This window comes from Papaver somniferum, chromosome 4, assembly GCF_003573695.1.
Source record: "Papaver somniferum cultivar HN1 chromosome 4, ASM357369v1, whole genome shotgun sequence".
Lineage (NCBI taxonomy): Eukaryota > Viridiplantae > Streptophyta > Magnoliopsida > Ranunculales > Papaveraceae > Papaver > Papaver somniferum.
Genome location: NC_039361.1, coordinates 162575594 through 162647682, shown reverse-complemented (window position 1 = coordinate 162647682; position 72089 = coordinate 162575594). Strand labels below are relative to the sequence as shown.

Genomic DNA, 72089 nt, shown 5'->3' with positions numbered 1-72089 from the left:
GATCGCTACAAACACATACTTATAAGGTCTTGAACGTGTTTGCCTGCTCTGATACCAATTGAAAAAGCGTGGGTCTAACAACCACACCCAACAATTCGATTAACAATCTGTAAGGAAAAAATCCAATATACTTTCTAGAGAATCAACTAGACAGTCAAAATCAATCTAGATAAAAAGTATATCAAAGAGTTTATATCTTAATCTCTCGATTTGATCTTTACTCAAGCAAATAGAAATATGCGAGTCTTTATCAAAGAGAGATAACTTGGATGGTACCAAAAGACCAATATCCAAGTCAAAATAAATTTAAATCAACAACCCAAAAGGTCGGATATTCTAATTGATTAGACAACGCATAACCTGTATTATTTCAATTATACAAACAAATATAATGCGGAATATAAATAATACAGACACCAGAATTTTGTTAACGAGGAAAGCGCAAATGCAGAAAAACCTCAGGACCTAGTCCAGATTTAACACACACTGTATTAAGCCGCTACAGACATTAGCCTACTCCAAGTTAACTTCGTTCTAGACTGTAGTTGAACCCCAATCAATCTCACACTGATCCAAGGTACAGTTATGCTCCCTACATCTCTAATCCCAGCAGGATACTACACACTTGATTCCCTTAGCTGATCTCACCCACAACTAAGAGTTTCTAATACCCAAAGTCGAAGACTCTAAGATACAAATCTGTATAACACGGAAAAGTATACGGTAATAGATAAATCCGTCTCCCACGAATATACCTACGAGTTTTTGTTCCGTCTTTTGATTAATCAAGGAGAATAGGAACCAATAGATAACCCGGACTTATATTCCCGAAGAAAAGCCTAGTATTATTGATCACCTCACAATAATCTTAATCGACGCAGCGAAAAAAAATATTTTGGAATCACAAATGATGAGATGAAATGTTTGTGATTTATTTTCTATCTTGCCTATCGGAGATATCAATCTCAATCCAATTATTAAAATTGTACTCGTACGATAGAAACAGCAAGATCAGATCACACAACTACAAGAAAAGTAATATCTGTCTGGCTTCACAATTCCAATGAAGTCTTTAAGTCGTTAACCTGGTTTAGATGAAGAAATTAAAAGTTAAAGGAGAATCGACTCTAGCTACAACTAGTATCACACGTAAGGTGTGGGGATTTAGGTTTCCCAGTTGCTAGAGTTCTCCCTTATATACACTTTCAAATCATGGTTTGCAATCAATGTTAGCTTAGTAACAAAGCATTCAATATTCAGCGTTAGATAAAAACCTGATTAGATTCAAGCTAATATTTCTCAAATCGAAAACTTAGCTTGTTACACAAAAATGAAATGTCCAATTTTGGGTTTATGAACCGTACCCAAATATTAACATTTGTTGGTTCAACAAGTCAACCAAATGGTTATCCATATGATTACTCTCATATCAACCTTATTCTTCTTCTTCACCATAACTAGTTCAAATGACTCAAATGAACAAGTTAAAGAGTTAAGATCACGGAAGGAGTACGCAAACTCCAGCAGAAAATCTCGGGCCGAGAAGTTCCGCAAGTTCGCGGACGTGGCTCACGCCACTTCCAACTTCACTTGATCAACAAAGTTTGCAGACTTCCGCATACTTTGGTTCAAGGAATATGACTTATGCATATATATGTGTTTCCACAAAAATGCTTATATCCACCAATGGTTATGTAATCTAAACTCTAATTTCAATCATTGAAACATTCTCAGAGGACGTTATATAGTCGTTATTCACATACCATTTTTCTTCAGAGCAATTTTCAAAGTGATTGAAAGATAACATGACTTTCATCACTTGGTATAGATGAATTCGGCTAAAGCGAAAGATTACTAACACACATTTCGAGAAATAGGTAGGCGAGGTAAACTCGGCTCGAAATAGCAAATGTGTATAGTGAAAGTCTATATACCAAAACGACTTTTGTCTCAATAGTAGGAGATAAATAGACTTTTGAGTGACAGATAAGTTCAAGTCTCCACATACCTTTTATTCGATGAAGATACACCAGTTCCTTGAGTAGTCCTTCGTCTTGTATGATGATTGCCATGGAGTCTTGAGCTCAACTACACTTTTTATCCTAGTCCGAGACCTTTAGCTCTAATAGGCTAGTAATCAAGACTTATAGTTTTGATCACTAATATTGACAAACATGCTTGAGATATCAACGCACGCGAGTTTGACCGAGCAATGTTCTAACACTTCTAATGATCCGAAAATGAGTTATTTATTATATGATAAAAGCTTTTTGCCCTAAACTCAAGCTAGCAAACCAAATGATGGATTTTATCAGCCACAACCTGAAGATGAAGCAATGGGTACTTATGTATGCCTCATATTTAGTTAATATAGCTTGAATTGTGCAAAAATTTGGCCAAACTCAAATTTTCTGGAAAGAATTCGGTTAGGTCAACCTAGTTCGGTTATCAAATTTAACAACATAGGTAACCGAACCTTTCTGAGTGTATAGTTCGGTTATTAAATTTAGCAGACGCAGGTAACCGAACCACATGTTAATGGTTGTTTTTTGGAGTTCGGTTATGTTTTTCCAGAAAATGTAGCCAAACTATTTTTATAGAGTTTACAGTTCATAGTTCGGTTTAGTCGACTTAAATACTTTTGTTACCGAACTTTGTGTTCGGAAAGGTCGCAGAATATACATATACAGCGTGGATAACCGAACCCTTAAGTTCGGTTTAGTCGATTTTTTCATTTTCATGGAAGAACTTTTCCATAGAAAATCTAAATATTGAGTTCGGTAAGGCCCCAATTTATTTCTGGAAACTACATAACCAAGATTTGAGTTTGGTAGGATCGATAAAAAATTTACATTACCGAACTTGTAAGTGTTAATTGTTTATAGTGTTGACGTTGTGCTATTACTTGTAGGTTCCATGTGATCCAATAGAACCAATGGAATACCAACCTTCCCCAATTGGTATTTTGTACCATGACACATCCCATCACTACATGAATTACTTAGTATTCAAAAATCCGTAAGATGCAAAGATTTGGGCTAGACAACATGGACAAAAAATACATGTGTGCATTAGTATTGTATTAGAGACAAGCAATACTCTCTTTGAAATGGTTTGTGAGAGAAGCGGTGATCCCGATAAAATCCACAAGAGGAAGAGTTATGTTTACAAAGGAAAGACAAATAGGAAGAACAAAACTTTCTCAAAGAAGATTAATTTCCCATTCAAGCTTGCATTTAATTACAATGAAGATTTGGGTGAATGAGTTTAGAGCGGTCTTGTCTCGACCAACGTGAGGGCATCCTACCTGTAGCGAGGTAGTTAACAATATCAGCAAACCAAGGAAGGTCTGAGATAGACATCAGCGGTTCATCTGGGAATGATTCTCTAATCAGCTCAGATTCATCAATAGACTCTAAAGTTAATCTAGACAAATGATCAGCAACCACATTCTCACAACCTTTCTTATCACGGATTTCGAGATCGAATTCCTGTAATAAGAGTATCCATCGGATAAGGAGAGCTTTAGCATCCTTCTTGGAAAGAAGATACTTCAAAGCCGCATGGTCTGTGTATATGATGATCTTAGACCCTATCAGATAAGATCTAAACTTGTCTAATGCGAAAACGACGGCAAGCAATTCCTTCTCGGTAGTTGAATAATTGAGTTGGGCATCATTAAGGGTTTTGCTAGCATAGTATATCACATATGGTAGTCTATCAACTCGCTGTCCTAAAACAGCACCAACAGCATAATCAGATGCATCACACATAAGTTCGAACGGAAGCTTCCAATCGGGTGGTCGAACTATAAGAGCGGTGGTGAGAAGGGTTTTTAATTCCTTTCTGCCTTCACACAAGCAGCATCGAAATTGAAGGCAACATCTTTGGAGAGAAGACTGCACAGAGGTCTGGAGATTTTGCTGAAATCTTTGATGAATCGTCGGTAAAAACCAGCATGACCTAGAAATGATCTGATCTCCTTCACATAGCAAGGTTGTGGTAGATGTCGAATGAGGTCAACTTTAGCTTTATCCACTTCAATTCCTTTTTCTGAGATGATGTGTCCTAGAACTATTCCTGAATTCACCATAAAATGGAACTTTTCCCAATTTAGAACAAGGTTCTTTTCTTTACATCTGGATATCACGAGGGCAAGATGCTTCAAACATTCGTCAAACGAGGAACCAAAAACAGAGAAATCATCCATAAAGATCTCGAGAAAACTATCTATCATGTCAGAAAAAATGCTCATCATGCAACGCTGAAAAGTAGCAGGTGCATTACACAACCCGAAGGGCATACGTCTATAAGCAAACGTCCCAAATGGACACATGAATGTAGTTTTTTCCTGATCTTCTGGAGCAATGTGAATTTGGTTATAACCGGAAAATCCATCTAGAAAACAGTAGTGACTGTGTCCAGACACACGTTCTAGCATTTGGTCAATGAAAGGGAGCGGGAAGTGATCCTTCCTTGTTACTGTGTTCAACTTCCTGTAGTCGATGCATACTCGCCATCCTGTAGTTGTACGAGTAGGGACTAATTCATTCTTGTCGTTCTGAACTACAGTAATGCCTGACTTCTTAGGCACAACTTGAATGGGACTAACCCATTTGCTATCGGGAATTGGGTATATGATACCTGCATCAAGTAGTTTCAGGATCTCTCCTTTGACTACATCTCTCATGTTAGGATTAAGTCTCCTTTGCATTTCTCTCGATGGTTTGGCATTCTCTTCAAGGTTAATGTGGTGCATGCAAATGGTGGGACTAATTCCTTTGAGATCTGAGATGGTCCATCCTAAGGCCTCTTTGTGTTCCTTAAGTACTTCTAAAAGCTTACTTTCCTGTTCCGTGTCTAAACATGATGAAATAATGACAGGTAAAGTATCAGAAGAACCTAGGAATGCGTACTTCAACGTACTAGGCAATGTTTTCAATTCAAGCTTGGGTGGCTCAACAATGGATGGAATAAGCTTGGAATCAGAGAGTAGGGGTGGTTCCACTTCATATTTCCTTTCAGTGACGTCCATTTGAGGTACAGATTCGAGCAGAGATAGGACGTCACTACAGTATGCATCATCATAGGAATCAGGGTTAAAGTTCTCCATACATGCTTGAAAGGGGTCGACGGATAGAATGTTAGTCAACGAATCTTGCATTAATCCTTCAATCATATTAACTTCATGCACATCATCATCATCAAGATTCACAGGTTGTTGACTAATATCGAACACATTCAATTCTACCGTCATGTTACCAAAAGACAGTTTTAACACTCCATTCCGACAGTTGATGATCGCGTTGGACGTAGCCAAGAAAGGACGTCCTAAGATGACAGGAATGTGACAGTCTGGGTTTTGTACAGGTTGAGTGTCTAAGACAATGAAGTCTACGGGAAAATAGAATTTGTCAACCTTGATCAAAACGTCTTCGACCACTCCACGAGGAATCTTGACAGATCGGTCTGCCAGTTGTAGAGTGATAGATGTTGGTTTCAACTCCCCAAGACCTAACTGCTCATAAACAGAATATGGCAGTAGGTTAACACTTGCACCTAGGTCTAATAACGCTTTATTGACCGTGTGTTCTCCTATAGTGCAAGAAATTGTTGGACATCCTGGATCCCTAAACTTGGGTGGAGTTTTGTTCAGAATGATGGAACTCACCTGCTCAGCTAAGAAAGCACGTTTTTGCACATTGAGCTTGCGCTTTTGAGTACACAAGTCTTTGAGGAATTTGGCATAAGCAGGGATTTGCTTGATTGCTTCAAGAAAAGGAATGTTGATGTTGACTCTCTTGAACAGATCTAACATCTCATTGTAATGGGTACTTTTCTGTTGATAGATCAATCTTTGAGGAAATGGGGCAACAGGAGAATGAGTTGGCAAAGGGACATTCACAGCAGTAGAATTGTCAGATTTTCCAACTTGCTCAGATTCTTTGGTTTTCTGGGGTTGTGGAGACAGCGTGGAATTTGTATCAGATTCATTAGGTTCGCCCACGTTGTTCTCGATGACTTTACCACTTCGGAGGGTGGTAATGGCATGGATTTGATCAGGTGAGGTTTCAGTGCAGGATGTTGTGCCTGTTTGAAATATCCTCTTTGGATTTTGTTGGGGTTGGCTCGGAAGTTTACCCTTTTCTCTCTCACATTTGATCCATCTTTTGATCTAGATTTTTCTGACTTTGCATCAAACTCTGGAACATTTCCTCTAGGGTGGATAATCTCTTGTGTATTGTGTTGAGGATATGATTGTTGTTGAGAGTTTGATTGTTGTTGAGGGTTTCTCGGGTGTTGATAACCTTGATTGTTCTGATATCCCTGATTGTTTTGATAGCTCTGATTGGGTTGAGATGGTCCTCCTTGAGTGGGTCCTTTTGACCATGAAAAGTTAGGGTGGTTTCTCCATCCTGGATTGTAGGTCTGTGAATAAGGGTTATGCTCTGGTTTTTGAAACATGGCATGTGCCTGTTCAAGCCTAGACTCCTGGACTGCAAGCAAATCGGGACAATTTTGGAATTGATGGTTGGGGTCGTTACAAGCAGCACAAACAGACGAAGCGACATGTTCTCGGAGAGTAGTGGTGGAAGGTTTTGAATTTTTATGTAGTTCTAACTCTTCTAATCTCCTAACTATTGATGCCATGTTTGCTCTTCCCTCAAAATCCGCTTCAATCCTAAAAGCCTTTGCTTCGGATGTAGTCTTTCTGGTTTCACGGATGGATTCCCACTGTTGCGTCTTTTCAGCTACTTCAATCAAGAAGTCCCAAGACGCGTCAGCAGTTTTATCTACGAATAGACCATTACACATCGACTCAACCGTTGTTCGGGTGGACACATCTAGACCTTCATACAAAATTTGCACAAGTCTCCATTTTTCAAAACCATGATGGGGACATTGGAGCAATAATTCATTGAATCTCTCCAGGTATCTAGCTAAGGTCTCACCTTCTAATTGCACAAAGCTATTCAGACTTTGACGAATTGTCGCAGTCTTGTGGTTCGGGAAAAACTTTTTGAAAAACTCCTTTATGAGGTCATCCCATGTCATGATGGATTGAGGCTGTAAAGCATAGAGCCAGGCCTTTGCCTTATCTTTCAGGGAAAGGAAAAAGCCTTAACTTCAGGGTTTCGTCGGTCATTTGAGTGAAACGCAGAGTTCCACAAATTTCCTCGAATTCTCTCACGTGGTGGTACGGGTTTTCATTCTCAACACCTCTAAAAATAGGAAGCATCTGTATTGTGCTTGATTTCAGCTCATAATGGCCATTAGCCTCGGGAGCACAATACAAGAAGGTTGACTGGCTCTAGTTGGGTACATATAATCCTTGAGGGTACGGGGTTCTCCCATTGTTTCTGGTTGATCTGGACTGTCTCCCTCAGAACTTAGAATTTCGATAGGTTCGTCTGGGTTAATTCTAACAAGTCTGTTTGTCTGGTCTCTGTAGGTCACAATCATGTCCTAGTAGGTACCTTAACTAACATGTTGGTCAGACAGAGCAATCGGAAACAATTTGGCCCACAAGGGTTATGAAGATTTGGTTTTGAATGGGTTTTGGACTAACAAGGGAGGGTTTTGTTTTTGGTTTAAAATTGGGCTTTGGAAAATTTTTGAACTAAACCTAGCATAAATTAGCACAACTCATAAAAGAAAATAAAAACAATAATAATAATTAAGACAAGCCCAAAGAAAAAAGAAAAAAAGAAAAAAAAAAAAAAAAAAAAAAAAAAAAACAAAAAAAAATAATTACAGTCCCAAATATAAAAAAAGAAAAAGAAAATAAAAATTATTACAATCCCAAATAAATAATTAAATTAATTATTACAAGCCCGAATTTGAATTTAAATGAGGCCCAAGTGGGTTAACTCATGGGTTAGGCTTACTTGTTTTTTGGAGGGAAGCCCAAAAATAGGCTTTTAGTCCCCTTTTAGTTGCACAGCCCAGTTGGGCTTTAGGATCGTCCTAAGCATCTCACGTTCAAGCCCAGCAGCAATTGAAGTGACTCAGCAACACAGGCCCAGCAGAATCTGCAGCGAAGCCCAGGAGCAGAAGTTGCAAGCCCAGCGAGATTGAGGTTACTAAGCCCAGCTCAGTTGGTTCAAGCCCAGCAGCAAAGGTTGGATCAGAGCCCAGCAGCAGAGGGTGCACAAGCCCAGTTGACAGCTTCAGTTGGCAGCCCAGTTGGCTTGGCAGCAAGCTTGGCAGCAACAACAACAGCAGTAGCAACAACAGCAGCAGCAGGCTTTGGCTTGGCAACAGCAACAGCAGCAGCAGCAGCTTGGCAGAGAAAGCACCAACAGCAGCAGCAACAGAGAAAGCACCAGCAGCAGCAACAGCAGGCTTTGGCTTTGGCTTTGGCTTTGGCTTGGCAGCACCAGCAGCAGCAGCAGCTCAGGCAACAGCAGATGGCAGCACCACTCCCCGGCAGCGGCGCCAAAAACTTGGTGTGACAAGCAAAGACACACAGAAGAAGCTTGCAAGTATACAAGGCCAAGTTATGATATAGAAGGTAAGCAGGGGAAAGTCCACAGGGAGTGGGAGCAAACTAGAGAGTTTCCTAAGCTAGCAATGGAGACAGAACACAAGACACTAAGGCGGAAAGCAAGGAACCAAGGCTGGGAGCCAAGGGCAGGGGGATTTTGTGCACTATTTTCAGTGCACAGCAACTTCAAAAAGCAAGAAAAACAGACAAGTAAAACAGCAAGGGAAGTAAACTGAAATTATAAGTGATTGCAAAGGATTTGTGGCTAAGCCAAAGCTTAGAATCCACCTTGTGTCCTAATCAAATAACATGTTTCTAGGTTGAGTTTGATCCTATGCATACATCTAGAAATGGAAGAATACTAAATTGCTCAATAGTTTGCCCCTAGAATTGGCTGTCTTTTGACAGAACAGCCAATCACAGGCACTATGAGCATTGGTATCTCCCATTTGCTCAAGCAAAACAGGGCATGGAAGTAACTATCCTAGCTTCTAGTCACTTGACAGTGCACAAGGCTTCAGCTGAGCCTTGGCCTGATGCTGTTTAGCTCATGCTAAACATGGATAAAGCAATAACATTCATCATATGTGATAATTTAGACACAATTAGCAACATTTAAGATAACTAAAAACATATGCAACTTTCAACTGTTAACTGATAAGCAAACTGAAATTGAAATTCACTAACTAAAAAAATGTCTCAATTCTCTACTGGCTAGTCCAGAGAGATACACAGTGCTCACGAGATAATCACAAACATTCAAGATAAAATTCTAAAAACAACATGCAAAATTAACTGTCAACAGTGATGCAAAAATCAGAAATTGGAATTGCAAAATTAAAATTGTTTTAATTCTCTACTGGCTAGTCCAGAGATGCCCAATTTTACAACCCCTAACACCCTTTTATAGTTACAACAAAATAAATTCCAAATCCCCCAAATCAGTAAAATTAGGGTTTACCAAATCTTACCTAATTAGATGAAATAACTGCTCCATCACGTCGACCCATCCTTCTATTTCTCTTCCTGCTCCATATCCTGCTCCAATTACTTCTAGGTCATCAACCTATTTCACCAACTTCACACCTAGGGTTCAGTGGCGTGGAAATAGATGAAATTAGTTGTTGAGGAAGATGTAGGACGTGGTAGTGATGATGGTTTGTGGTTGTTAGAAGCCATGATGGCTTTTGGTGGGAGTTATGGTGGTGAGAAGGGGCAGTGGAGGTGATGGTGGTGGCAGAGTATGGTGGTTGCAGAGGGTGAGGGAGAAAGAAGTCGATGGAAAGAAGGAGGGGAGTGTTTGGCGATGGGTATAGGGTTAGGTTGCTCGGGTATGAGGCGGGCTCATCAGATTTCGATGTTAGGCGAGTGATAGGCGTTTGATCGATACATCTGAAATGCATCCAACGATAAGATGGAACATAGCCTTCAGCGACCGTCGGATGAAGAGATACAACGAAACTAACGGCGTGAGATGGAGTTAGGTGTTGTAGTGTTGGTCAGGAAATTCATACTTTGATGCACGAAGAGGAGGCGACCGTTGGATGATGATATGGATTCAATCTGACGGCTACATGAGAAGTGGGTTATGGATTTGGGTTTTGGTTTGGGAGATAAGTTGGGCTTGGGATAATTCTGAGCCCATTTCTTCTTTAAGAAAAATTTCTTCCTCTTCAAGCCCACTTCTAGCCTTTTGGTCTTGTGCACAACATTCTTCGCGGCTTCCTTGTATAATTCCTCCCGGCTTTTCACCACTCTTCAGCTCTTTTCCGCTCCGCAAGTTATCCAGACTTTATTTTTTACCTAAAAATGCAAAATTAAGTAAGAAAAATATTTATTCTTGAAAACAATGAAAATACAGAATATGGGATAAAATGTAGAATTAATGCACAAAAGATGAGTTAAATGCCAACAAAAAGGGATAGATATATACAATATTTGGCACTCATCAAATACCCCCAAACCTGAATTTTACTTGTCCTCAAATAAAACAAAACTAAGGAAATCCTAACTATACCACTGTCGCTGGTCTCTCGAATGCATTTAGCGTATGCACTAAGCCTTTTAAACCACTAAGTGTCCCTAGTGGACGAGTTGAAGTCTCGTGAAGGTTTGCTTAGAACGTACCTACAAAGTTCTAGGTCAAAATATAAGCTCAGATTCCATCAAATGTGACATGTGCAAAACAGTTTAAGCTCACAGCAAAATGGAGATGTCAATCTAGCTATCGAAGGCACAATCCTAGCACTGATAACAAAAAAAGACATGTGATAAGAGTGTAAAGTGTATCTACACATGTGTAAAGAAAGATCTGAAGTTATGACTACTAATCACCAAGAGATAGTTTCTCAGGCTAAGAACTGAGGTCGAAATCTAGCTAGTTGTCCGGACTTTACGAGAATTGTGAATGAGTTGGAGGTATTTCACAATTACTCGCGTTGTACATCAATGGCATACACCCTCCTTGCTTATTACAAAAAACAACAAAATGACTATTTACATGACTCTTATTTACATTGACTATTCTCTTTTTATTTTTGGAACAAGAGATGATGGAATTGATAAATACTTGATTTTTTTGATTTTTTTGATTTTTTTTTTTTTGAACTTTTTTTTTTTTGATAAGGAAACACTTTTGATACATATACAAAAGGAAACAAAAATTACATGACACTTTGCAAGAGGTAGCCCTTTTTGATGCACCCAGTTAAATTCGATGGTTGTCTTTCTTAATGTAACCTCCACCTTCTATCCCAACCAACCAAAGAACAAGCTAGTCAAGTTTCGTTCAGTATTCTAAAGTGATTGGCAATCGTAACTTCCTATCAAACACCTTGAAGATCGAGGCCATACATGTATTGGTAGATCGTGCGCGTGCAAATTTCTTATCACTATGTGAATTGTGCTAGAATCAGGGTGCCTAAATATCTAGACTAAGACTCCTAATAAAAATACATATTTGCACAAGAGTCAACATTTCAAGGTAATTGAACTCCATTTTTTTATGATTTTTCATTTTTTAAATTTTTTTTCAATTTTTATTTTTCAATTTTTTTGGAATTTTTCAATTTTTTCAAAAAGAAGAAGGAGTTCGTTTTCAATTATGGAAAATTATCATGGTATCTACTCTATACCCCCAAACCTAAACTAAACATTATCCTCAATGTTTCAAAATATGGAAAGAATTAAAATGCAACATATGGAAAGGGACATGCTGAGTAGAGTAAAAGGAGAGAGAATACCCGATTGTACGGTGGCAGCTCGATTAAAACTCCGTTATTCAAGGCAAAAATCCATCATATTAGGAGTCACAATGGATGAGCACAAAATATACACAAAAGGAAATTTAACTAACACATTATCTACAAGAAAATTTGGTTTTTAATGGGATTGGACTTTTTGGAAAAAATTTGGTTTTGTTGGGAACATTTGGTTTTGATGGGAAAACGAAAAATTTTGGTTTTTAGGGAAAGATTTGGAAAACTTTTTGGTTATTTAGGGAAAGAGTGGACCAGTTTAGTCCACATAGACTGGGTCCTCCAGGTTGGTTGTTTCAATGTCGGGTGGAAATGGCTCAAGGAATGGCTTTAATCTCTGCCCGTTGACTTTGAAAACGTTCTTGTTGGAGACATCCTCCAGCTCTACAGCTCCATGAGGAAAAACTGTGCGTACTAGGTACGGACCCTTCCATCTGGAACGCAGTTTTCCTGGAAAAAGATGTAATCGGGAGTCATACAGCAAGACTTTCTGACCAGGAGTGAAGGATTTGCGCAGAATACGCTTGTCATGAAACATCTTCATCTTTGCTTGTACAGCTTGGCACTGTCATAAGCCTCATTTCTCAATTCTTCCAACTCGTTGAGTTGAAGTTTCCGTTGAATTCCAGCTTCGTCCAGAGAAAAGTTCAGCTCTTTGATTGCCCAGTAGGCACGATGTTCTAATTCCACAGGTAGATGGCACGGCTTTCCATACACTAGACGATAGGGGGACATGCCAATTGGTGTCTTATAAGCTGTTCTATAGGCCCACAAAGCATCATTCAATCTCAATGACCAATCTTTCCTGGACGGGTTGACCGTCTTCTCCAGAATGTGCTTAATTTCCCTATTAGACACTTCACTTGTCCACTAGTCTGAGGGTGGTACGGAGTAGCAACCTTGTGAGTTATGCCATACTTGCGTACTAAAGACTCAAAGTACTTGTTACGAAAATGTGAACCGCCGTCACTGATGATAGCTCTAGGGGTACCAAAACGTGCAAATATTTTCCTTTAGAAATGAAAGTACCACCTTGTGGTCATTTGTTCTGGTTGCTATGGCTTCTACCCACTTAGAAACGTAATCAACTGCGACTAGGATGTACAACTTGCTGTCAGACATGGGAAATGGACCCATGAAGTCTATCCCCCAAACATCAAAAATCTCCACAATCAAAATGGGGTTCAATGGCATCATGTTTCTCCTCGAAATGCTTCCTAGCTTTTGACAGCGTTCACAAGCAACACAATAATCATGGCAATCCTTGAACAATGATGGCCAATAGAATCCACACTGCAAGATCTTTGCAGCGGTTTTCTTGGCACTGAAATGGCCTCCACATGCTTGGTCATGACAGAAAGATATCACATCTTTCTGTTCAGTGTTGGGGACACATCTCCTAATGATTTGGTCTGGCAGTACTTAAACAAATATGGGTCATCCCAAAGGAAATGTTTGACTTCAGCCAGGAATTTAGAGCGGTCTTGTCTCGACCAACGTGAGGGCATCCTACCTGTAGCGAGGTAGTTAACAATATCAGCAAACCAAGGAAGGTCTGAGATAGACATCAGCTGTTCATCTGGGAATGATTCTCTAATCAGCTCAATTCATCAATAGACTCTAAAGTTAATCTAGACAAATGATCAGCAACCACATTCTCACACCTTTCTTATCACGGATTTCGAGATCGAATTCCTGTAATAAGAGTATCCATCGAATAAGGCGAGCTTTAGCATCCTTCTTGGAAAGAAGATACTTCAAAGCCGCATGGTCTGTGTATATGATGATCTTAGACCCTATCAGATAAGATCTAAACTTGTCTAATGCGAAAACGACGGCAAGCAATTCCTTCTCGGTAGTTGAATAATTGAGTTGGGCATCATTAAGGGTTTTGCTAGCATAGTATATCACATATGGTAGTCTATCAACTCGCTGTCCTAAAACAGCACCAACAGCATAATCAGAGGCATCACACATAAGTTCGAACGGAAGCTTCCAATCGGGTGGTCGGACTATAGGAGCGGTGGTGAGAAGGGTTTTTAATTCCTCCCATGCCTTCACACAAGCAGCATCGAAATTGAAGGCAACATCTTTGGAGAGAAGACTGCACAGAGGTCTGGAGATTTTGCTGAAATCTTTGATGAATCGCCGGTAAAAACCAGCATGACCTAGAAATGATCTGATCTCCTTCACAGAGCAAGGTTGTGGTAGATGTTGAATGAGGTCAACTTTAGCTTTATCCACTTCAATTCCTTTTTCTGAGATGATGTGTCCTAGAACTATTCCTGAATTCACCATAAAATGGCATTTTTCCCAATTTAGAACAAGGTTCTTTTCTTTACATCTGGATATCACGAGGGCAAGATGCTTCAAACATTCGTCAAACGAGGAACCAAAAACAGAGAAATCATCCATAAAGATCTCGAGAAAACTATCTATCATGTCAGAAAAAATGCTCATCATGCAACGCTGAAAAGTAGCAGGTGCATTACACAACCCGAAGGGCATACGTCTATAAGCAAACGTCCCAAATGGACACGTGAATGTAGTTTTTTCCTGATCTTCTGGAGCAATGTGAATTTGGTTATAACCGGAAAAGCCATCTAGAAAACAGTAGTGACTGTGTCCAGACACACGTTCTAGCATTTGGTCAATGAAAGGGAGCGGGAAGTGATCCTTCCTTGTTACTGTGTTCAACTTCCTGTAGTCGATGCATACTCGCCATCCTGTGGTTGTACGAGTAGGGACTAATTCATTCTTGTCGTTCTGAACTACAGTAATGCCTGACTTCTTAGGCACAACTTGAATGGGACTAACCCATTTGCTATCGGGAATTGGGTATATGATACCCGCATCAAGTAGTTTCAGGATCTCTCCTTTGACTACATCTCTCATGTTAGGATTAAGTCTCCTTTGCATTTCCCTCGATGGTTTGGCATTCTCTTCAAGGTTAATGTGGTGCATGCAAATGGTGGGACTAATTCCTTTGAGATCTGAGATGGTCCATCCTAAGGCCTCTTTGTGTTCCTTAAGTACTTCTAAAAGCTTACTTTCCTGTTCCGTGTCTAAACATGATGAAATAATGACAGGTAAAGTATTAGAAGAACCTAGGAATGCGTACTTCAACGTACTAGGCAATGTTTTCAATTCAAGCTTGGGTGGCTCAACAATGGATGGAATAAGCTTGGAATCAGAGAGTAGGGGTGGTTCCACTTCATATTTCCTTTCCGTGACGTCCATTTGAGGTACAGATTCGAGCAGAGATAGGACGTCACTACAGTATGCATCATCATAGGAATCAGGGTTAAAGTTCTCCATACATGCTTGAAAGGGGTCGACGGATAGAATGTTAGTCAACGAATCTTGCATTAATCCTTCAATCATATTAACTTCATGCACATCATCATCATCAAGATTCACAGGTTGTTGACTAATATCGAACACATTCAATTCTACCGTCATGTTACCAAAAGATAGTTTTAACACTCCATTCCGGCAGTTGATGATCGCGTTGGACGTAGCCAAGAAAGGACGTCCTAAGATGACAGGAATGTGACAGTCTGGGTTTTGTACAGGTTGAGTGTCTAAGACAATGAAGTCTACGGGAAAATAGAATTTGTCAACCTTGATCAAAACGTCTTCGACCACTCCACGAGGAATCTTGACAGATCGGTCTGCCAGTTGTAGAGTGATAGATGTTGGTTTCAACTCCCCAAGACCTAACTGCTCATAAACAGAATATGGTAGTAGGTTAACACTTGCACCTAGGTCTAATAACGCTTTATTGACTGTGTGTTCTCCTATAGTGCAAGAAATTGTTGGACATCCTGGATCCCTAGACTTGGGTGGAGTTTTGTTCAGAATGATGGAACTCACCTGCTCAGCTAAGAAAGCACGTTTTTGCACATTGAGCTTGCGCTTTTGAGTACACAAGTCTTTGAGGAATTTGGCATAAGCAGGGATTTGCTTGATTGCTTCAAGAAAAGGAATGTTGATGTTGACTCTCTTGAACAGATCTAACATCTCATTGTAATGGGTACTTTTCTGTTGATAGATCAATCTTTGAAGAAATGGGGCAACAGGAGAATGAGTTGGCAAAGGGACATTCACAGCAGTAGAATTGTCAGATTTTCCAACTTGCTCAGATTCTTTGGTTTTCTGGGGTTGTGGAGACAGCGTGGAATTTGTATCAGATTCATTAGGTTCGCCCACGTTGTTCTCGATGACTTTACCACTTCGGAGGGTGGTAATGGCATGGACTTGATCAGGTGAGGTTTCAGTGCAGGATGTTGTGCCTGTTTGAAATATCCTCTTTGGATTTTGTTGAGGTTGGCTCGGAAGTTTACCCTTTTCTCTCTCACATATTTGATCCATCTTTTGATCTAGATTTTTCTGACTTTGCATCAAACTCTGGAACATTTCCTCTAAGGTGGATAATCTCTTGTCAGTATTGTGTTGAGGATATGATTGTTGTTGAGAGTTTGATTGTTGTTGAGGGTTTCTCGGGTGTTGATAACCTTGATTGTTCTGATATCCCTGATTGTTTTGATAGCTCTGATTGGGTTGAGATGGTCCTCCTTGAGTGGGTCCTTTTGACCATGAAAAGTTAGGGTGGTTTCTCCATCCTGGATTGTAGGTCTGTGAATAAGGGTTATGCTCTGGTTTTTGAAACATGGCATGTGCCTGTTCAAGCCTAGACTCCTGGACTGCAAGCAAATCGGGACAATTTTGGAATTGATGGTTGGGGTCTTTACAAGCAGCACAAACAGACGAAGCGACATGTTCTCGGAGAGTAGTGGTGGAAGGTTTTGAATTTTTATGTAGTTCTAACTCTTCTAATCTCCTAACTATTGATGCCATGTTTGCTCTTCCCTCAAAATCCGCTTCAATCCTAAAAGCCTTTGCTTCGGATGTAGTCTTTCTGGTTTCACGGATGGATTCCCACTGTTGCGTCTTTTCAGCTACTTCAATCAAGAAGTCCCAAGACGCGTCAGCAGTTTTATCTACGAATAGACCATTACACATCGACTCAACCGTTGTTCGGGTGGACACATCTAGACCTTCATACAAAATTTTCACAAGTCTCCATTTTTCAAAACCATGATGGGGACATTGGAGCAATAATTCATTGAATCTCTCCAGGTATCTAGCTAAGGTCTCACCTTCTAATTGCACAAAGCTATTCAGACTTTGACGAATTGTCGCAGTCTTGTGGTTCGGGAAAAACTTTTTGAAAAAATCCTTTATGAGGTCATCCCATGTCATGATGGATTGAGGCTGTAAAGCATAGAGCCAGGCCTTTGCCTTATCTTTCAGGGAGAAAGGAAAAAGCCTTAACTTCAGGGTTTCGTCGGTCATTTGAGTGAAACGCAGAGTTCCACAAATTTCCTCGAATTCTCTCACGTGGTGGTACGGGTTTTCATTCTCAACACCTCTAAAAATAGGAAGCATCTGTATTGTGCTTGATTTCATCTCATAATGGCCATTAGCCTCGGGTAGCACAATACAAGAAGGTTGACTGGCTCTAGTTGGGTACATATAATCCTTGAGGGTACGGGGTTCTCCCATTGTTTCTGGTTGATCTGGACTGTCTCCCTCAGAACTTAGAATTTCGATAGGTTCGTCTGGGTTAATTCTAACAAGTCTGTTTGTCTGGTCTCTGTAGGTCACAATCATGTCCTAGTAGGTACCTTAACTAACATGTTGGTCAGACAGAGCAATCGGAAACAATTTGGCCCACAAGGGTTATGAAGATTTTGGTTTTGAATGGGTGTTGGACTAACAAGGGATTTTGGTTTTTGGTTTTTTGGTTTATAATTGGGCTTTGAAATTTTTTTTGAACTTAACCTATCATAAATTAGCACAACTCATAAAAGAAAATAAAAACAATAATAATAATTAAGACAAGCCCATAAAAGAAAAAAGAAAAATAAAGAAAAACAAAAAAACAAAAAAAAAAACAAAAATATAAAAAAAGAAAAAGAAAATAAAAATTATTACAATCCCAAATAAATAATTAAATTAATTATTACAAGCCCGAATTTGAATTTAAATGAGGCCCAAGTGGGTTAACTCATGGGTTAGGCTTACTTGTTTTTTGGAGGGAAGCCCAAAAATAGGCTTTTAGTCCCCTTTTAGTTGCACAGCCCAGTTGGGCTTTAGGATCGTCCTAAGCAGCTCACGTTCAAGCCCAGCAGCAATTGAAGTGACTCAGCAACACAGGCCCAGCAGAATCTGCAGCGAAGCCCAGGAGCAGAAGTTGCAAGCCCAGCGAGATTGAGGTTACTAAGCCCAGCTCAGTTGGTACAAGCCCAGCAGCAAAGGTTGGATCAGAGCCCAGCAGCAGAGGGTGCACAAGCCCAGTTGACAGCTTCAGTTGGCAGCCCAGTTGGCTTGGCAGCAAGCTTGGCAGCAACAACAGCAGCAGCAGCAACAACAGCAGCAGCAGGCTTTGGCTTGGCAGCAGCAACAGCAGCAGCAGAAGCTTGGCAGAGAAAGCACCAACAGCAGCAGCAACAGAGAAAGCACCAGCAGCAGCAACAGCAATAGCAGGCTTTGGCTTTGGCTTTGTCTTGGCAGCACCAGCAGCAGCAGCAGCTCAGGCAACAGCAGATGGCAGCACCACTCCCCGGCAGCGGCGCCAAAAACTTGGTGTGACAAGCAAAGACACACAGAAGAAGCTTGCAAGTATACAAGGCCAAGTTATGATATAGAAGGTAAGCAGGGGAAAGTCCACAGGGAGTGGGAGCAAACTAGAGAGTTTCCTAAGCTAGCAATGGAGACAGAACACAAGACACTAAGGCGGAAAGCAAGGAACCAAGGCTGAGAGCCAAGGGCAGGGGGATTTTGTGCACTATTTTCAGTGCACAGCAACTTCAAAAAGCAAGAAAAACAGACAAGTAAAACAGCAAGGGAAGTAAACTGAAATTATAAGTGATTGCAAAGGATTTGTGGCTAAGCCAAAGCTTAGAATCCACCTTGTGTCCTAATCAAATAACATGTTTCTAGGTTGAGTTTGATCCTATGCATACATCTAGAAATGGAAGAATACTAAATTGCTCAATAGTTTGCCCCTAGCATTGGCTGTCTTTTGACAGAACAGCCAATCACAGGCACTATGAGCATTGGTATCTCCCATTTGCTCAAGCAAAACAGGGCATGGAAGTAACTATCCTAGCTTCTAGTCACTTGACAGTGCACAAGGCTTCAGCTGAGCCTTGGCCTGATGCTGTTTAGCTCATGCTAAACATGGATAAAGCAATAACATTCATCATATGTGATAATTTAGACACAATTAGCAACATTTAAGATAACTAAAAACATATGCAACTTTCAACTGTTAACTGATAAGCAAACTGAAATTGAAATTCACTAACTAAAAAAATGTCTCAATTCTCTACTGGCTAGTCCAGAGAGATACACAGTGCTCACGAGATAATCACAAACATTCAAGATAAAATTCTAAAAACAACATGCAAAATTAACTGTCAACAGTGATGCAAAAATCAGAAATTGGAATTGCAAAATTAAAATTGTTTTAATTCTCTACTGGCTAGTCCAGAGATGCCCAATTTTACAACCCCTAACACCCTTTTATAGTTACAACAAAATAAATTCCAAATCCCCCAAATCAGTAAAATTAGGGTTTACCAAATCTTACCTAATTAGATGAAATAACTGCTCCATCACGTCGACCCATCCTTCTATTTCTCTTCCTGCTCCATATCCTGCTCCAATTACTTCTAGGTCATCAACCTATTTCACCAACTTCACACCTAGGGTTCAGTGGCATGGAAATAGATGAAATTAGTTGTTGAGGAAGATGTAGGACGTGGTAGTGATGATGGTTTGTGGTTGTTAGAAGCCATGATGGCTTTTGGTGGGAGTTATGGTGGTGAGAAGGGGCAGTGGAGGTGATGGTGGTGGCAGAGTATGGTGGTTGCAGAGGGTGAGGGAGAAAGAAGTCGATGGAAAGAAGGAGAGGAGTGTTTGGCGATGGGTATAGGGTTAGGTTGCTCGGGTATGAGGCGGGCTCATCAGATTTCGATGTTAGGCGAGTGATAGGCGTTTGATCGATACATCTGAAATGCATCCAACGATAAGATGGAACATAACCTTCAGCGACCGTCGGATGAAGAGATACAACGAAACTAACGGCGTGAGATGGAGTTAGGTGTTGTAGTGTTGGTCAGGAAATTCAGACTTTGATGCACGAAGAGGAGGCGACCGTTGGATGATGATATGGATCCAATCTGACGGCTACATGAGAAGTGGGTTATGGATTTGGGTTTTGGTTTGGGAGATAAGTTGGGCTTGGGATAATTCTGAGCCTATTTCTTCTTTAAGAACAATTTCTTCCTCTTCAAGCCCACTTCTAGCCTTTTGGTCTTGTGCACAACATTCTTCGCGGCTTCCTTGTGTAATTCCTCCCGGCTTTTCACCACTCTTCAGCTCTTTTCCGCTCCGCAAGTTATCCAGACTTTATTTTTTACCTAAAAATGCAAAATTAAGTAAGAAAAATATTTATTCTTGAAAACAATGAAAATACAGAATATGGGATAAAATGTAGAATTAATGCACAAAAGATGAGTTAAATGCCAACAAAAAGGGATAGATATATACAATATTTGGCACTCATCAAGTTCCCTGTGGGTCGTAGTATTTCAAATACTACTGCACTTCATATTTATCGTTCTTTGTAACAATGTTTTGCAACAATTATAAACGTTGCAAACACACGATTTTGATCATTTTCTCCCTCTCTTCATTTGTAAACACCATTTGAGCATCAATAAAATATTTTGAGAGGTATTTTAACATGATGAGCTAAACCCATTCTCTGCGGCGGCGGAGGAAGCTATTCTGCCAGTGAAAAAGTGGTGATTTTTATTTTAATTATTTATGCAATTTAATTTATGATTATTTGCCTTGAATAAAAAAAGTTTTTCCAAGGATTTTTATTAAGTAATTGTTATTTTAATTGACGGTATATGCTTAACTTCGAGTTCTTGATATTCCATGCTTTCGACTTACAATTGATCTTTTATAGAATCTATTTTTGCAATAATTAGAATCACTCAAAAAGGAAAAATTGTATAATAATAATAAAAATATCATTTTGGAATTGGTAGAAAAGTGGAATCCTTAGCCCCAGTTTCTCCAAATTATTTCACATTACTTTGCTATTTTTGCTTCATTTCTAAAGTTTATTTAAAAAAAATCTATTTTCACAAGTTCGAAAAGAACTCAGGTTTTACCACTCTTCACAACATCATTTGAAAATTATATCAAATTTTTGGCGCCGCCGACGCGGACCTGTGCTTAGGTAGAATTTTTTTAGGTTTATTTTTTTTTATTATTATTACTTGTTCCTTTTTACGTTTCTTTTTGTCTTTGATTTACAGGTTCGAAGTGGAACATAAGGACTTTGAGAGAAAAAAAAAGCTTAAAGCTTAAAGCGAAAAGAGAAGAAAAGAAGACAATTATTTTTAATTTTTAATTTTTAGATATTTTTATTTTTATTTTTTTAGAACTTTATTAGGAAATACTGTAATTTTTTTGTTTTGAACTTTAATTTGGACATTCGGACATTTTTTTAAACCCTACGGAAGGGTACCCTTAAATACAAATTGTGTGCAGGGAATGACGACGATTACAATATCGTCTCGGCCCCTCGGGTTCGCACATGACATAGGAGTCGTGGCCCGAGTCGATTTCAACGGTTCGTCCCCCGTCTGGTACGGGAGGTAAGTCCAATCGAAACACCCGCGAATCTCCTGCAAGCGGGTTACTGTCTTCCTTAAGGTGATAATTGATTGAGGACTGAACCAGACTGTTTTTAAATTCCTAGTAAAGGGCAAGGCCTGGCCAATACAAGATAAGGGTTCGGATTTCATCACCGCTCCTTTCTTGCCCGCCGTAGAAAAACGAAACCTAACGCGAACCCAAGCTTAAAACTTGATTAGAACGAGACCAATAGTTTAACGAGCTTTTTAGAAAAAAATTTCGAAGAATATTGGTTACTCTTTTAAGCACACATCAAAGTTCATAAAGGTTTCTGTAAGTTGAATGCGTGACTGCCCCGCCTTGCAATATCAGTGAGGCCTTGGGTATGAAAGCTCCACTGAGCTTCCCTCGCCTCTATTCAACTTATTTTAACTCGGATTGGTTCCAGAGGGGTTTGCTCAAATTGTAACGAATTCCCTTTCGAGAAATAGAAGCTAGTCTAGAAACAATCTAAGTGGAGCCATCATGCTTTTTATTTGCTAGAGTCTTTAGGTTTGCTTTGGTGAAGTCGAGTCAGCCTGCTGTGTGTTTGTTAGAACACCCTTCCTTGTTAGGTTTTTATTCTTTTAGAATTTTTTTTAGTGTATGCCCGATTTTGTTAATAGGGATTGGAAAAGAGATACTCTAGGTCGATTGATTAGCGAAAAACCTAGTAGTTCTTCTGATTTAAGCAAGGAGCTCGAAGATTCTTCTTTTGAGAGCCCTGTTTTTGGAAACTTCAGTTTTGAGAACTTATCTCTTAGTGACAAAAATACCCCTAGTACTTCAGTTTTGCCAACAATGACAACTTTGAAAGCTTTGTTAAACCCAACTAGGACCTCTCGTCCATCATGTATCAAGTTAGCTGAGAATGGTGCAACTTATGAATTAAAACCTAGGACCATACAGATGCTCCCAGTCTTTTTAGGAAAAGAAAATGAAAACCCCTATTTTCATGTTAGGGAATTTGAGGAAATTTGTAGTACTCTACAAATTAGAAACCTAGATGATGATGCTCTGAAACTTAGGTTATTCCCCTTTTCCTTTAGAGATAAAGCCAAATCTTGGATATACAGTTTTCCTCCTGAGTCAATTGAAACCTATGACCAACTTACATCTGCCTTTTTACAGAAGTTTTTCCCTAGGCACAAAATATAGTCTATTAGGACGCAGATATGTACTTTTTCTCAACAAGAGGGAGAATCTTTATATAGGTATTTGGAAAGGTTTAATGACTTGATATCTCAAAGTCCCTAGCATGGTTTAGGAATGGATAGGATAGTTCAGATCCTTTATGAGGGTTTATGTTATTCTACAACTACCATGGTTGAGTCTTTATGTAGTGGTGGATTAGAAAATAAAACTTTTGAGCAAGCGTGGACATTTTTGAATGAAATCGCTGAAAAGACCCAACAATGGGAAAATAATAGGGAGCCCAAGAAAACAATTCTTCTAAACAGAGGAAATGATAATAGGGTGGAAGGATCTTATGAGTCTGATGCTAAAATTGATGCTATAACAAGGAGGTTAGAATCCCTGGAATTAAATCAGCCCAAACATAGGTCTCCTGTGGAACCTGATGATAAGAATAGAGCCTCTCAAGTTCCTAGCTGTGGAATAGAGCCCAATAATTCTTTTTGGGAAGATCAGGTTAGTGAGGAGCAAACCCATGCTATTTATAACAACTCTAGGTTTGAAAACCATCAGAAGTTTGACTCGTACTTAGAAACCTACAATCCTGGTTGGAGAAACCATCCGAATTTCTTTTGGTCTAAGGGACAAAGTCAAGGCCAATCTAGTAATTCTCAGCCTCCCCCAGGTTTTGGTTATAATAAGAACTCTTCAGGTCAAACCCAGTTCCAAAACCCTTCTGAGAATAGACTAACTAGCATGGAGAAATCTCTTAGTATATTACAAAAGATCAAGGAGATGTTCGCACAGACCCAAGATATGTTAATAAAGAACCAGGCTAGTTTTCGAGAGGAAACTAATCAGAATTTCCTAAATAGTAACAAGGCTATTTCTAGGTTAAATCTTCAAATTGGCCAAATGGCTAAAATTCTAAGTGAGAGAGATAATGGAAGTTTTCCTAGTCAGACACAACCTAATCCTAGAGGAGTTCATGAAATATGAGGAAGATCATTTGATCATGTGAATTCTGTTACAACCCTTAGGAGTGCAAAGAAAGTTGACAACAAGGTTTCCATGCCTGATAGTGAACATGATGTAGTTCACCCGTTTGAGCTAGAGAATGAAGAGACTGATAGAGTCTTTAAAGAGACCAATGAGGGTCCTGTTGAGCCCGTATTTGTCCCCAGACCCCCATTTCCCCAGCTATTAGTACCAGCAAAAAGTGAATCCAACTTTAATGACATAATGAAGGTTTTTAAGAAAGTTACCATAAACTTTATGTTACTAGAAGCAATTAGGCAACTACCGGCTTATGCCAAGTTCCTCGAAGATATGTGTACACGAAAGCGAAAGCTTAGTGTCCCTAAAAATGCATTTTTAGCTTGTCATATAAGTTCGATTATTCAGAACACCACAACTCCTAAGTATAAAGACCCGGGTGCACCTACCATTGCTTGCACGATAGGAAAATACCGGGTAGAAAGAGCTTTACTTGACTTATGAGCCAGTTTGAATCTACTACCATACCATGTGTACTTAAAGCTAGGACTTGGTGAATTGAAACCTACCAAGATAACACTCCAGTTAGCTGATAGGTCTGTTAAAATTCCTCGTGGTGTGATAGAGGATGTTCTTATTGAGTTCGGAAAGTTTATTTATCCTGTGGATTTCGTTGTCCTAGATACCCAACCTGTCCCGGACCCAGAGAACCAGAGACCTGTGATTTTAGGTCGCCCATTCTTAGCTACGTCTAATGCAATCATAAACTGTCGAAATGGTATCATGAATCTATCTATTGGTAATATGACTATTAAGCTGAATATTTTTAATGTTAGTAAGCTACATTCTGAGCTAGATAACACGTGCATTGAAGAGGTGAACATGATAGGAACCTTAGTTCAGGAGCCATTACCAAACATTGTATCGGAAGATCCTTTAGAGAGTTGTCTATCCCATTGTAGCCTGGATTTCGACGATGATAGCAACATTAAACAAGTAAAAATTCTCTATTGGACTCTATTACTGTGTTAGATATTGGTATATGGAAAGATAGGTTCGAAACATTACTAGCTTCCGAGTCTACCTTAATACCTTGTTTAAAAGAGCCTCCTGATTTGGAACCTAATTATACATTTTTAAGCCCACCCGAGTCTTTTCCTGTGATTATAGCTTCCGATTTGGATAGTGAACAGGAGAATAGGCCAGAGACCGTGCTTCAAGATAATAAGGAAGCTTTAGAATGGACCATAGCAGATATAAAGCAAGTAGAGGATGAACCACCTGATCATAACTTAGAGAAAGCAATCGACCTTTTTCTAGAACCCGATGGTCTAGAAATTAGGAATATTGTGACTAGTCTATGTAGAGACAACCAAAATTCTAAGTTTGGGGGTGGAGAACTAGAAGAATCTCTTGAATATTTTAAGGACTGTGAAGATCCGGAAATTCAAGCAATAATTAGAGGATTATCTGAAGGTACCAAAATCCTAAGTTTGGGGGTAGAGAACTAGAAGAATCTCTTGAGTATTTTAAGGATTGGGAAGATACGGAAATTCAAGTAATAATTAGAGGTTTGTCTGAGGGTAGTGATGATTCTTGTGATCGTCAAGTATCCCTAATTCGAGTCCCTAACTTGGGACTCGAACCTTGTACGTCTGAGATACTACTAGAGTCTGTTCAGACTCCGCAACCCGATCCTCCTGATACTATCCAGGAGGTAACTCAGGTATTAGATACCCATATGAAGCTCAATTATGCACCCCAGATAAACCCAGTTGTCTTGACAGAAACCTTAGATGAGGACGTGCTCATTCTTTTCATTTTTCTAAACCAGTACAGTTGTCTCATACTTGTGTTAGCTCTATTTGGTCTTGTGGACCCACAATTGTTTCAACTATTGGTATACAACTTTGGAAGGTGACAATTCTTTTAGAGGTATTTGATGTCTAGCTAATGACTATAAATTTAGCATTTATTGGGAGGCTCCCGCTCTCATGTGATACAGTAATATCCTTCCTTATTTATTTTCCCTCTAGTGGTATCAGTTTCTCCTTGTTCATGCTTTTAATTTCATCTTTAGAACATTGAGGACAATGTTAGATTTAAGTTTGGGGGTGGGGAAGAAACTTTTTGTTAGATTTTAGTTACATTGAGGAACCAATCTGATTAGATGGAAACATCTAAAGAGTCTATTCATAAAAGCACATAGCTCAGGTGTTAGAATTAAAAAAAACATGGTAGTTTCGCCATATCTCGTTGAATCCTAATCCTTCTGTTTTTATTTTTTTAAATGATTTGGTGGGGCACATGATTCAAGTTGTTACCATTGCTAGGGTGGAATAAAGTGATTGAGATACCTAATTTTTTTTTGAGACCTGGCCATTAGACCAAACAGAATAAAATTCAATAAAGTCGACCACTGGTACCCTTGTATATGCCAGTTGTGTTGACCTAGAGTTAAGATTATTGATCACTGGTTCCCTTGTATATGCCAATGTGTTGATATTAGTCAGACCGATATCTCAGTCATTTAGGTTAGGTTCACCTTGGCAGAGGCCTTCAGATAGATATGAGAAACACCATTCACTTTAAACCATCTATTTTTCTCTTTATCCATCTTCTAAATCTTTCCATGTGATTGGTTGACTCCGGTTATGATGTCCAGAAACTATCTGAGTAGAGCTTTGTCACTTTATATGAATTTTAGTATGCTTGAGTGCGAACTCGTGTACAACATTCACATCAGGGTACTTCCTCCTATAGTCAATGATTGTATGCCAACCAAGGAGATTCTTTAGTGCCTTCCAAATGTTCTGCGTAGATAGCTAGGGTCTGGAGTAAAGTTTCTGTGGGTACACCTCTGCTAAACCCTCCGGAGACAACACTCCTCCACTACGGCCACCTAGTGGTTTAACAGCTTGCTGCACGTGCTAAGTGTAGTCATTTTATTTTTCTAGATTAGATTTGCTCGAGGACTAGCAAATAATAAGTTTGGGGGTATTTGATAGATACATTTTTGTGTCTAATTTGATCTCAATACTGTATTGTTAGTGTTCGATTTTTATACTAATTTTGATGTTCTATGTGTTTGTAGGTGTTTTTGGAGAAATACACTTGTGTGGAAAAAGTTGCACGAAAAGTGCTCTTTGGACCCCGGGAGAAAAGTACTAAAGGCACCCTCATTTTGGATAAGGGGCACCTCAGTTGGCCTCTTGCTATTTGCACCCCCGGTTTGGTTAGGTGGACACCATCTTCATCATTCAAATTTTCTGTTTTTGCGGGAAACCAAGAACATGTCTCTGGCAGATTTTCCAATTGATGTTTGAAGGTGTTAGACGGAGATTAAACGGCTGAAACTTTGTGGGATTGTTCCTGGGACATATAGAAATCTATTGAAAATGTTTTAGTCGATCAAATTTGGCTAGAATTTTCTAGGGAATCCATGAGATGGAACCAAGGGAGTACGTGCAGGGAAGAATTATTCATGGGAATTCGTGTGTTTATGCATGGCTGAGATGAGATGAGAGAGTTGGAACTAGTGTTTGATTCGTATAAGAGTTAAACAAGGAAAGAATCAAAGCTGGAAACGCGTGGAGAAAGAAAATATCTTAAAAATATTCTCTCTTTACTGCCTGCGTAGTGAAGATTATATGGAATGATTAAGGGAGATTTCTTGCGTCTGGAGTGTATAAATAGGAGCTACGTGACTCAGAGAAGAAAAAGAGAGATTCGGGGATAGTTGCAGAGCTTCTGATAGTGAGAAAAATCGAGTTGCAGAGCTTCTGTTTCTGCTGCTGCACAACTAAAGAACACGAAGAACAAACCACCCAAGGAAGTCGTTTAACAACAGTGACAACGACAGTTCCCTGTGGGTCGTAGTATTTCAAATACTATTGCACTTCATATTTATCGTTCTTTGTAACAGTGTTTTGCAACAATTATAAACGTTGCAAACACATGATTTTTATCATTTTCCCCACTTCGTCATTTGTAAACACCATTTGAGCATCAATAAAATATTTTGAGAGGTATTTCAACATGATGAGCTAAACCCATTCTCTGGGGCGACGAAGGAAGCTATTTTGCCAATGAAAAAGTGGTAATTTTTATTTTAATTATTTATGCAATTTAATTTATGATTATTTTCCTTGAATAAAAAAAGTTTTTCCAAGGATTTTTATTAAGTAATTATTATTTTAATTGATGGTATATGCTTAACTTCGAGTTCTTGACTTTCAACTTACAATTGCTCTTTTATAGAATCTATTTTTGCAATAATTAGAATCACTCAGAAAGGAAAAATTGCATAATAATAATAAAAATATCATTTTGGAATTGGTAGAAAAGTGGAATCTTAGCCCCAGTTTCTCCAAATTATTTCACATTACTTTGCTATTTTTGCTTCATTTCTAAAATTTATTTGGAAAAAAATCTATCTTCACAAGTTCGAAAAGAACCCAGCTTTTACCGCTATTCACAACATCATTTGAAAATTACATCATTAAGGCAATCTTCCGAGGTGATGATATTCCCGGGGTTATAATGACCGACAATGAAGTTGCATTGATGAATGCAATAGAGGTACTGTTTCTATTAGCACACAATATGCTTTGTACGTTCCATAGATGATGTAATTTGATAAATAGGTGCAAGCCAATAATTTTTCCACCAAAGAAAAAAGGATATGAAGAGATTAAGATGCTACCGTAACATGAACGAGCGGATGCAAAAGAGGAAGTTTATAAACAATACGATATAAAATTACCCTAAATGGGTTGCTTTTAATGGTAAAGGGGAATCATTGTGTTGGTCTCTTACCGAGGAAGATTATCATCTAAATTTTGTGGAGTTTATGGCCCATTGGGATACTCCCGATTACCCCGGTGTTGTGTCATATGTTCTTCGCCAATAGTTGGAACCATATAAAGATAGGTTTTTTAATGCCTATACTAACCAATATAAACACTTGGGAAATCGAGCGACAAGTTTGGTAGAGTCAGCTCACCATCGGTTGAAGAAGAATCTCTTGGGATGTGTTGATAATTTCGTAACCGTGTGGAATGCTATGGAAAATTACTTCAAGCGCGACATTGATAGAATTAAAGAGAAGTTCCCAAAAATCCGTATATTCAAAATCAAAGTAAAATATGACGATAACCCATTGTTCAAGGGAATCCATTACAACGTATCTAGGAAATGTATGAAGTTGTTGATTATAGAAGTCGAGATGATTGATAAGTGGGAAACCAAGGCGGATAAGGTGTGTGTATGTAACATGAAAAAGTCTATGGGACTGCCTTTTCGCTATATGATAATCAACTACGAGAATGGTGTAATCTATTTAAGCGACATTGATCCTTTTTGGAAGCATCTAAGTTTCATCCCTCCTCCAAAAGGAAGAAGAAGAAGGGGAAGAGTTTGGTGATAACGAAATGGGTAGAACCGTACTAGATATGTATCGTGGCATGAACAAGCTCCAAAAACAATTCTTTTGGGATGACATGAGGAAAATCATATATCCACAAACTTTGGAGAATGTTTATGAACCGTCAAAAGGCAAACACAAAGGTAGACCAAGCAAAAAAGAAACTAAAAAGCAACTAAGAGAATATGCAAAGGTGTTACGTAAGAATAAAAGTGAGCAAACCGCAAATACTAGAGATCCTTGTGCCCATGAGTATACCGCGACGATGTACTTGGAGAAAACCAAGAAACGGGGAAGGAGTATTGAGGAGAAAGGTGAAACAAGTGAGCGAGATTTGAAGAAAAAAGGTCTGATGTGTCCATCACAACCAAGCCAACCATCTTCTGTCGACGTTAAGCTTAAGTCTGTAATGTGCCCCATCCAACCCTATTCCCTAGACGTCAATCTTGAGGCTCCAAATAAAGACTATTTGAATGAGTTACCTCTATACATTATAGAATACGTTATTTTCACCGATGACGTTCCTCCGGATGGTAATTGTGGTTTTCATGTTTTCAATCAACAACTTGGGCCTTTCATCGAAGGTGCGAAGCGAAATAATGGGTGTGCAATCACTCATATAAGGCAAATGTTGTTTTCCAAACTAAAGGAGAATCTGGCCTTTTACAAGACAATGTTGTGCGATGGGGAGGGTAGTCTCAACGACCAATTTGTTAGTATCAACGTCGTCTTCATGAGGGCCATCCGATGACATCGGATTATTGGATGAGCGTGCCTATATGGGGACACTTAATCTCCGAGGCATTCAATTGTGTGGTTCATTATTTGTCAAAATATGTTAGTTTCACCTTCACCCCGAAAGCAACCGTATGTGTCAAGCAACTCAAATGAAGGATATCTGTGATGGCATTGATTAACTACAACCACTTTAAAACCCGATTGTCCATTGCTTCCAATATATGGAACCTCTTATTGGCCTGCATTTAATCCGGATAGAATGTTGGCTTGGTGTATCATGTATGAGCCTATAATGGAGATGTGGAATGCTTTGAAGAAGTCGGAAGAAATTGTACATGAAGGTCAAATTTCACTTGAGGATGATTAAATGACACATGTAATAGAAATAAGTATGCTTATAAATGAAATACTATGTTTTTTGAAGAGTAGTATTAACTTTGAGTAAATGTTAGTATTTTATGGAGTTGCCAGATAATAGTTCGGTGGGCAAATATTATTATAGAGATTTCCGAAGCTATGTTCGGTTAGCTGGCCAAATATTGCAGGTAACCGAACAACATGTTCGATAAGGTTGATGAATATACCAGGTTACCGAACTGTAGTTCAAAACCTAACATACTAACTGCTGAATTTGACATTGAAGTTCAGTTAGGAAATGAAATTACAGGACAATGCCGAACTGTACGAGACAGAGGTTCGGTTAGGAAATGAAATTACAGGACAATACCGAACTTTTACATGACTTTACAAAATAAAATTACATAACATCTAATATTCGAAACGTGTTATGAAGAAGTCTTTAAGGATGCAGAAATATATTCATATTTGAAATCCTTTCTCTTCCATCTTCGACATTCGTTTTTTGATGTTAAAATGATTTCATTGAATACTTCACCCCAAAGTCGATACCGCTGTGCAATACGAAATAAAACCATAAATTCCACAACTGTATCTCTAATCTTTCCAAATCAAATGAACAAAGTTATATGATCACGGTTATAAGGGTTTGTTGTACCGAAGCAGAATTTTTCATGAGTTTTCCCCCAATAACTTTGACTCATAATACCATTCATTCTTCGTTCTTCACCCCTCTTTGGATAGTATAATATGTAATTTTCACAAAGAGAAAGACCTTCATATAGAGTAAACTTAGGAGTAGTAGTTGCCATTTTTAGAAAATTTTGTAACAAAATGTTAACTATGAGACACATATATATACCACTTAGGTGTATAACAGCTAGAAAATTATCCGTTACTTGATATGACATTTTAATTTCAAAATTTATGTACTATATTTGTGTCCGATAAAGTACATTTAAATTTCAAAATTATAAGTTCGGTTAGGAAACAAAAACTTGCGAACAAACCGAACCATGGGTTCGGTTACATGAGAAATACATGTGGTAACCGAACTTTTTTGTGAAGGCTCACAGACAAACTGAACATATATATGATTCCAAAAACACTCCAAAACAAAACTAAGAGTTGGTTTATATGATTTATGCATGAAGAGAATGAGTTTTCCAGCATGTACAATAGCAAAATTTTGAGTCTCCAGAGAAGATTTCGGTGACCTAACTGTAGATGAGGAAAAACGAGTTGCTGATTTTTAAGGAATTGAGGAGACGACCGTGCGGAGGAAACTCCTTGAACCGAGCGAACTGTCAAACCTCACACAGATGCACTGCAAAAAGGGAGTGATTTTAATTCGAGAGATCAATCTGTAGGACTTCGGCCTAAACCAAGACAATGGCCGTTCCAGAGTCAATTCGGTCACAAGAGAGGATGGGTCGATCTGTAGGAGGGAAACTGAGAAATGTGTGAGATCAATGGTGATCGAAGATTGTAGGTGTGTTGTGTATTCTGTATAAATAAATAAGATAAGCTCTTATTTATTGAATTCGCTCTGTGGAGAGTAATTTCTCAGACATTGAGATGTTAATCTCTTGTTGTCTGTTTGACGAAAGATTATCTTGTCCTTCAATCATGATTCAGAGACTTATTTATATTGCTAGAACTGTAAACACCACGATCCCATGAAATGTGACAGTTGATGGAATCAAAGAGTAGAGAAGTGGAAATCGTGTTAAAACCAGTTGCTCAACGTGCGGAGACTTGGTCGATTTTCCATCCACTACTTTGTTAATTCCTTCAACTAATTGAACGAATTGCTCACATTCTAATTGTGTGTATGAACACACGTGTCGTAGACCACCAGAGAAAAACCCTGGTTAATACTCCCCATGTGACACAATTGATGTCTCGTGATTGTGGAGTCTGAAAGGCAGACATGTATTTAGTTAGTCAGTTGCTGACTTCATGGGACGATCAGTCCTTGTATTGTTGAGTCGAACATGATTTGAAAAATGTTTTGAGACTCATGAATTGAACATGTCTGTTGAGACAGAGGTATAATGCATGAATAAACGTTGGTAGTTAACTTGAGCAAATATTTCTCATTCGATGAATTATTAAATATTGATAGTTGAACCAATATTCCTTGGTTCGAGCAAATGTTGCTCGTTTGATGAATTATTGGTAGCATGACCAAATAAAATATTAATTTAGATACTAGTGACTAAACCAAATATAATTAATAAAATGTTGACCATGAGATCATCATAAAATTATTAGCGTTTGAATCTGGAATTATGAACCTTGGACTCAAAACCCTAATTCGATCAATTGATAGTTTATTGAAAATTAACCACATAGTAAAGGAGGGACTGGCTACATGGGATCATGAGTCGACCATGTAGCGCTCAGATGCTCAAGTGAGCAAAATACCAAATTCTCTTGAAGACCAGTTGCTGAAAGGATGATTAAATGTCGATTTAATCATTTATTACAATAAAGCTCGTCTGAGCCTTAGGTGATAAAACCTAATTAATTATAAAGAGATGGGGGACCAACCAAGGGGTCATGAAACCGGACCTGGGTGGTCACGGGATCGAATGACGACTGTTTCATGAAGTTCCAAAATTGTTTGGAATAGTTCTGAACCTAATACGTGCAATTGCGCAAATTAGGTCAAATTATGAAAATGCGTGGGGCCGGCTTCTTGCAAGCCAAAGAGCCAACCTTGGTCAGTCAAGGTAATATGATCATGTCACCAAAGTGTTCACGTCTCGGTCTTGAGAATTTTGGTATTTTCTGGCGTGCATTTGAGCAATCATTTGAGAAAATATGAATAAATCAGGGATTTTTGCTGAAACTGAGGAAACTTCATGAGATGAAGGAAAAATATTAACAAACTAAAGGAATCATGAAGTGTGGGACCGGGTATGGCCAAGGAATGGCCGACCGGCCAATGAGCCCGGTCCCATAGCTTTTTTTCCTAATTTTATTATATTTTTTCATGATCTTATGGAAATATCATGAAATCAAGGAGTTTGTTGAAACTAAGGAATTTTGTTGAAACCAAGGAGTTTCCTTGAAGTGAAGGAGTTTCCATGAGATGAAGAAAAAAAATAATATTAATAATAATAAAATAAGGGCATGTGGGACCGGCTTGGGCATGGTCGACAGGCTAAGGCCCGGTCCCGCGAGCTTTCCCTTATTTTATGTATTATTTCATGATTTGAAGGAATTTTCATAATTTGAAGGAAATATCATGAAATCAAGGAATTTCATGGGATGAGGGAAACATAAAAAATAATAATAATAACACAAGGGGCATGTGGGACCGGTTAGGACCGGCCGTCTAGGGGCCGGTCCCACGAGTTTCCCTAATTTTTCATTATTTTTCATGGCTTGGAGGAAATATCATGAAATTAAGGAGTTTTCATGAGATGAGGGAAATAATAATAAAATAATGAGTAGTCATGAGGTGTGGGACCGGCCACGACTAGGGTATAGCTGGCAGGCTAATAGACACGGTCCCAGGACACCTTTTCGAATTTTATATTATTTCCTTGATGCGAAGGAAACACCATGAAACTGAGGAATTTCTTTAAAACGAAAGAAATTTGTTCAAATGAAGGGATATTCATGAGATCAATGAAAAAAATGAAAATATGATAAAATATTGAATTGGGCGTGGGACTGGCCACGACACGACCGGCCGGCCGGTGGGCGCAGTCCCCCATCGCCTTGCTTAATATTTTTTTTATTTATTATTTCGTTCATATTTTGCATAGGTTCACCGTTCCTTCGTATTTTGGAATGCTCGTCCGTGCATTCAGGTGCTCGTTATTGCACTATTGTTGAGTACATTTGCACCATTTTGGTCGGGGCTTATTCGATAGTGCTCAGATGCCCGTGTATTGAATATTTATTACTAACCCATGGAATTCGGTTGGGAATAACCATAAATTGAAGTAACGAAATATTATGGATAACATAGAATATTTTCCTGGGATTCAATAAATGAATCTAATGATTTGAGAATAATTAATGGTTCTATACTAGTACAATCGTCTAGGAGCATTAATTATTCATGAATTGAGTGATATGAGCATGTTGAGGCGTTAAATTTCTTTTATATATTCAGGGAAAACGTTGTTACTTCCTGAAGACGTTGTTGCACTATACTAGCAGGCAAGCTATCTAGGAGCCGTCCAATCTTTCGATTTTACATATAAATAATTACTGAAATTGCTCAGTATTCATAATATATGTCGTTGCCTCAACTGAGAGACTACACATCTACATATACTCCGAGAGACAGTATTCTCAGTCAGAGATTATTAAGGCATGCCTTTTCATGCTTTCGATAAGAGACATGAGCCTCGATACTCATCTGATTGTTAGATCAGGAGTATGTACAATTTTACCCCTTGTCGAAAATCCACCATCTACATTAAGTCCCCTGATTAGTGAGTAACATTCATGTTCCTCAGTCAGCACTGAATAGTGATTTTCCGGTTACCAACAATGTAATCAATTGAACTTAGTCGTAAAATAAGACCTTACCGGATTTTTGATAGTACGAGCAAGTCACAGCTAGAATGAAGATTACAGTGGCATGATAGAGCATCGCCTAATGATCATGAATTGGTGTTGAACTGCTGATTTTGATGATGGGACCTTGGTCGTTTTAGGATTCACGGGTCGTGCCCAATAAGGAAATCCTTCTGAGATTAGGTTTTGGAAATAAAATTTGATATAAAAGGAATTAATATTTTTTTACTTCACCTTCACACGACGAACACCATCTTCATCCCTTTCACCTCCTTCACGTCAACAACAGGAGAATAAAATTTTTCGCCGGAGTGCCACCGCCGTCCGACCGGAGCTAGCATCGTCCGGCCGACACCGACCAGGTACGTGACTATTTTTTTTTTTTGCTGATTTCATGAGTTGTTCATGCTTTGATCATGTTGAAATTATATACATGTTCATATATGAGTGTGAGTTTGTTGAAAACCCCTTTTTTTAGAAAACGTATGTTTGTTCGATCGTTAGTTTAAGAAACTAGAAATAATCCCTGACTTAGGAGAGATTTTTTTCTTATGCATAGACTTGTGTCCAGTGACAAAATTTTGTTTATGATCTTTCATGGAAATAAACCGAAATAAACCTTCGTTTCAAAGAAAGACGATAGTACGAAGGAAAAGAATTTTTTTTTATAAAACCATGGCATGTTCATGGATTATTATTTTTATTTTTTTTTATGAAACCGTGGAATTTTTTTATTTATTTACGTGAGCCTTGCTCATGTTAAAACTTTTTTATTTACGTGAGTAAATCACGTTTTGTTTATATATATGAATATATATATTATTTTCTTAAAAATCAAAACTTGAGTTTTGTGTAATCATTAGAAGTAAACATTCATTTATGATGAAATAATTTTTTAGTTTTCATAATCTCATGGTGAATGTTCACAGTAGTAATGTTCATTTTTTATGAAAATTATGAGTTTTTCCCGTCTTTTGTAGGTTCGAAGAAGCGAGTAAGTTTTGAAGTGTTAAATCTTACATTGAAATCACTACTGTTAGTGGAATCGTAAAAAAAGGTAAGAGTTGAGAATTATCATTATGTAAATTCTTGCATGAGAATTTTTCCAAATACTTCATTCCATTTCACTAACGACCACTTTTACGACCCCTCTTACCACCTCCTTGTTTACCAAGAGTTTTAGGTCGAACTTCCTCATCACTTGTGGTATCATATTTTCGACCGGTTTCCTCCACAACGCGACTTGAACCTTCTCCTTGTTGTCGACCCCTTTTACCACCTCCTTGTTTACCACGAGTTTTTGGTCGAACTTCCTCATCACTTGGGGTTTCATATCCTCCACCGGTTTCTTCCACATCGCTACTTGATCCTTCACCTTGTTGTCGACCCCTCTTCAGTTGCTTAGACCTACTTGGCTCCGCCATTATTTTAGTTATAAGACCCTCTCACTGCTTGTAGTATTTGGTTTGTTCCTTAGTCAACATCGGCTCTCTATTTTTGATTTTAACCATCCATTTCTTCAACGATTTCGAACCCTTCAATACCTAATTCCAATTTTAAGCACAAGTAAATATATTTTCAATACTTTGAAACAACCCAAAGGTATAAGAGAAAGAAATTTTCTTACCACATTACCCATAACCTTTTAGCTTCTTCTCCACAAATATGCATCTTCTTCTGAGCTCTCTTAGCCTCCCTCTCATTTTCCTCCGCCTTCGCCGAATCAGTCTTAGATTGTTGTTCTTTATTTATCACAAAAGGGTGACTAATTTCTTCATAAAGCTCCATATAATCATCATCACATGCATCCACATCTCCTTCAACGGCTACACAATCACCCAAAGATAAATAGTATTGACTAAGTGCATTCCAATGTTCTACCGTAGGAGTTGGTTCATGCTTTGGATCAAAATATTTCTCGGTGTTCTTTGTTCCTTGAACCAGAAAATTGAAATTTCCATTCTCCACGTCGGGATCCATTTGGAAGCAACAAAGTTATCTTAGTATTCTCCTTGGATTATATATTGCTTAGCCGTTAGGATACCAAATTGGTCCATGGTAAGCCAAGACGGTAGAGACACCATTCAGATCATCTTCATATACATGTACATCATCGAGTACAAAGTATGGATGAAATACCACATCATTTACCGTAAGTTTATCCAATTTCCCCCTCAACGAAGTGAACTGCTCTTCTTTAGACTTCTTTTGTGCGTCCAAAAACAACCATTTTCATGTTGTATGTGCCCGATAGGGATAATGTGTATTTTTCTTAGCCAATTTCAATGAAGGGAAGTAGTTGTAAATCCAAACCTATGTCAAAATATAAAAATATTAACCACATTCATGAAAATTGAATTGGAAGCAGAAAAATTAAGCGAATAATTGGCTAATTAATAATGTAGAAGGTCAGCTGAACAAGAGTTAAGTAACCTCCAATTTGATTACACTTAATCCTCGACCATTTTCTCATCTCTTGTAGAACAAAAGCAATCACCCCAGTGGCCCAAGAGTAATTGTTTATCTCATCGAGATTCTCCAAAAGTTGTAGATAATGTGCATCCACCCTATTTCTAGAGGTGTCGAGGAAAATGACAGTTTCTAGATAATATAACAAATTAGCGGTGACATGATGCATAAGGGTCTCCCCGTCCATCACCAACTTTCCTTTCTCCACCTTCTTTTTTGTCCCTCCAAATGCTTCCTTCAACTTTACCAACTTGAATTTCTTCAACTTCTTCTTCAATGTTCCATTTGCCTCTCTTGGATTATACTCATCGCCACGTTTAGTGGACCTTACAAAACGTCTAAACTCACATTGAGACTTTCTTGCATCCCATCCTAGACATTTTAGAGCCAATTATTCAAGAGATTCATAACTCATCGAGGGGTTGTATCCTTCTCGAAGACATTTACCTTCCAGTGGTAAGACGGTGATTCTATGGCAATCATCAAGAGTAATTCCCATCTCGCCAAATGGAAGATGCATTGTATATGTCACGGGATAATGCCTCTTGAGAAATGAAGATATGGCAACAACGTCAAATTCCTCATGTGTGTATTCAATAGCTCTCCATAACACACATTCTTTAACTTTGGCTTTAAAATCGTCACACTCCAAAGAAAGATCCCATTTGGACGCCTTTTGAATATTAATAACACGAACTGTATCATTATGATCCTACAAAAAGAACATAACACTATTAATACAAAAAGAACATAATACTATTAATACTTGACGAAAAATGTTTAAAAAGAAAAGAAAACAAGGTTCTGAAACAGTTAACAATGAACTTAATGAATATCTTTGTCGCATAGACCTTCGCAGACCATGAGTGTTTATAGCCAAACAATGTTGCCCCTCCATCATTTGGAGTACCATAAGTTGGGTTGCTTGGTGACAAACACAAATTAGCAGGGGGAATGTGTGAGTATCTAGCACTAGGCAGCTTCGGCTTCTTTTTCTCTTTAACGGGAACAAATTTTTTTCTCTTCTTCCTCTCCCTCCTCTTCCTCCTCTTCATCCTCTCCCTCCGCTCCTAATGTAGCGGAAGCGTAATAATTTGGATCAAGGATCCAAAAGATAGTGAAAACGAGTGTGAAATTAATAGACTCACAAAATCTATAAGAAAACTAGAGAACAATAACTAAATAAAATATCCTTGATAAATCAAACAAGATAATAATGTGAATGTGTAGAATTTCTATAAGTCTAGCCTTCTTATATAGGCATCACTATTTCCTAAAAATAATAAAACTAGAAAAGGAAATCAAACTAAACTAGGAAACTAATGTGTTCTAGAATAGTTCTAGAATAGGAAAATCATAATTTAGGAAATAATACTAGAAATAGAATACGGTTTGACACTAATGTCAAACAAGGGTGACTTCGTCTAGATGTTCTACATCATCTCCCTCCTCTCCCTCCTCTTCTTCCTCTTTATCCTTTCCCTCATTTTCATCCTCTCATTGTCCTTATCCTTCTTTGCCCTGTCCTAGTTCTTCTTCCTCTACATTTTCAACATGTTCTCATTGTTGTTCAACCTCTTCATTTCCTTGGTTTTCATTTCCTTGCTCTTCTTCATCATCACTATCAATAATATTATCAATTGTATTCTCCATCACCTCTTCATTGACATCTTGGATTACATCACGAACATTCACTTGGTTGACTTCCGGTAACGAGCCCCTTCAATGTTTAGCATTTGTGACACCACGGTTTCGGAAATCTAAATGTTTTGCTCCACAAGGGGTGGGAGTTTTCAAATCCTAATCTAGGTGTAGTTTCAATCTTTTTCCTTTGTTCCTAATGAACAAAATCCAAAGTATTAGCTAAACATAATAGAATATTTTGTTATCCAATCAAATAGAACTAAAGAATAAATTAAACACAACACTTGCAGTTAACAGACTATAGTTCGGTAACCTGCTAAAAATTGCGAGGTAACCGAACTACATATTTCATAAGACCGGTGACCTGATAAATATAGAGACGTAACCAAACTAAATATTTCAAAAGTTCGGTTAGCTAACAATTTTATCGACAAAACCGAACTCATTCTTTCAAAGGAAATACTGAGTTCGGTTACGAAAGTTTTTGTTGCGAGCTCAACAAACTATGTAGTTAGGTCACCAGATATTAGTCTGCTTAACCGAACTGTTCTTATTTTTTAAAGTTTGGTAAGAAAATCTAGGGTTACACAAAAATCTCCTAGCCAAAATGTCTACTTTACCAACATTTTCAACGAGTTTTCATGATTTCTAATCGATTTTTTCAACAAATGATGAATTAAAAAGAATGGGTATGAAGGAAATTACCCGCGGATTTGCATTTGACTTGAATCAGACTTGTTTTTTTCCTGTTGGAAGCTTGATTCGGTCTCTCAACTTTGCTTGAAGTTGTTTATCAGTTTGAAATTGATATGGGAGATTCGCTATACTTGCAAGTCCAGGATTCAATCCTGTAATTCTTGGTGTCTGCTTAAAATGGATTGTTTATAAAGTTTGATTAATCGACGATGAATTTTTTTCGAATCGACAGTTAACGTCGATGTCTACGAAAAAAGAAGAAGATGAAGAAGAAGAAAAGAAAATAATCAGTTTTGAAACTGATTTTAAGTTTTAAATTAGGTTTTAATTAGATTTTAATTAGTGGGTTGGATTAGTGGGTAGTGGGTTAGATTAGTGGGTTATTAGGATTAGTTATAACCTTAATTAGAATAAGGGCAGATTAGTCTTCCCTAATCTTTTAGGACACCCCTTATAATGTAGGGTGGACATTTCTATCACAAAGTAGTCCCCACCTTTTTTGAGTAGTCCCCAAAAAACCGTTCCTCTTATATGTACTAATTGGAATACTGTAATGGGTACAAGCTAGCCTTGGTAGCTTATTTTTCTTATTTCTTACTGCTTAAAAAAATGGTATACGGGCTATATTGAAAAGTGGTTTTCCCTTAAATCGTCTAATGCCAACCAAGTATTCTGGCTATGTGGTGTTATCATGGAATGATAAAATACCGGTTTTATGCTTGTATTCTGAATGTTACATTTTTACCCTTTGTTCTGAAATAGTGTATTAGCTTTGAATTACGTTGCACAACACTCAACTATTTCAACTTTTTCATTTTAGGAAAAGTCTAATCTTTTTTTTTAACTTATCTTTGATTCTGAAAAATAAGGATTAGCTTCATTTTAGGTTTGGGTGACCCGTTTTTATCTTATTACTTGCCCCTAGGGCTGCACATGGGTTGAATTGTGTTGGACTCAGCCACCACCCAACCCACTGATGGTGGGTAACAGAAGTTGTCACCCACAACTAACCTAACATTACAATGGGTCGGTTTTCACCCGACCCACATTACGGTGGGTTGGATCGGGTAGGTGGTAGGTTACACATCATAAAATACAATGAACATTACAGAGCAATTACAGATTTATTCTCTTTGCAGTTTCTACTTCATATATTGTGGCTTCACTTGATGGTAATATAGTATTGCAGCTTGCTGCGAAGAAGAAACAAAATTGAAATAAGAATTAAGAACCCAATCGAAATACGCCAACCCAAAATCAATCTTAGGAAACAAAACCCTAATTAGTAATTATAGTGATTCCTAGTTTCACCTTCGGTTGTTGGTTTGCTACTGTAATGGTGACGATGTTGATTGATTGTTGTTGGTGATGTTGTGATTTATTTAAAAAACGAAGAGAAAGTGGAAAAAAAAAACTGAGTCTGATAGGGAGAGAAGAGGTTGTCGCTGAAGGGAACTGAAGAGAAGTTAGCGATGATTAGGGTTAGGGCATTATATATCATTACTTCAACGACTATGGTTCATCTAGGATAGGTAACCTAAGGGTTAGAATTAAATTAGAAATACTTAGGTGGGTGGGTAGGTTGGGTCGGGTGAGGAAAGTTGTCACTCACAGTCGACTCACCATACGATGGATTTTGATGCTGTGATTCATAGTCGACCCGCTCCTAAGTGGGTTGGGTAGGGTGCGGGTAATTTCGGGAGGGTGTGGGTTGGGTTGGTGGGTTGAGTCGATTTTGTGCAGCCCTAGTTGCCCCTAATACCAAAAAAAAACTAATACCTTTGGGTCTCCCCTAAAAAAAGGCAGGAAATTTTATAGCTTCAGAGCGGAAAAAGTGTTCCATTTCAGCCAACCCACTGAAAGATCCTCCACCCAGTGTGGTTGAAAACCGTTGCAACTCCAGCTTGAGGAATTTGGATTGCATGTGCGGCAGCACTGGTTTTTTCTGTTAAATTCTAAATGCAGCAGCAATTATATATTTTGTTCCTGAAGAGAATCGTAATGGAGGTTTGAGTTCAGTGGAACAAGATTCTAATTCAAACAGTCAGACATGAATTTGTGGAGAACACTACTGGGAAAATATGACGTTCTTCAGGTCCGATGCTCTAAAGACGAATGGGTTATTATTCTTCACCAAGACATCTGATAAAAGGTTCGGGGCTGCACATGGGTTGAATTGGTTTGGGTTTGGGATCATCCACCATCCAACCCATTGATGGTGAGTAACATAAGTTGTCACCCACAACCAACTCAACATTATAATGGATCGGTTTTCACCCGACCCACATTACGGTGGGTTGGATCGGGTGGGTGTGGGTTACCCATCATAAAATACAATGAACATTAAATAACAGTTACAGATTTATTCTCTTTGCAGTTTCTATTTCATATATTGTGGCTTCAGTTGATGGTAATATAGTATTCCAGCTTGCTGCGAAGAAGAAACAAAATTGAATTAAGAATTAAGAACCCAATCGAAAGACGCCAACCCAAAATCAATCTTAGTAAACAAAACCCTAATTAGTAATTACAGTGATTCCTAGTTTCACCTTCGGTTGTTGGTTTGCTAATGTACTGGTGACGATGTTGATTGATTGCTGCCGGTGATGTTGTGATTGATTTACAAAACTAAGAGAAAGTGAAAAAAAGAAGTTGAATCTGATAGAGAGAAAAGAGGTTGCCGCTGAAGGGAACCGAATAGAAGTTAGCGATGATTAGGGTTAGGAAATTATATATCATTACTTCAACAACTATGGTTCATCTAGGATAGGTGATATTTTTTATTTTTCCACAAAACTCTCTCCTCTCTAGCGATTTAGGGTTAGGAAAAATCTCCATAGGCGCCTCCCATTTTTTGCTCAGATTTGCTCGTTTCCGGGCAGATCTGAGTAGAACTGTTAGTAATTAGGTTGTATCGCCTCCGTTCTGGTGCTAATTAACAGAGCAGAAAACCCAAAAAAATCTCTTTAATGTTTTTCTTCCATCTAATCGGATAAATCTCCGAGTCTACCGGCCCTACGATCTATTGTTAAAGCTATGTGTTTTTAGACCTTTGTGATACGATTTGGTTATGTTTTCTCAATCAATGGATGATGCTTATTTGATGCAACGTGATTCTGCTTTATTTTGATTCTAGAGTTCTCTGCTGCTGCCGATACCGATGGAAAATTCAATTTCAATCTTGAGCCGCATAATGAAGCTACTGTTATCCAAATCAAAAGGTACTTTTGGATCAATGCAATTTTATTTGGGATAAATCAAAAGGTTTATTAATTTAATCCATGGGATTTCGATTGGGTTCCGTTAATCTCATTAATCTGGTTAATCAAACCCCTTTTCAATCAAGGATTTTGTGTCTACCTATCATGTTTATTTCTACCAGCAACTTTCTGCCTTAGTGCTTCCTGAAACCTCATATCCCACTACATCTTATTACCATTCCCTTTTATTGTTTTATGTGATTTTAGTCTTAATTCGTGTCTCCTACTCTTTCGTGTCTTGGGATTTTGTGAACCTCACCATCCTTAGTCTGTTGTACTAGTATTCTGGGGGTTTTTAGTTGTGAATGGCGCATATTGTTCCAGTGGAAGTGTGTCGTGTTTATTTAAGTTTATCATTGCAAAAGTTTTGGATTGGTCATCCAGTTAGGCTGTTCAGCTTCGTTTGTTGAGGCTTCTATCTAGCCTAGTCTTAGTTTGTGTTCTGTGTCAAGATGAAGGGTGGGTCTCTTGGAGACTTGGTTCATTTTAGTTATTTGTTCAGCTTTGGAATTCGTTTTTATAAGGTAGACTGTAGTATATCAGTCTGTTAGATTTTTCCCGATGCTATGTTTGGTCCTGTGGACTTCGGTGCTGTCTTCGCTCCACTCTGGTTTGTATGTGGCTTTATGAGACATTATGAGCTACTCTCGACCTTTTGTTTTCTCTATGCGTCTTCAGCAAGAACCCTAAACAGCTTGAATACCAGCTTCAAGTTCTCCCATCAGTATATGCACCTTCAGCAAGAACCTTAAGCAGCATGAATTTCAGCTTTAACTTCTCCCATCAGTATGGTTTAAAAAGAAACCCAGCAGTTCACAAACCCTAAGCAGCATAAAACTTTAACTTCAACATCTCCCATCAATATGTTTATTGAAAATCCCAGCAGTCCATGCTAAATGTGTCGTAAAATCTAGCACTAAAGTTTAACTGTAGTTTCGATGGGCCGGAAGACCTCAAACTTTAAGTTTTGTTTGTATTAATTAAGTTATAACGGTTCTTCATTGTATGGTGTATTAGTATCTTTATTCCTTGTCGTAGTCGGTTGTAATATCTTAAGTTGTAATTTAGTTGGAGTTTGTAATTCCTCTTTAGTAGTTTTAGTAATAGCTTTATTGTTTTATCCTTTAAGAGTTTAGGAAGTTACCTCTGTAATAGCATCTTAGCAATATCAGCTTTAATCCTTTAAGGGCCAAGACTGGATTTTACCTCAAGACTCGATCAAAGTTAAAGATTCATTGAAGTTATGAATCGAGCCGAAAATCAAAGGAGCAGACGATCACTTGTGAAGCTCACCGCAACATCGAGATAAGAAAACATGACTAGCAACTTCAATCAATTGTATCGAAGAACTCTATCACCAACTGAGATCCTATGGACACTGCTGTGTTCATCAAAAGTACAACTTTTTTTGTGGAAAGCATTGACCGGAGGCCTTTCGACCTTCGACACCAACACCCGCACTCGCTGCAACTCCGATTCGAAGACTGCTATTAATAGTTCCTTAATAGTTTAATAAATTTCATGCTTCAAAAAGAAAATCTAGGATAGGTAACCTAAGGGTTAGAATTAAATTAGAAACACCATAACCGACCCGCTCCTAGATGGATTCCGTCAGGTACGGGTAATTTCGGGAGGGAATGGGTTGGGTTGGTGGGTTGAGTCGGTTTTGTGCGGCCCTAATTCGAACGTAGGTCTTGAAACGTTAACTGAACGAGGGTCCATTTTTTGCTGTATGGCAAAAGAGAACGTGCAACGGATGAGTGCTCATGGATCTGGTTTTGTTAGGTGTGGGTAGACTACCAAGTTCCACTGAATCTGTGTGCATCTTTTAATTAAACCGTGATAATAGTGCACGTAATTAAATTACTTGCTCAATCATCTTACATAATGTCAGTAATTAGATTACTTTATATCAAAACTTAGGAAAACAGGCGCTCTATCCACTGAGCTAGAAGCACCCTCTTGCCAAATATGTAGAGCATTTACAGACAAAAATTGTTTCCCAGATGTTTGAGCAAAACCTTCATAACACAGGAAAGCAAAATGACTCTTCCCACTATGTACAGAGACAGTAAACTTGCACAGTGTTTCCAGAGAATTTGTTTTTTAGCAAAATAAAGCCGGAAGAATACAATTAAGAGAACACAAAATATCATCCACAACAAATAAATATGTTCATCGTCTGAATAACTCACTATTACATCGACCTAATTATCATTCATCCATTTGGCTGTTTTGGCAACCCAGGCATCCATTTTGTCTCCTTCTCATGTTTTCCCATGGTATAATCTGAATCATAATTTAATGCAAGTCCTCCATATTAACCTGTAGAATCAAAAGACTAATTTAATCAAATACAGAACAGCTTAAACCTATAAAAACCACCATGCACTAAAAATATATATTAAAAAAAAATTGCACTAACAACAGAGCGTGAGTATGAGCAACGTTGCCAACCTTCTCACTCTCCTGAACCTTTCCAACCTTCACTTGCACTGGGTCACTAAGGTACTTCTGTAACGCATAAGCTCATTAGCACAAACGATTGACTTCTGAAGAAAATCATTGTATACATGGTGATATGATCACAAGGGTAATATCCAAAACTTTACCTGCGCAAGGGCTTCAATTTCTACTGGCATTGTTGCACTAAACAGCAACGTTTGGCGCTTTATGGGAACATTCCGCATCACCTGAAAGCCAATAAAATAACCAATAAATAGTATGTCCGCTTACACACACGCACATGCACGTTTCAACACTGAAATTGCTAGACATGTGACAACCAGAAACCCAGCAACAATAAAAGAAGGGATTTCGAGCATGAAGCACCTCTCTTATCTGCGGCTCAAACCCCATGTCCAACAGTATGTCAGCCTCATCCATAACAACAAATGAGATCCTAGAGAGGCAGGTGTTCCCTTGTTGCAAATGGTCAATAAATCTTTCAGGTGTGGCAACCACAATATTTACTCCCGCTCGCAACTCAGACTTCTGTCATGGTATGCACCATTAAGGAAAATGGAGAAAATATAAGTGGCACTGATATGCTACGGCTACATTAAGTTTGAGATTTCCTTATACTTCAGTTAAATCAAAAAATTCAAAATGATGACAATCATGTAACACGAACTCCTAAACTACAAAAAATTACCTGCTCTGCCATATTTGTTCCACCCACAACAGTAGCAGTTCTGAAGGACTCCAGAGATCTACTGAAGGCCTTAACCTGAGAAAATATTGAACAACCATAGAGCAAGAACGAATCAGACAAGTAACTAAAGAAGGTAAGATGACCTCAAAATAGTTAAATTGAACAAAATTTGGTGGACAAGAAATTACCGTTTACCTAGTGAGACAAGAAAGTGCCATACACAAAAATAATGGCTTTTTAGTGCCATAAACATAAAAACAGAACTGTATGGCTTTTTTCAAAGTGCAAAAGTGAAATTTCAGAGAAGTTGTGTTCCGGCCCAAGAATAATGTCCTTAATTTGGTTATTATAGGTTGAAAAATTAAAATAGTAACAATATCAAGCAGAGGTCACAATTCGAAGAGTAAAAGACAACTCACAGACTTTAGCAACACTGCATACGATATACAAATAATCTGATTGTGTAATACACAGAAGACAAAAGGACCAGTTGGGAAAGCATTTCTAATCTTGTGGTAGATAATCAGTAACCTCACCTCTTTCTCTATCTGTTGGGCATGTTCTCTCGTAGGTGCCAACACTAACGCAAGAGGACCATCACCTCGCCGAACAGAAGGCTGAGCTAGGCAATGCTGCAGAGTGGAAACAATATATGTGTAAATAATGCCAATATAATAAACAATATAATAATGCCAAAAATGACAAAAGTTCAATCTAAGGTGGGAAGCTAAAAATGGAAACCTGAATCATTGGAATAGCGAAAGCAGCAGTTTTACCACTCCCAGTCTCTGCACAACACAAAAGATCCCTTCCATTAAGAGCAACTGGCATAGCTTGGGCCTGGATAGATGTCGGTGTAGAGTACTTGTGGAACGATATATCTTTCATGATACTTTCATGCAGACACTGAAAACAAATTACACATAGTTATAGCAACGTGAATCCTGGTTATAGATTCGTTCGTAGTTTCTTGAAAAGAAAACAATGTTACCATATTCGTAAAAGATTCAATTGGAGCAGGTGCAGGAGCAGAATCCAGTGCAGCAGTAACATTAACATTTAGCCGCAAACGAGCCTTTTCAGTCTGTAGAAGAATATAGCATATCAATTTCTAGTAAAATAGATTAGAAATCACATAAGTGAACTATATTGCAGAATTTTCCCTAGCTAGAAATTCGTTTTGATTACAGTAGGTCATTATCGGGGAATATTAAGAAAGGGAATTGCAACATTGTTATCAATATTCACTGTAACTAGATTCATTGAACAAAACGTCATCGACCAAACATGTTATTAGTAATTAAGGACCACATACATGGTCCCATTACTGCCTGCGGAAAAGGACAACTGGTTCTTCATCGCTTCAGTTTATTCACACTTCTAGAACTCCTTTACCTCTTAAAAAGTCACCGCTACATACTACAACGAACTTAGCAGTGATCTGTACAAACTTGAGGCAGTTTATATATTTGCACCATGCAAACATTCACCAGATATCACGCACATTTAGGGAATTAATATTAATGAATGTCTAGAGAAGAACAAAAAGATACATGATAAGAAAATTACTCACTTCTTGGCGGTGTCTGAATTGGTGGTCTCGAACAGGCCAGAGGCTTTCTGCAAAAGATCTAAATAAGGAAACAAAAGCTAATCCCGAATATAAGGAAACCGAACTTAACTCCGAAACCACACCATCTTTGGCCTTTTTTGTTGACGTCTTCTTTTTCCAATCATAAGAATATAGACAGACTTTGTTTATATCTAATCTGTCCATAGTTGGGTAGGATTCTATAATAATCCGGTCTTCACCTGCAACACCATGGAAGTAAGGGAATCTACCATGCCTGTCGCCCCACTGAAAAGGTAAGTTCATCGTAATTTCAGTCCACTTGCTGTAGCTACCGGTAGAAGTATCATCACCGCAAATCCATAGCTTCACAACCTTATCAGTCCAGCGTTGTAGTAAAGATATATGTCCACCCACTTCTATTAAACTCTGATAAGGACCACAATGGCCTCCGGGTGGATTCTTACATTTGTCTTTGATATGCTGAGGAACCGTAATCACTTTGAATTTCTCCTGCCCAACGTCAAATGCGTTTAAATTTTCAGGGATTCCCACGAAACCACTACCCCAGTAAATGAAACCATTTGAGCAAATTGAAACTTTTACAGGATAGTGCGTAAATGGAACCTTCTCATCAATGTTTCTCCAAGTGTTCTCCCCTACGGTCAAGACCTCACAAATGCCTGTCCAGTGAAATTTGTCATCTTCACTGTCGATGCCAGAAAAACCTGTCGCTTGTCCATGTAGACACCAAGCGCATACAACTTTGTGTTGTTTGGTGGCAGGATCAAATCCAAAGAAGTAAGTTGGTAACCATACAGCACGAGCATATTCTTCAACGAAATTGTACTTTTTGTTTTGACGAAGCGAAGAAACGATCCATGGTGTTCGTTCTCTAGTGCTTGGATTTAATATGCAAACGGCAGCTGAACGACGGTTAACAAAGCAAATCAAACCATTAACAGGTGGTAGAATCTCAGTATAATGAAATGGCTTTTGCTCTGATTTTCGAACAGTAGTTCTAATGGCCGGCGATGTTCCACTTTCAAATAAATTGCCTAGCAACAAAGACTGTTGATACTTACACTCCCGGGCACCCGCATACCCCCTTGTATTCCTGCGCGCAGGGTATCTTCCAGAGCGATTAACGGTATAACGAGGAACAACAAGAAAGAGATCTGGACAATGTTGCTTTGACTGAGAGAAGTGTAAATCAATCAAGCCTTGATCTTGGCAAATTGAGAACTGCCAATGTTTGCTTACACACTTGAATCGCATGAGTGATTTGACAGGGAGCCTACTCAATATCCCACGCATTATTCTATAGTGATCGAAAATACTGCTGCTGCTCAGAACCTTGTTGCCACTACTGCACTTGGCCATTGGCTTCCAATTGTTATCCATCTTCATCTTCATCTTCTTATTATTCTCACTATGTCTAATAATTTCATTTTCCTCACTATTGCTGAGGCTACTACTACTACCAATATTCTCCACACTGCACTTGGCCATTGGCTTCCAATTGTTACCCATCTTCATCTTCTTATTATCCTCACTCTGTCTGATAATTTTATGTTCCTCACTATTGCTGCTGCAACTACCATCAATAATAACTTCTGAATTGCCATTACCACTACTACTACTCTCTCTGGTACGCCTCTTTCTTATTTTCTCATTAAAAGCTTTATTACTTAGACTCAATTTTAAAGGATTCACATTAGTTCTTAATCTCCTGCCGTACCTCTTAGCTTTGTCACCCATTATCAACTCTCCAAGTCGGTGTCAAAATAAATTAGAATATACTAACTGAAACTCAAAGGCGATACTTAGACGCCTAGGGTTTATACGGAAAAGCTGATGATGAATGAGGAAATTGCAGAAGAAGACCAAAGTTCCCTAATATAAATAGCAGCATGTACATATCCTTCTTCTAGAACGATATCACTGTAAGGCGGATGATGATGCGATAAACGCGGATCTATTAAACATTAGAGAGAATTTTAGAAACGAACAGATGGTTCATCACGATTAATGGTTCCTGATCCATGCGGCGGGGTTATAATTGTAAAACCTATTCTTTTGGACTCCAACTTTAGACGGAAAGTACGAGTTATGGACCAAAGAAAACTGTAGAAGAAAAAGCACGAGTTGGACTCGGATTCCACCAGGTCAGGAGCCCAGTTAGCATTTCGGCGTATGTACGAGTATTATACGTATTCGTAAAAGTTGAAATTCGCTTAGAAAATCCTGTTAATAATTCGTGATTTGGCAATAATGCGGAACTGCATGCGCACATTTACAATTCATTTCACATATTTGAGTCCGGCATTGAAAATTTGGCGTAAGTGAAATGATAAAAGTAGGCCTTCTATGTACAATTTGTGGTCTAACTACTAATACTAAGAAATATATGCTAATTAAGTACCAAAGAGGCAATTAGCTCAATGGTTTGTAGTGTGGTGAAGGACAGTAACCCTTGTGTGTTTTCTCCTGACTCACCATAGTCATCTGCATCTGAGTGAAATTACCTGACTTGAGTCACATCTGACTCAACTGACTCAAAAATATGTGAATCAATGGTTTGGTCCCATGAGCCAGGGGTTTGTTACCTGGAACAATCCCAATGAAGTCTTCAAGTCGTTAACCTACAAGGTCTCGTTAGAAACCGAAGGTTAAAAGAGAATCGACTCTAGCAAATACAACTAGTATCACACAGAAGGTGTGGGGATTAGGTTTCCCAATTGTTAGAGTTCTCCTTTATATAGTCTCTCAAATCAGATTTTGAAATCTAAGTTACCTTGGTAGCAAAGCATTCAATATTCACCGTTAGATGAAAACCTTATTAGATTCAAGCTAATATCTTCAGCCGTTAGATCGAACTTAGCTTGTTACACACGAATGAAATGCAGGTTTATTTAGGTTTGTGTAACCGTACCCAAACATGTACACTTAGTTGGTTCAATAGTAGTTAATAAAATGGTAATCCATATGAGCACTTTCATATTAACCGTATTCATCTTAACCATAACTAGTTCAAATGACTCAAGAGAACTAGATAGAAAGTTGTTCAATTGCTTAGATCTCATAAAAGTATAAAAGACACAATTGAAGCAAAAACAATTTGATTCATGAAATGCAAGTATGCATTCCGTAGTTTATATAAGTTTAAGTTCACGAATAACCGTTTTTAGAAACTAACCCACTTAAGTACGCATACTGGTACGCTGACTTAAGTACCAGGAAATAAGTTTGTTTTTAGTTCATAAACTCCGGCAGAAATTCATGGGAGTGTGCGTGCTAGTATGTGGACTTTAGTTCCGGTTTTCCTGAGCAGCAAAGTACGCATACTTTGGTTCAAGGAATAAGGACTTACACATGTATGATTTATCACACAATGTTTATATCCTTTCAAGGTTATATTCTAAACGCTCATTTCAATCATTGAAACATTTTTAAAGGACGTTATATAGTTGTTATTCACAAGCTATCTTTCCTCAAAGCGATTTTCAAGTAATTAAAACTAATATGTCACTAGTAAAGATTAACTTGGCCAAAGCGAAAGCTTACAAACACATATTTCGAGAAATAGATAAGCGAGATAAACTCGGCTCGAAATAGCAAATGTGTATAATCATAGTCTACATAGCAATACGACTTTTGTCTCAATATAGGAGACAGATAAGTTCAAGTCTCAATATACCTTTTAGTCGATGAAGTTCCACCAGTTCCTTGAGTAGTTCTTCATCTTTGTATGATGATCGCCATGGAGTCTAGAGCTCATCTACACTTTCTATTCTAGTATGAGACTTAGCTATGAGTAGATGATCGAATTTTAGATAGTGGTAAATAGAGTTGTCGTTCACTCGGACTTTGTTGGATTAATTTTAAGTTTTAATAAAAGAAAATACTAAAAATGAGAATATATACAAAATATGGTCACAAGATGAAGAGATGACTGGGCCTCAGGATTCCACTGCTTTTCATGTTCACGGGGTTCATAAATTAATCTTAGACATTTATAGCTCAAAACAAAAGAAACCATAACTCTATTCTTTGCCAAAATAGATTTCATAAAACATTAGTTGTAAGTTGTGAGCATGACGCATCAAAATTAATTGAAACTAAGCATGCAACATCAAACAAAATGACAAATAATTAATAGAAATCATAATTCATTAAAAATCAGTGCAAATAGTAATTCAGGAATTAATTTAATTTACCACATGATGAAATTCATCTTCATCCGTCATCCCAGAGATGGGTTCTAGCTTCTCATGGTGAGAACACACTCAAAGGAATTTTTCATTGCTCAAAAAAGGAGTTCACAATAATGAAATGGTAGAAAATTAATAAAAACCGGGTTTGTAACAACTATATTTGTTAGAAACCTAACTGTTACAAAGAACGGTAATTGTGAAGTGTCGTTGTTCTTGTATAAATACGACTGTCTTCTATGGTCTTATATTCTTCGTGTTCTTCTTCACCAGCAGAACTTGTTTGTCTCTGCAACTTGATTTTTCTCCATCCACAACTCTTTGTTCGCTTCCCAGTCACTTCATCCCCTTTCTCTGAGTCCCATGAAACCTTTATATACTCGACAGGGACAAAATATCTCCTCATAATTGCTCCAAATCTTCTATCTGTCAAGCCATAAACTCGGGATTATTTTCTTCCCTGATTTATCATTCCATGCACCTGATTGCGGCTAACTCACTCCAAACACGCAGAAAACATTCTTGCACGCTCCATAAAGTGTCTCAAGTCCTCCAAACTCGACCAATGCTTATCTCGAACTCACGGCCAGTCATGTTATCCCGTGAATATCTCAATTGCACATGGACTTCCCTGTTTTCTTCCATTCGATTATTCGGCCAAATCTAATCAATTCCAAGGACCTTACCAGACCTGTTTCATCATCACATGCCCAAACAAAGCCTTTCCCATGATAATCTCCAAGTAAATCTCTGCCCAAACTTTCACAGAAAACCCGAGAAAACTAACCTCTCATGTTTTGTTGAGAAACAATATCCAGCCAAACTTGATCGCTCAAACTGCCCGTACTAAGTTTGTTATGCTCTATCGAATCATCTCAAAGAGTTTCAGCCATTGAGTCTCTCTAAAACACCTTCAAATCTCGAATCTAAATATGCCTGTGTGTCTGCAAAGTTTTCCCGCCAAAACTGGTTTGAACGATTGAGAAGAAGGTCATCCCTTATCCGTCTGTGGAGTGTAAATAACAGGTATCCAACTGAGGTGCCCCTTATAAATTGAGGTTCCCATTATACAAAAGCGAGAGTCCGAATAACACTTGTCCTCCGGGTGATTTTACTAACTTTTCGAGCCGAATTTTCCAAAAATGTTTATTTCCCAAAGATGCCTACAAACACATAAAGCACCAAAATTAGTACAAACTCGAGTGCCAACAATATACAGTATTGAGATCAAATTAGACCCAAAAATATGTCTGTCAAATACCCCCAAACTTATTACTCCCTCCGTATCAGGAAAAGAGCTACTTTTCCAATTTGCACAATTTTTAAGGTAAATAGGTAAGGGAGTGGATTTTTAAATTTATTTCCAGAATTACCCCCAACAAAACATTTAATTCCAAAATTATCTTCTTCCTTCTACTTTCTTCTTCGACATGTTTTCTAGTTTCTTCTTCGACCTGTTTTCACGTCAATTCAAATTTTGAAAACTTAAAGAAACATTGTGCCTTAATAGCTAGACTGACATATCCATTTTGCTGTGAGCTTAAACTGTCATGCACATGTCACATTTCATATTTTGATGAGTTGCGGAGCGAAATGAGCACAAGAACGGCAAAGACTCCCGCGGAAAGGAAGCGAAGAATGATGTTTGCAAGAGCCGGATCAACTAGAAGTGGGCTTGAAGAGGAAGAATTGTTCTTAAAGAAGATATGGGCTTGGCATACCCAATGCCCAAAACCCTTACCCAAATCCATTTCCATATCCATACCCATTTCCATGAGAGCCGTCAGATTGGATCCATCACATCATCCCACGGTCGCCTCATCATCGTTCATCAAACTCTGAAGCTCCTGTCAAACATCATAGTACCTAACTCCAATCTAAGCCGTCAGTTTTGATGTATCACACATCCAACGGTCGCTCCAAACCTGCTTCCATCTTGTCGTTAGATCCAATTCAGATATGATTATCCAACGTATCATCTTCGCTGGACATCGAATTCGCTACAACCGCTCAACACTACAACACCTAACACCTATACCCGCTAGCCAAACAACCCCTTCTTCCCAAAACCATCGACTCCATCTTCTCCATTCCGTCTGCAGAGGAAACTCTGCCACCACCATCACCTCCACCACCGTTCTCAACCACTTTCTCAAACAAATCCCAAAACCCATCATCACAAATCACTCTCTTCTCTACTTTTATCAACCTAATTCTTTGTTATCTAGATCTGTGAAGTATTAGGTTGACGACAGTGGAGTAGGAATGGAGTAGGGGTAAGAATTCGGCTCTACAACTCGCATCACAGGAGCATGGGAGGAAGCAGAGGAGTGGGTAGAATCAATGGAGTGTAAATCAGTCGAAATGGGTGAGTTATTGACATCTCAATACCTAACTTAAGAACCCTAATTTCTCTGTTGAATTGGGGGGGAAATTTGTAAACCCTAGAAATTGTGGGTATAAATAGAATGGTGTTTTGTTGTTGTAAAGATATGCCTGGATTAGCCAGAGCACCACCTTAGAGGCATGGACTAGCCAGTGCTCTCTACTGTTACTTCTTGTTTAATTTCAAGTCCAGTAATTTCAATTGTATTTGTTCACCATGTCTAGTATGTTCTAATTACTCTTGCTAGGGTTTAGATGAAACCAATAATCCATTTCTAATTTTGATTCATGTTTTGGTATTGTTCTTGTTGTGTTGTAATGTTTTGGATAAACATAATCTTAGCCTTCAGCAGATTGCTCTCACAGTGGATGCCATGTATCCATTGTAGTTAGGATAACACTAGGTTGATTGTGTTAGAACTCATGCTTACTTGATTAATATTCAATCATTTGACTAGTTGTGCTACAAGTAGACAGTTAGTGCTCAGGAGGGACACTTTAGTTTTGATTAGAATATCCATATTAGGATTATTTAATCATCTGAGTGAGTAATCTTGGGTTAGTTTATCTTGTGAGAGGACAACTAATACAAGGATTAGTAATCATCTTAGTGATACTAAACCATCCTCTTGAAACTACCCTTTGATGTGCAGCAGACTAGAATCTTCACTGACATCTAGATAGTCGACAGAGCTTAGAAGTTTTCCGTTATCTATACAAGGGACAAGAACATTATTGAGACTGAATTGACTTAGTGTAGGTTAGGAGGTGGATTCGACATCCCTAGCACCCTTTTTATATGCTTTTAGATTACTCTTTGCGTTTTGTTTTAATATTTCAGTTACTATCAACATCTCAGTTGTGTTTCAGCACAACCAAAAATATCTTTTGTCACTTAGAAATCAGTTAGTATAAGATCATAGCTTCAACTTACACCCACCTTGTCCCTGAGGATCGACCTGTGCTTTCCCTGTGTTACATTGTGACACTGTGCACTTGCAGTTATAATTGTAGGCATCTCTAAAGGCCTACCAAGAATCATCCACAATATTAGTTTTTTCTAAGGCATAATGAGTTTCTAAAGGAGTAGTTATCTCAGGAATAGAAGAGATGGACTCTGGTGTGAGATTTGCATCAAAGGGATCTGGATAAGTGAAAATCTCGGAAGTTTTACTATTTAGGAGAGTGTAATACGGTATTTTCTCCTAAAAGGTTACGTGACAAGATATACGCAACTTTTAACTAACAGGATCATAACATCTATACCCTTTTTGTTCTATACCATAACCTAAAAACACATAAAACTGCATTATTTTTACTGATTTTATTACGTTCCCGTTCTGGAAATAGAACAGAACAAGTTGAACGAAAGACACGAAGTTCTGAGTAATTAGGTACTTCTCCAAAAAGTCGTTCATATGGAGACACTCCACCAATAACAGCTGTTGAACTACGGTTTATTATATAGACAACAGTGAGGATAGATTCTCCCCAAAAATTGGAGGGAACGGATGCAGAAAGTAATTAGGTTCTAGCAGTTTCAATAATGTGACAATGTTTTCGTTCTGCAATACCGTTTTGCTTAAGAGTTTCTGTGCAAGAAAGTTGAAGAAGAGTACCTTCTGATTTGAGAATCTTTGAATGGATTAGATATGTATTTCCCCGCTTGATCAACACAAAAGATTTTAATGGTTTTTGTGAACTGTTTTTTGATCATGGAAGCAAACTCGGTATATATTTTCAAAAAATCAGATCTTGAACTTAATAAATAAACCAAAGTGCCCCTCCTTTAGAAACAACGGGTGACTTTCCCCAAACATCTGAAAGAATTAAATCGAAAGGTGCAGTTGAAAAGGTGGTACTCTTATTAAAAGGCAGTGCTGGTTGTTTAGCCAGCTTACATGTGATACAATAAGGCTCTTTATCTAGTTGAACTGAGCCTAAGATACCTTTATTAATATATATGTAAGACGAGAAAATGAAATATGGCATAACCTAGAATGCCAAGACATGAATGGGGAAACAATGGATGAAGATATGGATGTTGAAGCAGCAACAACATGACTTTTATACTGTGGAGAGATAATGAGAGACTCAAGAAGGTATAATCGATCCATTATACGGCCTATCCCAACTGGCTTCTCCGTATTTGGATTCTGTATAACACAACCAGAAGGAAAAAAGTGAATGGTAAGTCCTTGCTAACATAGTTGTCCAATAGAAATAAGATTCATGGTAATCTTTGGAACTAGAAGTACATTTGGACATACAGTTTGTTTGAGGATTTAACCAATCCAATGTGAGTTTCCAATAATTTCGAACCATCAGCAGTATGTATTTTAGGGGTTATTATTGAATGTAACTTCTCAAAATACTGTGAATTAAATGTCATGTGATTGGATGCACCTGAATCTATAAACCATCCAGTTGAATAAATACCTAGGGATATTGCAAGTGTGGAGGCTACACTAGAATTATTACCAATAGACAAGGCTTGTTTGATAATCTCTTGAATATCAGACAAAGATGGTTCATGTTTCTTCTCAATCTTAGATGAGACAGGTGCTGCAGTGAATCGTGCCAATGTTGTGTTAGAGTTTCTCCTATTTTCACGCATAATTCTGGATGTTGCTGATGGAAAGTTGTTCACCGTATGTCCAAGCTCCTTGCAGTAGTTGCATTGTTGTGAAAACAAAGCTTGAGCTGCTGGTTGAGTACAGTTTCTGGCCATGTTTCCAAGTTGTTTGCAGTTGTGACATTGAATTTGAGATATGTCACAGTTTGGTGGGTTTTTCTGGAAATTATAGTTTGATTTTGAAGGTATAATAAATACAGCTGAGATATCTGTTGGCTTGATTCTTTTCCTTGTTTCTTCAGTCATGAGCTCACACAATGCAGCTTCTACAGTGGGAAAAGGTGAACGGTGGAGAATAAATGCCTTGACAGATTCAAAATCATCCTTTAAAGACACGAGGAGTTGAACTAGTGGTGATTCTTCACGGTATTTTCCCATAGTTGAGCATCAACGGTCCATTGGGGTTCCATTAATGCCAGTTGATTCCATACCATGGGCATCTCAGAATGGAAATCTGAGATTGGCTGATCATTCTGTTGTTTCAAAGATCGAATATCTTGTTCAAGATTATAACGTAGAGAAAAATTATTTTGAGTGTACCTTTTGGAAAGAAAATCCCATGCGTACTTAGCAAATTCAAATCTGGTAAGCTGCATGTTGATTGATATGATCACGGTGTTTCGAATCCATGTAAGGATTTTATGATTATTAGTCTCCCAATCTTTCGAACTGTCACTGGTTTCAGGTAAGGTTTTGTTTGTTTTCTTTGAGGTTTTTGTTACAGGACATTTTTTCTGTACCATCTATATATTTCCATAAGCCTTTTCCTATTAGAAAGCTTCTCATGAGGAAAGACCAGTGATTATAGTTGGTTCTATCAAATTTTGCTGTGATAGGTTGGTAGTCTTCTCTAGACATGATGAACAAACGGGTATCTCAATAGAAAGGATTGAAAAGGAACAAGAATTCTGGTTTTGACAAAAGAAAGGAATCTGATTATTGGTTGTTTGCAGCGGAGGTTTGGATCTTTTGTGGCTTTGATGCCATGACAAAAATATTCATGGAATCAAGAGTTCTGTATATTGATCAATTACAATGAAACACTGCTTCTTATATACAGGCTATACAATACTAAAAAGGGAAACAAGTATATTTCAGAATATGAAGAAAACAAAGAAACTAATATATACTGAATATCTTCAGTGTATCCTAGAGTAATAAAAATGAATGTGCAAAGATATGCACATTACTCTAGAATGACAACATGATTTTTAACATGATACATATACTCATTATTCATTTTGAGATTGGGTATAAAATTTACTTCAAATATTCATTCTGGATTTTTTGGTCAACTTACGGCTAGGAAATCATGAACTCTTAGCCGTAAATAAAGAAAATCAACATTATTACGTCTACGAATTCATCATTTTCCAGCCGTAAGTAAAGAAAATATCGGATTTCTAGCCGTAAATGAACTACTTACGGCTCAAAAAAGATGAATTTCTAGCCGTAAGTATTTCCTGAAACTAAAATTCAATCATACTTCGATCATTTAAACGTATTTAAGTAATCAATAAAATTAACGGGTTTGTCGATTCTTACCTAATAAAAGCTATGGATGGAATATTATAAGGTTGTTTAGTTGTTTTCATTTCTTGATTTTTGATCCCGTCAAAAAAAAAATTGAGTTCATGATTTTGATCATGATTGATGAATTAAAAGAAAAGGGAATGATAAGAATAATAAAATTAGTTTTTTTTATTAGATTAAATTGGGTAATAAGGTAATATGTCTAATTTTGTGGGGTAGTTTTGATATTTTACATAGATTAGGTTCCCCCATATCCACATTTTGGTTATAGTTATCATTTTAAGTCCCCAAAAACCATCCCTTATAGCCCCAATAATATGATTCTAATATATTATGTAGTGTTATTTTTATCGTTGTTAGTCTCCTCTGACCTCACCTTGAAGAACTACACAATCCCTGTGTTGGGATACCAACACCAATTACATAGTCTAGTTATTTTAGGAATTAGCATACGTTTCCTTATTTGGTATTTGCTTAGTGTTCAAGTCATGTTCACTATATATTCATATTTTGTTCTAGGGTTTAAGAATATCATTCAATTAATACAACAACTCAGTTCTTTATTGTTACACAACATAGATGGCTAATCCCCATAAAAAGAATTTTATCTTAGGGTTCTATTTTATTTTGTGTTCTATTTATATGTTTTGGTCTAGAACCCTAACACCTGGTATCAAAGCCAGGTTACCAGCTAGAGCAATGAGGGATAGATTTGCCTCATTACCAGCTCCACTGGAAGAAATGAAATTACTATGAATGACTTGGTATTGGATTCAATTTTATCAGAAGATGAACAAAATATTACTGAGAAGAACGCCGAAAAGGTGCCAAACATATTGTCGAGAAAGAAGAAATTGGTGGAAAAGAGATTTCCCAATCATTCTTAAGTTGTGCACTGTTGACAACAACTTAATTCGTGACAAGTACTACTATTCTTATTTCGCCTAATCTCGAGGAATATTTGATCGTGGCAATATAGGTGCATTCTAATGTCTTTCTCAGCGAATAATAGAGGCTAATTTTCATGATAATATTTCTAATATTCTCCTCTTAGAACATCATAACGTGTTGGCATGGACGGATCGTGTTTTTAGCTTGAAAAATATGGGCTCATTTGTTCTCCGCATGAAAGTAAGCGACAGCGTTGCTTTGCTTGATTCCCTGACTTTGAGGATGTGGCACATGATTGCAGACCTGTTGTGGCCACTTTGGCACTCAATGAATTGGATGTATTTATCTTTGGAATTGATTTCTTTGCACAAGTCAAACTTACCAAGATTATGGAACCCACCTTGGTTATCAGTTGCAGAGTCAAAATGATGTTTCCACGATGAGTTATAATGATCAACTTGAGGACAAGTTTCATTTCAAGGGGATGAGAATGTCAGGAAACTGATTCTATTTTTTGGCTAGATATGTTTTAGGAATTCCTTTATCTATGTTTAATCAATGTTCTAGATTAGTCTTATGGATCAACTTGAGGACAAGTTGTGTCTCAAAGGGTTGGGTATGTTAGGATACCAACACCAATTACAGAGTCTAGTTATTTTAGGAATTAGCATACGTTTTCTTATTTCGTTTTTGCTTAGTGTTCAAGTCATGTTCACTATATTTTCATACTTTGTTATAGGGTTTAAGGATATCATTCAATTAATACAACAACTTAGTTCTTTATTGTTACACAACAGAGGTGGCTAATCCCCATAAAAAAGGATTTTATCTTGGGGTTCCACTTTATTTTGTGTTTTGTTTATGCGGTTTTGGTCTAGAACCCTAACACCCTGTCTATAAGGTTACAAATCTAAATTGGTTTAGAGTACAATTCATCTCTCTTCGTCTCTTATATTTGTCAAATATAATGCAAAAAATTGCTTCACTGGGCCTAAGACAAAGAGCTCGAGAAAATAAAATTAAGTTTCCAGGATAATCATGATCACGGTGATCCTAAATGTACATTAAAGAAATCACGCTGAATATTAAATATCCTAGATAAATTGGGGTACATCCAGATTAATTGGGGTATACCCTGATTTAAATGGACCTAGTGCCCTTACTAATAGGAGGTAAAATATGAGTGAGTTTACTTTAATACCCATGAACTAATTAAACTTAAACATTAAACTATATTTTAATCGATTAACCCTAAAATTAAAAACTAAACCAATTCTTAATCTTCTCTTCCTCATTCATCTTCTATTAACCAATCTGCAAATTTCTGCAAATCGTCAATTTTGATTTTCCACAAAAATGGTTGATTCTAAACGATCAAGCAACGATAAAGATTCAACAAGTAATAGCAAAAAATCCAAATCAGAGGGAAAAGGTAAGGAAAAAGTTGAAACCAGTGAAATCAGTAAACCCGAGAATGCAATCCCTGAGAATGTTGAAAAAAACCTTCTACCGGCGAAAAGACTGTAAGTGATATCTACACTCAAACCCATCATCGTGTTGTGTGTTTTGATTGTTATATTAGGTTAGAAATCGAAAATGATGATTTTCAGGGTCTTTGGTCGGCAGGGTTTTTAAAAATAAGATGTCGGCCTTAAGATGTAAGTGGTAGTCGGCAGGGTCGTAACATGAATAACATGCCGACTTTTCATAATTTCCATGGCGACTGTGAAACATTAACCAGGGCCGACAGGGTAATCAATAACCAACCATGTTGACTGTTATTTAGTCGCCATTTTCTTAGACTTGTACCTCACGGCTTTATTTAGTTTATTTTACAGAAACTTGATTTTCCTGAGTTCAAATTTGTTCATAGTCGACATCTTATATGATTAGGACCCTGCCGACTATGCATTAGCCGGTATTTTATATGAATATAACAGTGCCTACTAAGTGTTAGTCGTATTGTTATAGAATTTTGTTATTAGTCGGCATCTTATATGAATAGGACCTTGCCGACTCTTCATTAGCCGAAATTATATATGAAAATAACCATGCCGGCTTGGTGTTAGTCGTCTGGTTCTAGATTATAGACCATGCCGACTAGTAAGAAAAAACAATGTTTGAAGGTGTAGAATTTGCATTTTTCTTTCGCTTTAGATGTACGAGGCGGTGGTGAAGAATTGATTATTGTCTCCTAAGTAAAAGGAAAATATTAATTAATTGTTCACCATTTCCCCATACACTTAAAGTGGGAGGGAGATGAAAATTGTTATCCAAATTCTTGAATGTACCGACCAATATCATATGTTCAACACTGTTGTCTGTTTTCATATCTTTTATTTGTGTATTGTTTAGGTTCCAAGAGGAAAACCTAGAAGATATCCCTTGTCCTACAAATGAAGAAGAGCTAATACCATGGATTAACAAGCTTTATCCTTCTATAAAAGATCCTAAGGATGAAACTGAAGAGAACTTCCATGTAAGAAAGTTACTTCTGATAGGTAAGATGTATCTTAAAGGATTTCTAAAGTTTGTGAAAAGTCCTAGAAATCCCCTCAACTATGTTGAATGCACATCATCAGAGGAAGAAAAATAGGAATATGATCCAAGAACTTTTTCCAAGGCATCTGACTTTTCTGGAGTGAACCTCTACTACAACGAGGCTGGAGAATACACAATAAAGGGGAAAGCAAAAGCTGATACTGGTGAAAAATCTAGTGATGGTGAAAAAATTGATGATGTAGAGTAAGATAACAACAATGAGAAGGATGAATGAAATTTGTTTTATATGTTTGTGTTATTATGCTTCTACTATTATGTTTTGAACTCTTAAATTGTGGTTTTAGACTTTTTAGTAACTCTTGAACTTATGTTAATTTCCAGTTTCACTTGATTTAGAAACTTAGCCTTTTTTAAACATGGTTGAACAATACTAGAGTTGTAGTAAGTCGACACGGTTTGAAATGGTAGACCTTGCCGACTTAATATAATATGCTAGTAATATAAAAATATTTCTTTAAGTACAAGGTACAACCCATTGAATGCTCAACGGATAGAATTTTCAAAATCAAGACATTAAGTGTGTTGTTAATATAAAAACACTTTCAACTTCATCTTCAACCATTCATAAAGAATGGAAGGTTCGAGTGCAACACAACCAATGATTTGTAGTATTTATACACTAAGTGGTCATTTTGCAATTGATTGTCCCTTTGAAGGCAACAAATGCACCATTGATGGTTGTAAGGGGTTTTTATTTCTTATCAAAGTTAAAGTAGGAGATGAGCGCATGTTGTGGGTTTTTCTATTGGATTGATGAGCGCCTAGCTCTATATGAGGATGAAGTTGCTAAAATCAACCTTCTTCCATGCATAGATCCATGTTGCGATGGTAAAATGAAGTTAATTACCCCTCCTAAGAAATTGTGTATCGGAAAAAGATACTATATATGTCCCAAATGTGTTAGGGTTAAGTTTTTAAGGTTTGTATGCTCTAATTAAGTGTTGAGTGCATCTCAATGCACTAAGAATGTTACAGTCGGCATGTTTTAGTTTATGTACAATGAATACTTGTTCATAGTCATCAAGGTTGATTTATATTACTACAAGTTATTTAATTTAAATTTAGTCGGCAGTATACAAAATTCAAAGCGTGCCGACGTACTTACAGTCAGCAGTGGAAAAAATAGTAAGCTTGCTGACAAACACACATTAGGCAGTATATTTATATAATACAATGCCGACTATACTTTGGAGAACATCCGGGAACAATAGAAATTTTAAACCGTTTGGTCGGCATGGGTGTGTTCTTCATCCTTGCCCACTAACAATTAGTCAGCATTGTACGAGGACCAAAACCATGCCGACCGTCCCAGGCTTTCTTTTCCACTATTGTTACGCATATGCAGTCGACAACCTGGAAAAACTCTAACCTGTCGACCCTAGGGAAAAATTCAAACTAATTGTATAGTCGGCATGGTGGTATACTAATTACAATGCCGACGGTTCAGTAAAAAGCTTAAGTCGGATGGTTAGAAAATAAAAAAAATGTCGATGTATAAAAGGAGTAAACACCAAAAAATCTACATCCATTTCATTCATTTGTAGTACTCCAAAGAAAATTACACAAAACACGAATGTGATTACAAAAAGATTCCTTATTTCTTAATCACAATCACCAATCACTCAAATTTATTGAAGGGAGTTCATTCAAATCTATTGAACCTCCTTTAGTCAAATATATGGGACCTTTGATAGACTCATCTAAAGCATTCCAAAGGTACATGTTGTCCTCATAAAGTTTCATCAATTCCTTGTTCTTGTTGTTTATGATCTTTTCCCAAAAACTAAACCTACAAAGAGGAGGTAATGGACATTCCTTATTCAGTTGTAGACCAATAAAATGATTGTTATCCACCAAAGCCATAAAAATTCTTCTATGCTTGAGCTATTCCACACAAACCGCATGTTTCGGTGCAAATGCTACACAACACCCCTTACTAAAAAAATGTACTGCGCATGACTATGTATCCTCCAATAGATGGCCACACTCCGATATTCTCATCCATTTCTCCCATTTGATCGGTGCATTTCCCTCCGGTCCTTTAACACTAGTAAGCAATTCCTTAAAAGTCGCTTCTTTGTCCTCCATAGAACCTTCTAGCATCATTGAGATATAAAACTCCTTGTCTTTTTCTATCTGGGAAGTCATCTTCTTTCTTATGTATTGACATTGGGTGAGATTCTCCTCCATCGCTCCACTTAGGTGTCCCAATTATTGGAAGGCAACGTGAAATCCATAATTTCAATCCTTTGGGACGTCATCGGTACCAATAACGAACTCTTGAATAATTTGAAGGAGTTATACTCGATACTCATCCACTACTGGTTTTACTTCCTTCCTCGGACGACCTCTTTTCTTCACAACATCTCCTTGACTTGGTTGACTCTCATTAAGAGGTGTAATCATTGGGTTCACTTGTTGATCCGTTGGTGTGGTTGAATCCTTCCTCGGCCGACCTCTTTCCTTTACAATAACTTCCGCACTTGCTTGACTCTCAAGAGGTGGAGTGTTATTTGGATCCGAGTTTGAAACTGTTGGTATAGTTGTTTCTTTCCTCGGGCGACCTCTTTTCTTTTTATCCATCTCCTCGTTGTATTCCGTCCGGTATATTCATTTTCGGAAGGATTGCATGTTGTACTCAAATACTCTTTCATTTCCTCCCTTTCTTCCTCAATTGTCTTTGTGGTAGGTGGTCTACCCGGTGGATCTTATTTCACGGGTTCTTGAAGTTCTTACATAAAAGGGTAAACAATCAGCATCAACTTGTTCTTAATATTTTGTTTATCCAACCTATTCAATGTAGGGTACTTGTCGAGGATTATTCTCCAAAGTTCCGTGTCGTCAAACTCTTCACCAGGATCTTCTCTTGGAGCCGGGGTGAAAGATAGTTGCTTCCAATAAGGATCAATATCTTTAATCGGAATCGGAGTTTTATACCTACCAAGCATATGATGACATGGAATTCTGATAGCCTTCATTATCTTACACTTACAAGGAGTGCTGGGTTTGTCATACTTTTGATACAACTTGAGATGTTTCATCATAAAACGGATTGCTCAATGCGAGCCGTTAGAATGTATATCAACAAGCAACCGATCATCCTTTTTAAAATCCTTCAACTTCTTGTACATACTTTCTTCGAATTGCTTTCTTATCCTGTTGATATCATTATTAGTATACTCATGGATAACATGTTGCACCGTCACAATCCCATTTTGACTCGTGAAAAGTAAACCTTTTAGTATCCAATGAGCTTGCACTACCATACTTGTGGACTCAAGTTTGAAATGTTTATAGTCATAAGTAAAAGCATACACAAACCACTCTTTGTGTGGCCTCAACCATTGTCTCTTGCAATATTCCACTACTTTGGGGTAATTAGTTTTTCAAGTTTATCTCATATCTTGTCACACTCATCGACCAAACCAACTTATACCACGCTTTCATGAATAACCAAATTTAATCTCACCTTCTTTCCATTATTCGTCTTCTTCCTTTTTCTCTTCCTTTCTATCCTCTTTAGTTAGTTTACTAAAACGTTCATCTTCCTCTTTTTCACGTTTAGTACCTTTCTTTGCCTTCGGTTTTTGGATATGACTCATACAATTCTTTCTAAGATTGCATTGTATGTGCTATGTGCAAAGAAAATTTTGTGCATTCGGAAAAACTATCCTCACGGCATTCATTATTGCTTGCTCATTGTCGGTCACTACAACCGTGGGAGTTCCGTCTTCGTGGTAGAAAAGCTTCAAAGTTTCAAATGCCCAAACATAGCACTCATCCTTCTCTCGATCCATAAAACACCATGTCACCGTGAATGATTGCTTGTCCGAGGTTTGTCCTACAATGTTCAACAAAGGCATGTTATACCTATTCGTCTTATAAATACAATCCATGAACAACACTTGGTAGAAGCACCTTACCAATTGAATCATATTCGGATCCACAAGAAAAATACGATCCACGTTCCCCACTTTCGAATCATGGTGTCTCACCGTGTATTTGTATTTGTGGGCCAACCATTGTGATTCTTCCATCCCATTCAATTCTTTTGATAGTTGCTTTGGCCGCATAAATTGTAGACATGAAGAAAGGTTATGCGGGTCATCCCTCCTAAACTTAATAAGGAGCTTGCTTGGCTTAATTTCCTAACTTGTTCTTACTTGTTCGAACTCGTGCGGTTTCAACTTGGCAATTTGGGGGTGTCCAACAATACTTTGCGGATCTTTATGGTTATGCCAACCAACATCAACTATATTCATTCTCCACATGTTATCGGTTTCTTTGTTCCTCCAAAAAATAATCTTGAATGGGAATCCACGCTTCTTTGACTTGGTCTTGTACACCCTAGTCGTCTTCTTATCATACACATAATCATTTCTCTTGTGACTTTCCTCCGACCCACTACATTCGCATACCATTTCAAACCGCAAATATTTTTGTTGGGTGTTTTTCACTAGAACGCACATCTTTTCTTTTGCTTTCTCAACAATCGAATTGATTGCGTCGTCTTTTTTCTTCCACTCCAAATCATTAGCATAATGTGCGGAAGTATCAAGACCCCAAACACTGTGAGCTTGAGGCTGATCCATCATTGGTACCAATGCAATCTACAAAACTTCCCAAGTTAGTTGATATATACTACCACAGTCGGCAAGGTCGATAAATAAAACATTAACGACCAAAGAACAGCCGGAAGAGACTGAGAATACCACAGTGCCGACCAAACTACAGTTGGCATGGTCGACATATCAAAAACAATGTCGGCTAAAGCATGTTTCAAATCACGTCTCTTGAGCTGCAAAAATACTATAGTCGACGGGGTTCATATTTTCGACTTTGCCGACTAAACTGCTCATGAAAAGTCATGGCATTATGTAATAAAGACAATGCCGACTCTTATAGTCGGCAAGGTCGTACCATCGTCGACCTTGCCGATACTGGGCAGGAAAAGTGAAAAAAATCCATCCTTTTGCATGGAAAAATCACAATCTTCACCACGTAAGTTGTGTACCCGATTACTTTCAGCTCCTTTTTCTTCTTCTGGGTCAATAGAATTCTTCATTCGTATCAACACATTCATCACTTCCATATCCATCTTGAGCTTGAGGAAAATAAAAGTGAGGATTATGCAAATAATCCATCTGATCATGATTTGGTATATCATCATACAAGTACTCATCTGTAGGAGGAAAATTAAAACACTCCCCCACTTCAAAATCAGGATTAGAATCACCCCCCCTCCAAAAAAAAAAAAAACTTCTTCTACTACTTCACTCCCTTTCTTACTCTAAATTATTTCCAAATCCACTCATATAAATCAAATAACTAATCTAACTAATTTAATTAATCTAATCATATTAATTAAATTAGTGTTAATCATTGCAGGGACAATTTAGCCATTTAGAATATACATGGTTAAGGAGTATCCTGTTTTACTTCAAAATAATTCAAGTTTTGTCTCGTTAGGTATACCCTAATTAATCTGGATATACCCCAATTTAACCAGTTTAAATATCTCTTTAATGTGTTCCTGCTTTAAAGGTATACCTATTAACTTTAAAGCAGTACATATCTATGCTTACATCAACTTCTGTAGCTAGCATTAATCTCAACTAAAACTCAAAAGCTGTTGATATTTAAACGTAGCATATGCTTACATCATTTGGCGGATAAGCATGTGGGTAGTAATAAGAAATCGTCCTAAATAACCCGTGACTAGATATACATGATGCAAACATTTGTCACCAATTATACTTAAGTAGTATCGGTTAACAAACCATATATTATTCCCCAGAATTGCACCCCCGCAATATTCTGTCTTTTGGTAGATGATCGTCTAGATGAATAGCACCAATTATACTTAAGTAGGATCGTCTAGATGATGATGCAAGAGGAGCAAAATACTACCCACAGGGGATCATCTATTAGTTGACGCAAGGTCTTTTAATATCTCTGATGTAAATATTCAACTGGGGAAGAGTACCATGGGAAAGCCAAGTCTGCATCTTGTAAGCAATTTTATGGCAAACAATAAGGGTGATTCTTGTGGTTTTTCATAGTTTGTGAGTTAAGAGTTTGCCATAGGGAATCCCCTGAACCTTGTAACCACATAGCTAGGAACAGTTTGCAAGAGTAATTAGACTTTTTTTGAGAATGCTCATCAGTAATCTTTTAGTTAAATGCCAGATTTCTTTTGTTGTTCTCAGGCTTGCAGTAGTTCTGTTGCTACTGCAGTCTTGAATGCTCAAGGATTTTGTTTGTTGTCTGATTAAATATAGTTCAATTACTGGTAAACTAATTTTGTTAGTCTCTGACAAATACCTTGTGTGACCTGGTTTTGAGTTTGGGGCGTTCAGTTTATAATGCATGTAAAATGAGAAGCCAGTAATCCAATTGTCAGTGTAGGTTCCTGCAGAAAGTTTTTTTTACTGGTATATTGGGATGTCATCTACTAAGGGATATTTACTTCAGAAGCATAGTAATTGCTTCACCATTGTGCATTAATATTTGGTAGCTGGCAAGTACACTGCTTGCCCTTCAGGGTTCATTTCATTTATTCGATATGGTCTATATTTTTAGAGAGCTCAGACCTCCTTGGCTCCTTCCCAACCCATCTAATCAGCAAAGGCGAACCGTGGAGATGAAATGGTGCAACCAGGGATAGCGTCTAATTGGCAAAAGACAAACTGCCATTTAGAGACGCATTGATCAGGAAACTTCAAGTAATGTGAAATAGTATTATCAGGTTAGTTCTAATGAGAAGAATGCCACCAAATGGTGGATATGGTTTCAGGGGTCCTTCAAATATCAATCAGCTCATCACCCCTAACTGCCAAATGCATCCCTTACTAGGAAGATTTCCGACTGACATGATAGGAACCTAGCAAATCTCACAGAAACAAAATACGCCTACACATTAAATAAATCCAAGTGGCGGACACATTTACTACACGGACATAGTTAATTTCATGTTTGTTCTAAAACATTAAAAACCCTTTGAGCAATTACAAGATTGGGGTAAAAAAAAAGTGGAATTACAGATTTTCAGTGCGATGTCCAGATTCCGGTATCCACATAAGATTAACTATGACCCGTTCTTTACTACAGTATATATTTCTTTTCCTGAATGGGGTGTTCAGGAGTTTCCTTCTCAAACTTGAACACAAACTTGCTCAAGAAAGTCGTTCCAGTCAATATAAGTTTTAGATATTACATTCAGCAACACCTGAACACAGTCTTAACGCAGCAACGACGTTTTTGTTGGTGTTAATGTTCTTGAGTGCATCAATGATTGTACCCCAAGATATATGGAAGGACCTCGGCAAGTTCAGTTCCCTTTGAGTTAAGGAAATGCAATTTATGTGGATTGGATAAGAGTATGGGTTCTTGATAATGAGATTGGAAATGTGAGCTTAGGATAATTGATTTTAGTACAAGTAGATAAAGCTTTATCTTTTGATAAACCACACAAGACAAGAAACCATTGGCGTTTTAGGTGAAAAAACTCCATTGGCTTTCATTTTGTAAAACAGCCGAAGTTGCTTCTTTGCTTATTTTTTTGATGCCATCAACCCTTTTATCTACTAGGTTGGCTCTCTTGGTTCCGGCTGGGCGTCTCACTGAGGCTCACAAAGCGATTTTTAGAAGATACGATACAAATAATAACTCGTGATCTGAATCTGATTATGCATACGACATAACTGACCATCTACGACCAAATAGTTTGATTTTAATGATGGGAAAAACATGATTTAATCCTCTTAGATCCAGGCCCACATCAGTTTAGTTCCTTTAGAAATCACCTTTACCATTTAGTCCATAATTATTAAAAAATACCAAACAGTCAATAATACCCTCCTCTAACCATTACCGCCTAAACACAATAACATACTGTTAATTTCTACTTATTTTTTCTTTCAGAAATCACCTAAAAAAACAGACTTCATTCCAGAAATGGAGTCCATATAAAAGCCTAAAAAAACAGACTTTATTCCAGAAATGGAGTCCATATAAAAGCCTAAAAACACAGACTTCATTCCAGAAATGAAGTCTATATAAAAGCTTAAAAAAAAAGATTTCATTCTAAAATGAAGCCTAAAAAACAGACTTCATTCCAGAAATGAAGTCCATATAAAAACCTAAAAAAACAGACTTCATTCCAGAAATGAAGTCCATATAAAAGAACAACTGCATAAAAAATCTAAAAACATCTTCATCTTCTTCAACAACAACATTAACAAATAAAGGAGAGAAAATGGATTTCATTTTAATCAATGAACTTCACCATCATCATCGTCTTCATTATCTTCAAAGCAGCAGCACAAAGTTCATTTTAATCACAAATCTCCATCACAAATCTTCATCATTTTCATCATTTCATCTTCTCCACCATCTTCAGCAACACTAGCAGCAACAAAAAAAAAATAATACAAAGCAAAAAAACGGCACAAAGATTCATTGTTCCACCTCCTCCAATTGAAATTACAGCAGCCGCGAGTCCGGAACATGAACTTGAACTGTTGAAAACATCTCAAGAATATTAAACTAAGACCAGTTTAGCAAACTACACCTTGTGAAAAAATATATACTGTCGTAAAAAATATCTGTGGTTGGAATTGTTGAAATATTTGAACTTTTCAGGGTCCAATGGTTCGTTAGCGTGATAACCGTTGTTAGGAGTATAGTGAGAAACTTTTTTTTTTTCCTGTTATGCATGACAGGAAGAATGGTTATCTGGACGAGTTAGAAGAAAGTGAACAAACACAGAGTACAATTAACGGCTTTAAATCTGTTTAATTTCGAGTACTCGGGGAGAGGGAAAGGCTTTGACTGTTGACCCATTACCTTCTTTGAATGAATAACTTAAGTTCCGGACCTAAAATCATAGTTCAGTTATTCATCTGTAAATGCAAATTTATGATATTATTAATACTTTGTTTTGCTAGACTATTTAGATTTTTTCACAATGTTATCAATCAGACGAGAGAAGTTCATCTTTTCTCTGAAGACTCGTATGCTAGTATCGTCGATCTCTGTTAATGTGGATATAAAGTTGGGTTATACTGTATGGCCCACTGGGTTTTGGTGAAATATTAGGCATGCTGGTCTTATTAGGCCACCCACCTTACAATGATAAGGGATGTCCTAACAATAATCCTACTTAGTAAGTTTACTAATTTTCCATTAACCTAATAACATTAACCCTAATACTAACCCTAACCGTGATTAATCCTAATCTGAAAAAAAAAAATCTGCCGCACCCACTCAACCATTCCCTACTCGTCTTTCTCTTCCTCTTCTTGATTTCAAACTCGTCTTCATCAAAATAGGAATCATTCATTTTAATTTGTTTTTCATCGATTCAGTTGAATAGAAATCATACACGGGTATTTCTCGACAAACCCATTCATTTTAATTTGTTTTTCATCGATTCAATTGAATAGAAATCATCAAAATAGGCTTGGAATGGTAGTTACAGTGTTGGGTTCGGTTAGATCGTGTTTTCTATTTGCCCTAGGTTCCTAACCGAACTCACTGAATTGAAGAACACGAAGAACAGTTCGGTTACCTACACATTTTTACAAGTAACCGAACTCAAGCCTTGAACTTCTAATTTTTTAAAGGTTAAGTTCGGTTCGATCGCAAAGAAATTGTAAAATTTCTATGTAACCGAACTGTAGGGTTAAAATAATTATATAGAATTTTTTTTATGTAAACGAACCTTGTTGTTATTCCCTTTCCTTTGAGTATTGTAAGCACCGAACTATGACCTACGAGTTCGGTTCGATCGCAAAGAAATTGTAAAATTTCCATGTAACCGAACTGTGGGGTTAAAAAAATTAGAAAGATTTTTTTTTATGTAACCGAACCTTTCTGTTATTCCCATTCTTTTGAGTATTGTAAGCACCGAACTATGACCTACGAGTTCGGTTCGATCGCAAAGAAATTGTAAAATTTCCATGTAACCGAACTGTAGGGTTAAAAAAATTAGAAAGATTTTTCTTTTATGTAACCGAACCTTGTTGTTATTCCCATTATTTTTATTACTGTAAGAACCGAACTCTGACCTATGAGTTCGGTTTGCTCGCAAAAGCATGCAGTTTGCGATCCAACCGAACCTTATACACTTAGTTAAAATTTATTTGTATGTAAAGTTCGGTTAGTTGGGAACCAACCGAACATAACGCTGCATGTCAGAACTTCCATTAATATGGAGTTCGGTAACCTGCGTGTTTGGATCAAGCAACCGAACTACACTTTCAAACCAGTTCGGTTACTTGTTCATCTCACAAGGCAACCGAACTACACCTTCAGAAGAGTTCGGTTACTTGTTCATCCTCATAAGATAACCGAACTACACCTTCAGAT

The 72089-nt window shown here is 37.7% G+C and overlaps 1 protein-coding gene across 1 annotated transcript; it reads right to left on the bottom strand.

Moving 5' to 3' along the window:
* Nucleotides 1–44769: 44769 nt before the first annotated feature.
* On the bottom strand, nt 44770–49565 carry LOC113271800. The gene is made up of 9 exons (XM_026521719.1): nt 47502–49565; nt 46920–47012; nt 46670–46834; nt 46465–46560; nt 45929–46003; nt 45607–45768; nt 45387–45467; nt 45232–45288; nt 44770–45099 (listed from the first exon to the last, which is right to left on the bottom strand). Exons 1-9 carry the CDS (start codon nt 49257–49259, stop codon nt 45076–45078), a joined length of 2511 nt encoding a protein of 836 aa, XP_026377504.1. The 5' UTR covers nt 49260–49565; the 3' UTR covers nt 44770–45075.
* Nucleotides 49566–72089: the final 22524 nt, after the last annotated feature.

Coding starts and splice junctions, on each gene's coding strand:
- LOC113271800 (XM_026521719.1), bottom strand. CDS start 49,259: ATGGGTGACAAAGCTAAGAGGTACGGCAGGAGATTAAGAACTAATGTG. Junction 46,561..46,669: donor TCGCTATTCCAATGATTCAG/GTTTCCATTTTT, acceptor TCCACTCTGCAG/CATTGCCTAGCTCAGCCTTC. Junction 45,289..45,386: donor AAATTGAAGCCCTTGCGCAG/GTAAAGTTTTGG, acceptor TATGCGTTACAG/AAGTACCTTAGTGACCCAGT.